General features: G+C 45.6%; 2 protein-coding genes and 2 long non-coding RNA genes across 5 annotated transcripts; all 4 read left to right on the top strand.

The window, feature by feature from the left end:
• Nucleotides 1–13,513: 13,513 nt before the first annotated feature.
• LOC306649187 (uncharacterized protein) lies at nucleotides 13,514–14,230 on the top strand. The gene is made up of 2 exons (XM_079119975.1): nucleotides 13,514–13,745; nucleotides 13,790–14,230. The coding sequence occupies exons 1-2, from the start codon at nucleotides 13,680–13,682 to the stop codon at nucleotides 14,213–14,215; spliced, it is 492 nt and encodes a 163-aa protein (XP_078976101.1). The 5' UTR covers nucleotides 13,514–13,679; the 3' UTR covers nucleotides 14,216–14,230.
• Nucleotides 14,231–15,695: 1,465 nt separating this feature from the next.
• Nucleotides 15,696–17,773, top strand: LOC306647644. Of its 2 annotated transcripts, XR_013760146.1 has the most exons (3): nucleotides 15,716–15,919; nucleotides 15,953–16,931; nucleotides 17,511–17,773. It is a non-coding gene; the product is annotated as an uncharacterized lncRNA (long non-coding RNA). The 2 variants fall into 2 exon arrangements; XR_013760145.1 differs by having other exon boundaries at nucleotides 15,696–16,931.
• Nucleotides 17,774–48,733: 30,960 nt separating this feature from the next.
• On the top strand, nucleotides 48,734–69,657 carry LOC306649193 (zinc finger protein 383-like). Its single transcript, XM_079119980.1, has 5 exons — nucleotides 48,734–48,779; nucleotides 50,547–50,656; nucleotides 62,634–62,699; nucleotides 64,665–64,760; nucleotides 69,152–69,657. The coding sequence occupies exons 2-5, from the start codon at nucleotides 50,578–50,580 to the stop codon at nucleotides 69,196–69,198; spliced, it is 288 nt and encodes a 95-aa protein (XP_078976106.1). The 5' UTR covers nucleotides 48,734–48,779; nucleotides 50,547–50,577; the 3' UTR covers nucleotides 69,199–69,657.
• Nucleotides 64,792–68,962, top strand: LOC306649195. Its single transcript, XR_013760596.1, has 2 exons — nucleotides 64,792–65,667; nucleotides 67,304–68,962. It is a non-coding gene; the product is annotated as an uncharacterized lncRNA (long non-coding RNA).
• Nucleotides 69,658–71,245: the final 1,588 nt, after the last annotated feature.

The raw sequence follows: 71,245 nt of genomic DNA, 5'->3' as shown, positions 1-71,245 counted from the left end.
TTGAGTGACTGTGCCTCGGCCATGTAGAGAGAGAGGCAGGAAAGGATTCAGATCCAAGTCTCTCAGGCTTCACAACTTCTGCGTGAAGTTGGCATGACGTGGTGCTCATACTAAGCAAGTTGATTTTTGAGAGGGGTTTAGGATGATTCCTGACACCCAGTGACGGTTATATAAACAAGGTTATGTGAAAATGACCTAGAAAAGCTCGTCATTCCATCGCTGACTACGCACTCTATCCTGCTCATTTATTCAACATAAATCCTCCGTGTTGGACAACATTTAGGATTTGCCAGTAAGTCTGCCCACGTCCCGCGTTTCCATAAACCACCCAGGGACCCAGAAGCCCTCTGAGCATCCTCAAAGCTCACAGTCCATGGCTTCCTGTGCAAGGAACTGCCCTCAAGGCTGGTCAGCTCTGGGTCTATGTAAGATGTGGACACCTTCACACTGCAGGACTGCAGAAAGGTGAAGACGGAAAGTTCCAGGAGAACCCATGGTCCCATGTGCTCTCAGGGCAGAGCCAGCTGGTGGCCTCGGTGCACCCAGAAGGCCCTGGGTCTTGGCTGGTGTGTCGTGAGGTGGGCACTGGCCCCAGGCCACCCTGGCCCTGGGCCACCCCCTTTCCTTCCTGCTCTTCCAGCCCAGCTCCTCTCTGGCTCTGAGTTTTCAAGTTGGCTGGCTGTTCACTCACTCGTTCTTCCCACGGTGACTCCAGAGGCTTCCCCTTGCCACTAGGGGCCCCTGTCCATGTTCCACCACCTTGGGGACGCCACCATGCTGCCAGTGTTGTCTTGCAGCAATGGCACGGCCCAGGTGTATCACGCCATCTCTCTGTATCTGATTCTACTTTGCTGCACCACCACATGTCCATCTGTACTCTCTTACCAGGGGCCTCAAGATTCTTGCTCCCCACTCTGTCCCCATGGCATAGAAAAGCCCCAAAGTAGGAGCTCAGTGCCCATTTGCTGACAGAAAAGTGCAAAGTGTGCTTGTCCATCTCCCAGAAGATCTGAGAAGGGGTGGAGGGAGCAGAGCCCCTTCCTGATGCCACGGAATGGCCTTTTGTGAGTCACTGCCTGGAAAGAGGCCCAGAGAGGGCAGAGACGAGGCAGGACCTTAACTCTCAAAGAAAGCACAGTTCTGTGGGGATCACCCGGGAGACCCACAGTGCCTCCCCCGCCACCTGTCCCCAGCAGGGGAGCCCACCACCTGGCAGCCTTCTGTCACCATACATCTGGCACACTCTACTGTGCTGCTGGGCACAAGTGACACCCTTGAAACGTAGCTAGTGTAGAGAAGAACCGAATTTTATTCATTGAATTTTAAATTATTTAAATTTCAGTATCCCCGTGGGGCTAGGGACCACCATATTGGACAGTGTGACCATGACCAGCCTGTTAAGTCAAATCAGAACCAGGGCACACGGGTCCAAAACCCAGACCTAAAGCCAGGCCACCGGGTTGCAGTTACAACTGTGCATCTGAGCGGATTCCCTGGCTACTCTGTGCCTCGGTTTCCTCATCTGCTGAATGGGGGCGTGGCAATCCTCAGCCAATGGAGTCAGGGAGGACATACCTAGCTGGTATATATAGAGCTCGTAGGAGGGCACACTGGACATGGCAGATGTGAGCTCCATTCTAAATTGAGTTGTAGGGACAGTGACATTGGATCCTGTGTAGATTTTTCATGAAGTTTCCAGGCGTCTGGGCATAAGGGAGCATCTGTGGAGAAGGCCCCGTGGGGTTTGTGACCACGAAGTAGCTGCCTATGTGGGATCTCTTACCTGGCAGATCTGTTCCCACTGGCTCCCCAGGGGTCACCTCACCTTGGGCACCTGGAGCAGGAGAGCCTGAGCAGGGCCTGGCTGTGTCCACCAGTTCCCGTCCAGGGCTGGCTTGAAGCACAGGTGGGTGGCGGTGGGGTACCCCAGCCTCCCCCATTGTCATGGGGCTGGACTTGGCCTTGGATCTCCCAACACATGCTGCTCACTGTCCAGGCTCCTCCTTCCGCAGACCTGGAGAAGGCAGGGTGGGCCTGCCACACATCCACCGCCTCTGCGTCCCCACCCCCGATCCATCTCTTTCCTACCTGCCCCCCACCATCAGGAAGCAAAAACAGACACGCCCAGGCCAGACCCAGGGCAGCGTCGCTTGTGCCTTATGGTGGAGTGGCAGACCAGCTCCGAGCCACAAACCCACCTGCCCCCCCAGGGATGAGAGCCGGGGGCTGCCCAGGGGTTCCTCCTCACCACAGACTGCCCTCTCTGTGCTCTGGCCAGTGTCGGGCCACCTCTGGAGCAGGATTGCCTCAGGAAAGGACAGAGGCTCAGGACCACCTGTGCTGCAGGCCAGCACTGCCTCAATGCAACATGCCCTCGCTCACCAGCGCTCCTCGGACGCCAGTGCCCATAATGACTGCTGCACCTTCCTGCCTCCAGGAAAGCAGAATTTCTAACTAAGTACAGAGAAGTGGAGTCAGACACTGCTGCAAGATTTCTGTTCATCGGCAACTTTAGGAAAATGAGAGCCTGGGATGAATCCAAGAAGCTTCTCCATCCTGCATTTGAGGCTGTGCTTCATTCCAAACCTTGCTACCTCTCTGGCTTCTGTGCTGGAATCTCTGTCCCCTGGCCGGGGCAAGATGCATGGGGACACCAGCTCCCAGGAGAGTTGGTTGCAACCCAGACCCCAAGCCAAGACGATGCAGAAGATTCTAGTGCTGAGTTCCAGAGAAGCCCTTGGCTCTGGCACAGGGTTGGAAGTAGCCAGCTGGAGCTGCCCAGCCAGGGAACAGACCAGATTCCACACTGGGGCAGTAGCCAACTGAGCAGGCCATGGAGGCAGGCAGTGGATCCTGAGTGGAGCCTCCTGGGCACAGAGGACAGCTCTCAGTAGCCTGTGTCATCCAGTGTCCTGCACCATGTAGTTTCAGGACGGTGCTGGGCTGCCCTCCATGCCCTGTTAAGTTCTCCCTTTTATTAGGCTCCCTGATCTGATGATGTCATGACATGGCCCATCAGCCCTTAATGAAACCATGGCTGCAGCGTTAAGCTCCCCTAAACCATGAAAGTCGGAGCTTGGGGGGGGTCATCCTGAGGGGTGATGCAGGATGAGCCAGGACCCTGATGGATCCTGAGCAGTCACTGTGACTCTCGGAGGAGGACCAAGACTCGGCGGTACTGGGCTGCAGAGGGCTTCTGGGTGCAAGGAGCAGTGAGCCAGCTGGAGCCCAGTCCTCGGTGCCCCTGGATGTGACGCTACCTGAGGTTCACTGCAAATGCAATTAGCTCAGATAAGGTCACGCTGGAGTGGAGGGGTCCTAATTGGATATGACTGGCCCTTAGAGGTGGGTCATGGAAAGACCCAGTGGTACACAGAGACACCACATGATGACTTGCTCAGCGTGCAGCCTGCGACCTCCACAGCCACAGAGCAACAAGGACCATTGGCAGCCAGTACCAGTGGGTCTTGGTCGGGCACAGCTGGCCTGAGCCCCCAGAGCCAGCCCTGGCGATTCCACAGTCTCTAGCTTTGGGCCTCCAGGACAGTGAGCAGCTTGGATCGTCTTGAACACCCAGTCTGTGGAGCTTTGCCACAGCAGCTACAGGAGCTCACCCCCAGGGTTGGGTTGGACCTCCTAGAGGGGAGCCTGGGCCAGCCTCGCGCAGGCAGCCTGTGTCCCTCCACTGAACTCCATCCTGTCTTCCCTACGCCAGCTGCCATCTGCACATCAAAGGCATTTTTCTGTTTCGATTTGCTCTGCAGGGACCCAGAGCAGAGCTGGCCATGCTGGGAAAGCCCAGCACCAGGGAGATGGCTGAGCAGCGGTGCAGCAGAGGCCTCCAGGGAGACCCGGACTCTCCCAGGCTCCTTGGATGGAGCTCGCCTGGGGTTCAGGACAGCCGTCAAGACAGCCCACGGGGAAATGCCGTGGAGAAGCCGCTCTCTTAGCCTGTTAGATGATGTCGCCTGCCTGCTCAGAGTGGCCCATGCAGCGAAGATGCATGTGGCTTTACCAGCAAACACCCTGGGTGCCTCCATCTGAACCTGTGCCACCTCCCCCAGAGTGGAGCCAATGGACCGGCTTCAGCAGCACCCTGAGCTTTCAAAGTAGTTATTGTATTCCCTGGCTAAAAAAGTATTATAACATTATAAAAAACAAACAAACAAACACATGTACTAAAGAAAAATTTAAATTTCCATCATCTCATCAACCAGGGGCCCAAGATATCAGGGTCCTCCTGGTTCCTTGTTTGTGTCATGTACAGGCAGCTCTGAAGCTCTCACTACATCTTATGATGCTCATGTGCTCGTTGGAAGTGAGATAGCAGCAAGTCAATCATCGATGCCGCTAGTGACTTCACGTAGTTGCTGGTGTACGTCTTTCGATCTTACGAATCAGGCTTGGCCTCAGTCCACTTGTGATCAGCGACAAAACCTAGAGCAGAGACATGGAGGAAAACACACCTCCGCCAGGGTGGTGGAAGCTGGGTTGGCCTAGGGGGGCCGGCGAAGCCAATCGTCCACGGGCTGATGCCCTTGTGTTCTAAGGCGCTCGGTGGGTTTTCCCACGAACATAGTAGGTGTGTTTTAAATGATTCTCAGGCAACACATTTTTACAGTCTCTAAGGAAAATCTGCAAATGTTGCTTAAGTTATATCCATTTTAATCCAAACTGCATTTATTTATTTATTAAAGTGGTTGATCCTTGTATGGTTCAGGCATCAAAAGACAAAAAGGGCCACAAGTGAGAGCTTTCCTTATATCTGGGCTCCCCAGTCCCTCCTGCATGTGCCAGAGTCCCTTCTTGAGGCTTAGCCTCCTCCCCAGGGTGCACTGCAAGAATTCGGTCGCCAATTTACAGCCTGGCTTCACATGCCTCCTGCCATCACCAGAGGCTGTCAGGAAGGATCTCTGTCTCAGGCATCTTTGCCCTGGCTTCCAAAATTATACCCGTATTTGGGTATGAGCTGGTGGTTGCTGCCTTCAATCTCTCTTTGAGTTGAGGTGACAGCTGATGAGTGACGTTTCCTGCTAACTTCAAGGTGCATCTCATACCACCCTCCATCAGCCTACAGCCCTCTGCTGAGCACGTGGAGGTGGCTCAGCCTGTAGACCCTTCAGTTGCTCCTGCCCGGTGACCTGGGATCACACAGTCTGTGAGACCTTGTGGGGAGAGAAAGCCCAGGGGCTCCAGGCCCCAGGTGTGAGGTGCCACCAGCCCTGCTCACAGCACCTAAGCACTCCCTTCCCAAACTCCAGGAGTGCCAGGTGAGGCTCCTGCCTCTGCAGCTGCTCTGCTCTGCAGGTTGCCCACCTGGCCAGACTGTAGGGCCCACAGATGTTCTGCTGGGCTGTCTGCCGGGCCCCCAGGCAGGCTCCTCCCACGCATCCATGCACACTGTCGTCTCAGCCAGGTGCTTCCTTTTCTACAGTCGTCACTGCTCTCTTGCCCCACAACACTGCCAAAAGGAAACCCTGTCCCTGTCAGATGTCACTTCCTGCTGCCCTTCCAGCCCTGATGACCACTCACCAGCATCTCTGTGAATCCACCTGGGCTAGACATCCCACAGAAATGGATCGTGCAGGATGTGGCCTTCGGTGTCTTGGAGAGGGTGATCCCGGGTTGCTGTCTTCCAAGAGCAGGACATGAAAGGCCTGAGGGGTGAGGGAGGACCGATGGGCCTGGGCACCCGAGGGAGGTGTCAGGAGCAAGGGGCTCACGTTCCAGCCCCCGCCTGGCTCTGTGCAGGCCTCAGGAACCACAGCCTCCTGAGCATCGCTGGCTGTCTGCAGGGCAGGAAGGAGCTCAGGCCCTCGTGGAAGCCCTGGAACTACCACCCCAAGCCCTCTAGGGCTCCCCGCCCCATGCTGGGCTGCCTGGCTGGAGCAGTAGCAGGACTTCCCCTCCCAGTTCCCTGGCTGGTTGGTGCTTGTCTGGTGCTCGGGCCTTCAAGTGTCAGGCTCCTCCCCTGCTGGATTCCTCGGTCTACACCTGTGCAAAATTCCCTCCAGGTCATGCAGTGACGTTCAGAGGAGCTCTCAGGAGCCCCAGACATGAACCATCTGCCGAGCCCACGGCTCACCCCCATCCTTTGTCCAAGAGGGAGAACTATCCTCCCACAGTGGCAGGGTCCCCAGCAGATGCCAGAGCTGGCTGTGGACAAGAGCCCCTTGGACGCAGATGGACCACAGGGCAGAGAGGGCCAGAGCCTTGGTTCGTTGGTCCTTTGGTTTCCCTCAGTTCTGCTGTGTTGCCTCTGATGCTTTCAATGCTTGGAGAGTAATGAGTGGATGCTGTGTCCCCAGCCACAGAAACGGATCAGGTGCTCAAGGTGCCGCATGCTGCCTGACGTGCTCTGAGGTGCTGTGTCTGAATTTGCGAGCCAGGCACTGGGGACTGGGAGTCCAAGGGCAGGTGCTTTCTCTCCTTGACGCCTCCCCCTGCTGCTCCTCACCTGGTGGCCCTGCTTCCTGGGAGCAGACAAGGGGAGAGAGTAGGAATCAGGTCCCCTGCCTGGCATCGGGCCACCCTGCATCTGCCTCTAGCCTGGGCCTCCTTCTCTGGAAGGGGCCACTCCTCAGGTGCTGATCCAACTCCAACTTCAGAGCAGCCCCCAGGGGCTGACTTGCCCTAGGATGCCCTGGCTGTGGTGTCAGAGGTCAGAGGGCACAGCATGGGATTTAAACCCATCCTTGGCTCTCAGGTCTGGGGCATCTGCAGTGTGAGTTAAAAGACCAGCAGGGCAGGGTCCAGTCACAGACCACATGGGAAGCCTCCCTCCCAACTGCACCGTTCTGACTTTGTCCCTGAAGTGACATGGTGACTGTGGTTTCTGAGGGTTTCAATGTACCTGCACCACTTTAAATAAAAGGAGCTGGCTTTGGGGAAGGAAAAGAGTTGTTTTACTACCGAAAACCCCAAAGTTCTTGTCCCAGGAAATCAGTGACCCCTGAGTGGGACATTTGGAATGCAGGGTCACACCAGGTGGGAAAATGAGATCAGCATCTGTTACGAAGAAAGCCTGGGGGAGGGACACCAATTGGTAGCAACTAGAGGTGAATTAGATAGGTAGGAGCCTGGATCCCCCAGGCGTATGTACATGTCCCCTCTAGAGGCAAGTTTGTTACCCTGGGGCTGGCTATCAGCCACCCCATTGTGACCCGGCCCGCAGTGTGGAGGTGTTGCAACCACAGACGACTCCACTGACCCTCAGCTGTAAGTGGGTTGGGGAGCACACGCTTCCTCCAGCTGTCTGGAGCACTGCAAACCCACAGCCTGCGGGGACTAGGGGAGCCCAGAGTGGCCAGCCCTAAGGAGTGGCTTCACCCAAGGACCACAGGGGATCCTGGCTCACGGGGCCAGATCTTCTGAGTTTATCAAGAGCAGCGGGCTATCTGGGTTTATGGGGCCATGTCCTCGTAAACACTGTGGGCCGCCACAAGCCTGTGGCAGTGGAGGACTCCCAGAAGCAAGATGCCCGTGGCTTCTCTCTACTCTCAGACCACACCCACTCTCCTCCTGTGAAGGGACGGCCTTGGTACTGGGCAAATGCAGACCTGGGGTCCCTCACTGGCTGTGAGCTGGGCCCCTGGACTGAAGGTCACGCACCTCGTTCGGCCCATGCTCCTGCCCAGGGGCTCTCCCTGTACCCCATCAAGGCAAGCAGCATGTCAGGTCAGGAGAGTGGTTTGCTGTCAAGTCGTGAGTGTGTGTTCAAGATGAGTAGCCCCGTGTGACCACGGCATGACCCTGAGTTGGCTGATTCCTGCAGACCTGGGCTCCCCAGTGGGTCCCTCTCTTAACAGAAGCTGGCATCACCATGCTCTTCACGGAGGGTGGACCAGCTCCCACCTGCGACATCATCATCTCACTCTCTCACCACCCCAGAGTGAACTCTTCCAACAGCGTCTCCCACGGAGAGTCATCTGGACCTGGAACAAGTGCAGGCTGCAGAGTCGGGCTCTCCAGTCAGGCAGTCCTTTCAACGGCTCCTGGTGTGACAAGGGCACAGGGAGCGAGATTCCCGGGAACCTGGCCCTCCTTGCTGTGTGCTTTTCACAGGACAAATGATTGCTCAGAGGTCAGCAGAAACCTCCCTGGTGGGCCTGCCTGCCCCCATGACCAAAGCAGCCCCTTGCCCACTGGGCCAGCATGGGACTACCCAGCCCTGCGGGGAGCATGGGCAGGCTGTGCGGCCATGCAGGCCGAGCTGCTCAGGGCTTGACCATGGTGGCCACATCCTAAGAGCACCCAGGCGCACAGTGGCCATCACTGCCTGGTCCTGGCGAGCCCTCCCCCAACTCTGTAAAATCCCACTGTGCACGCAGTCCATGGACCAGGGATCAGCCTGAGAGGTGCCACAGCAAGTCTGACTAGGGCTCGCGGCTTCCTCAGCCTTGGCTGTTGCTTGGGACCTGGCACCTGGCTGTCGTCCCCACATGGGGTGTCTGATGTTCTGACAGTGAGTACCTTGAATGGCATCTCCAATGCCAGCTCTTTCCTAGCCCATGAAAGTAGCCGTTCTAGAAGTACACACTCTCTCTCCATGAACACAGACACTGTGCTTTATGCTACTTGTTTTTTCTTTTGACATCCTCTTGCCTTGAAGTCCCCATTTCTACCTATTAGTATCCTTTACAGACAGTGGGAAATGGTGACAGAGGGAGCCACTTTTACCATTTAGTGGGGGGATTCTATAAGGAATAGGGAATTCTTTTTTTTTCTCCTTTTTACTATAGGATTTATTGTTACATATTTGTATATGAACTCAATAGAAGAGTATAAGTTGGTCACTTTCATTCCCCAGTATCTCCTTTCCCTCCCCTCCTGCCTTGCCCTGGTCCCTCTCCTCTCCTCTACTGACTCCCTTTCATTTTCATGAGACCCACCCCCACCACCTTTTGTTCCCCCATTTTTTTTCTTTAGTTTCCACATATAAGAGAAACTTATGACCCTTGACTTTCTGAGTCTGGCTTATTTCACTTAGCATGATGTTCTCCAGTTCCATCCATTTACCAACAAACATTCATTTTTCTTTATGGCTGAGTAAAATTCCATCGTGTATGTACACAGTGGAGTTTTGATTTGCATTTCCTTAATTGCTAAAGATGCTGAACATTTTTTCACACATTTTTGACCATTTGTATTTCTTCTTTTGAGAAGTGTCTGTTTAGTTCTTTTGCTCATTTATTGATGGTGTGATTTTTGGATGGTGTTAAGTTTTTTTTGACTTTTTTATATATATTCTAGATATTAATCTTCTATCAGAAGAGTAGATAGCAAAGATTTTCTCCCATTATGTAGGTTTTCTCTTTACATTCTTCATTGTTTCCCTTGCTGTTCAGAAGCTTTTTAATTCAATTCTATCCGATCTGTTAATCTTGGCATCATTCCCTGAGTTTTAGGGGTCCTATTGAGAAAGTCATTGCCTGCATCTAAAAGCTGGAGTGTTGATCCTACATTTTCTTCTAGGAGATGCATAGCTTCTGGTCTCATTCCTAGGTCTTTGATCCCTTTTGTGTTGGCTTGTCTGCAGGGTGAGAGATAGGGATTTAATGTCATCCTTCTACATATGCATATCCAATTTCCCCCGTACCATTTGTTAGAAGGCCGTCTTTTCTACAGGATATGTTTTTGGCAACTTTGTCAAGGATCAGATGATTGTTTCCATGTGGGTTTTTCTGTGTCGTGTATTGGGTTCCATTGGTCTGAGTCTGTTTTTATGTCAGTACCATGCGGTTTTTGTTACTTAGTTCTGTAGCACAATTTAAAGTCAGATAAAAGATAAGCACTGTTGTTTTGGCTTAGAATTACTTTGGCTATTCTGGGTCTTTTATTCCTCCAAGCAAATTTTAAGACTATTTTTACCAGTTTTGTGAAAAATGTCATGGGTGTTTTGATGGGCATTGCATCGACTCTGTATGTTGTTTTTGGTAGACTCTCTATTTCAACAATATTAATTCTGCCTATCCATGATCATGGGAGGTCTTTCCGTATTCTAGTGTCTTCTTCAATGTCTTTGTTCTGTGCTCTGTAGTTTTCTTTGTAGAGGTCTTTTGCCTCCTGATTAGATTTATTAATACAAATTTCTTTTTTTGAATACTTTCCTTCCTTTGTGTTTTAAATTTGTGCCACGTCCCTGTGTGCTGTGGTGAGATGTCAGCTGTCCAGTTCATTCTTTGCACACCAACAGGCAGAGGGGTGAGTCAGAATTCTCCATTTAAGGAATCAACACCCTCCAGTGCCATAGAATCACATGCACACCATTCTACCCTCCCCTTCCTGCTCATCCACACGCAGGCACTTTGGACAATTGTGTGGAGGAGGAGGAAGAAGGAGAGGAGAAGGGGAGGATGGGGCAGCGGGGACCAAGGCTTCTCAGGACCCCATTCCCACTCCCTTCTACTGAGGCCTGGACTGAAGCATCTGGAAAGTACGTGGACAGTGTTTCCACAGTCCTCTGTCTCTGTAGCACCCTTCTGAAGTCAGGGAGCCAGAGTGGCAAGGTGGCGGCGAGGTCAATGTGACAGCACTTTTTCAAGGATCAAAGTCCTTTATGACCCTAAAGATCTGGGCTCTCAGATTATAATTAGGGTTTAATTAGGGACTTGTCAATCAACGTATCCTTGCCTGGGTTTGGGCAGATGGCTCTTGCTTTGGTGCTCTCCCGCCATAGACGGTCTCTCCCCTCTTCTGGAGGGCTGAGCTGCATTCCGTCTGCTCCAGCAGGGTAAAAGGATGCGCCTTTCCAGGCAGGTGGGTGCAGCGTGATGCACTCAGACCCGGTTCAGCTTTTAGGGTGACCAGTCAGAGGGCAAAGGGCATTTCCAGAGGAAACAGCCACACAAAGATCAGGTGGCAGGAATGGCCAGGCCATGTGCAGGGCACCTACGAGGCCACAGTGTGCTCCGTGGTGCACAGTGCTGGCAGGGGTCACGGTCCCCTCAGTGGAGCTATGTTCCAGAACAGTCTGATTCCCTTTGCATTTGCTTCACGGTCATTTCCTTCCTGTGTCTAAATGAGTCAGATGGGGCAACGAGGCTTCCTTTAGTGTTTTCCACAACTTAGGTGAGGTTGCACTATGGAAAAGAAATGGCCTTACTGCCAGAAGCATTCGGAAATCTATGTAGCTGTGAATTGTTTTGTTATATTGATTATGGTCACGGTGACAACAAATGAAATCATCACCACCACCACCACCTACACCACCATCACCACCATCACCACCTTCACTATCACCATCATCATCATCACCACCACCACCACTACCATCACCATCAGCATTGCTGCACCATAATAATCAGGAAATCATCTGACTTCCCCAGCATCTCAGGTTAAGGCCTATTATTACTCCAATTTTGCAGACAGGGAAGAAACTGAAGCACAAGAGAGCAAGTTGTCCCAGGTCCCACATCTTGTATACACTAAGTCTTTAACCTAAACTCCATGGCCCATGCCCCTAGCCACAGAAGTTCCTGTACCAGTCTCTGCACATGGGGTGGCTCAATTTGGGCTAGGCCATCACATGCTGTCCATCAGCCCCCAGGATAATGTGGAGAGAGGAGCGGTGATGGGTGTGGAAGTAGGTTGTTGTCCGGGGATTAGAAGCCAGAGTCTCAGTAGCCATGTCACCCTCTGCCTGCAATCTGGGAAGAAGAAGAGGAGGTGGATGGATATCAGGACACCTTTTGATGTTCAGACAATGACCCTGCCCTGAAGAGTATAACATCTCCTCAGCCCAGCCTTCTTCACCAAGTACATCCACCAGACAGATCAAGTCCCACAATCCCTTGGGGACTATATCTAGAAGGACATATGTAGAGAGGACCACAAAAAATGAGAAGAGAGGCTATGTCTTTTCTGGTGGCAAGAACAAAGAAGTCTTCCCGTGCTCTGCTTCATTCCTGAGCCAGGACACGACCCCACTTCTTCTTGGTAGCCCACTAGGGCACCTCCGAGGCTCGGCGTGACACTGAGAAAATGGGGAAGACTGCTGCTGTTCCTCGGGGTTCCTGGGGAGGCCCATTGTCCCTCTGATTGCCCCTCCTATGGCTTCTCTGAGGTCTTGAGGGCCATGTCTAAGGAGAAGGAAGTCCACCAGCGGGTCCCCTTTACTGAGACAAGGCAGCCCTCACCTCCTCAGAGAACACCCAACTAGCCAAGTTCACAGCTGTGGAATTCATCCCACATGCCGAGGGACCTCTGGGAGGTTCTCAGGCCTTTCCAGAGAGTCTTTCCAAGTGGATCATAAACTAGTTCTAGAAGTTATGCATTAGCCAGAGATGTGTCTGCTCCCAGTTGTGAATTTGTTCTTCCTTCCGGAAACCCCAGACCCTGGGTCTCTGTCCTGGTGCCCCACAGCACTCAGAGCCCTGGCCCCTTTCCAGCATGTCATGGAGTCAGGTTCCTGCAAGTGTACCAAAGATGGGGCTGGAGGGTTGGCCCAGAGTTCCCATCAGTGACAGAGGATCTTTAGCCTTGTCACCGCCTGAGCCTTGGGAGGAACCTGCCCTACAAGGAAAGCAGACACAGGCCCACACATGCCATGTGGCCCCAGGACGCCTTCTTGGTGCTCTTCTTACAGCAGCTCCAGGATGGTGGGAGGTGTGCTCTAGAGTGCAGTAGCCATGAAGCTTAGCCCAGAACCTTCCCTCCAGGGTGGGCCGGTGTGAAGGGCCTTCTGTGGTCACAAAATCAGCAAATGGATGTTTCTTCATGCAAACCTGGATTTAGAGCCTCTCCTTCCTGTTCTCTCCATATGAAGGAGTCAGCCTGGGGGACAGGAGAGGGCCCCACCCATCTTCAGGGCTTCGGAGTTCGCAGTCCCGCTTCCTGGTTCGCTCACCAATTTGTAAACACATGAGCACTGTTGATGTGCCCCACACTGTGTCTGCGTCACAGAGTAAGAAGGTGGCGTCTTTCCTGCAGCACAGTGTGCAGGGTGAATATCAGGAGGGACAGTGCCCTGCAGGGCTTTGCCCAGGCCAGCAACTGTGGCAGGGCCTAGCCGGCCTCACAGGGCTGTCCACACACAACTTCACCATCACGACCTCTAGCAATCAGAAACCTTTTGGATTATTTTGAACAGCAGTTTTTCCAAATGGATTTAGCCAGGGGGGACAGAGTGCTGAGTGAAGCTGCCTCTGGATTCTGGCTCACTAATGTTACTATAGAGGCCAGCCCTGGCCTGTGAAGGGAAGTGCAGCAGGTGTAGATGCAGTCCCAATGCTAATACCGAGTGCGCCACAGATCTCAAAATATTTGCAGAATTGCTAAAAACACTATGTAATTATTGAAAATAATAAACATCAAATAAGGCATACAGCACACAACCCTGAAGAGACAAGAAGAGGTAGGACGCTGTCAGCCACTAAAAAGACCCTGCAAGCCCTCCTGGTGTGGAATGGATTTCCAAAGAGTCCACCAATGAGCTGGCGAGAGACAGGAAGCGGCTGGGCAGGGCACACATGTGTGAAAATGGCCTCCTTCTTGGAGGGTGGGGGGTTTAAGTAGATAAATCACAAGGAGAAGTGAGAGTTGTTGAATTTTTGTTGTCATGGTCACAATTCACGGTGTCAACAGTGGAGAGCTTTACTGTAGAGATATTTCTTGTGTTTTGTGGAGCCATGTGGGGGTTTTGACTATTGACTGTTGCCTTTATAATCATCATCACCACTATGATCACCACCATGATCAACACCGTCAGTATCCTCACCTCCATCATCATCATTATCACCATCATCTCCTCAACATCACCATCACCACCATCACCACCATCATCCTCATCCCCATCATCATCACCATCATCAGCACGAAGACCATCAACATCACTATTATCACCATCATCACCATCACCACCATCACCATCACCACCACCACCATCACCATCATCACCATCATCACCACCACCACCATCACCATCATCATCACCACCACCACCATCACCACCATCACCCTCATCCCCATCATCATCACCATCATCATCAACAACATCGACATCACTATTATCACCACCAACATCACCATTACCACCATCACCATCACCATCACCGCCATCACTATTACCACCATCACCACCACCACCATCACCATCATCACCATCATCACCATCACCATCACCACCACCACCATCACCATCACCATCGTCATCACTATTATCACCATTGTCACCATTACCACCACTGGGGTAAACAAATGTCACTTGGTTCTGTAGCTGCGGAGATGGGTCAGCAGTCAGACACTTCTGGGAGGAGTTTCAGAGGACCACCTTCCTCTTGGAGAGAGCCCAGAATATTATGCACCAGCTGCAGCGTCACCTCTGTCCCTGGATGTACCCGAGCCTGACCTCGCCAGGCAATTACAGCTGTTTTCATTGTGGGAGTCGGCTTCCAGCCTCCAGCCCAGGCCCACGTTCAACAGAGGGTGGATTCCCATGAACTCTGCTCTTCATGACCACCTGGTTCCAATTAGAGATGAACCAATAAAGCATGGAGCAGTACAGTCGCCCCCTGTCCCCACATGTAGCACTTTTCCATGTGTTTTGATTTACTGGTCGACCCGTAACACCCAGCCCTTCAACAAGGTGGACTCTGTACCTCATGGACTTGTTTATCTTGGTAAATGCAGCCTTTTAAAGATTCGAATAGGGCCCACATAGGCTCGATAAGGGTGTGTGTGAGAGATTGCCTTAGTGTGTTCTTGTGAGAACATGTGGGTGTGAACTTGTGTAAATGTGTGGGTGAGATGGCAGGGTGTGAGAACATGTGTGAGCATGTGTGAGCTTGCAGCATGTGGAAACGTGTGCGTGAACATGTGTGAGCTTGCGGGGTGTGAGGATGTGTGTGTCCACATGTGTGAGCTTGCAGCATGTGGGGACAGGTGTGGACGGGTGAGCAGTGTGTGTGAGTGGGTGTGTGCAGGTGAGTGGTGCCCTGGGCAGGGGCTGGCTTTCATGCACAGGCTGTTTGAGTGTCTGCACAGTGCTCCCTTGGGCGCGGTGGCCTGTGCATGAAGGAATAGCACCCAAGGTGCCTCCTGAGCAGCTGCTCTCCTGCTCTCCAGAGCTCATTGATGCCAGCTGTCAATCAGCAGCCCCCGAGGCCCTGTGCTGGATAGACTTGTTGATCATCAAAGTGGGAGATTTTAAGGTGAAGTCCCATGGTGGCCTGGGAGAAGTCCCGCAGAATTCCACATGGCACCAAGTGGCCGGGGGCAAGTCCACTAGGATAGGACGCTCTGGGAAGCCCTGAAAGACAGTCCATCAGAGCAGATGGTGGTGGGTGGTCTTCAGGCCTTGCTCCCAGCCTGGCTGAGCTGTGTGGCTTGCCTTCAGATGCTGCTCCGCAGCTCAGCACGGCACAGCAGGGCCAGGGAGGCTGAGGGAGAGTCCTGGGGCCTCTGGGGAGCTGGGTTTTGCCTGGTATCCTGGACTCTGTTCAGAAGAGAAGCAAATAGTGCCAGGCAGGTTTGTGGTCAGAAACAAGAACCTGTGAGAGCAGCATCTGTCTTGGAGCTCGCCTCCCAGGTGGGAGACAGCCAGCAAGTAGCCAAGCAAAGCTGAGCAGTAGGAGGTTGTAGCACTTGATGACATAGAGCCCTGTGTGAAGATGACCAGGGAGGCTCTCCTGTGGGGCACGATGTGGGGAAGCTGAGGAGCAGGGGAGCAGCCCTCCTGCCTGACCCAGGAGGCAGAGAGGAAGAGGGTCCCGAGAAGTAGCCTCAGGTGCTGGGCTGGGCAGGCATGGCTGGTCCCGCTGCGGCAGGACGTGTCTGCAGGCTGGAACCACAAGCTGGGCCACGTTGGTGCCTTAGCCAGTGCTGTGCCCTGAAAACCCAGAAGCCCAGGCTTCGCCCTAGAGAGCAGGAGCTGTGGCCGCAGGGCCAGGGCTGTCCAGAGGGCACCCAGAGCTGAAGTGCAGTGCTGGGCCAGCAGCCGTGTGTCTGGGCACAGGTGAGCCCCAAGGGGGCTGGATCTGCATGGCGTCCATGGAGACAGGTATGGGGCTGAGGCCTGGGAAGGCGCTCAAGTGTGAAGTTCAAACACGGGGTGGGGTCCCTGGGGAAGGCTGGAGAAGGCATTTCTGGAGGCCTGCAGGGGAGGGAGGGGTGACCCTAGGAAGAGGGTCCCAGCTGTGGTGAAGGGCCCAGAGGCACAGATAGCACTGGACCTTGGGACCGTGAGAGGAAGTGGGTGTGGCTGGGGGAGAGACCCCATGAAGCCTGACACAGGCAGTGTGGACCATGGGGAACGGCTGAGTTTTCCTAGGGTAAGATTGTCCCCAAAGGCAAGGCAAGCACAGGGCAAGAGTTTATTTATTTTCTCCAGGAAGCTGGATAGGAGTAGGGAAGTGGCCAGGAAGGAGAAGAAGCCATTTGCTCAGGTGGGCCACTGCTGGGCACCTGGTGGCTCCTGCCAGGGGTTTCTGGGGACAGTGGGGAAGTTAGCCAGTGGGATGCACCTGAGGGTGAGGAAGATGGGGTTCCAGGCACAGCCAGCCAAGAATGAGGAGCACCAAAGAAGTGGAAGCACTTGGTCTGGAATCCATGTCCCCACCATGTGCCCAGGCCCGAGCTGTGTGCTGGTGGCCACTGGGAGGAGCGGGGCTGGGAGGTCAGAGGACACTGAACTTTGCTGGACAGAAGACCTTGATGATTTGGAAACTCTCGCCTTTCTCTACCTCTCTTAACTTTGCATATTTTTGCTGGCATTCAGGAAGGAAGAAGAAGTGGGAACAAATATTCCCTACTTGTCACTTTTCAAGGAAGACAATGAGCAGAGGAAATGTCTAGTCGCTTCCTTTTCCAGAGGGCCATCTCAGTGGCGTGAACCACTAGATCTTGTCTGATGGCACTGAGGCCAATTTTCAGTAGGTGAATGGAGATAAGCTGGGCCTTTCAATTAAGCCAACCAACCAAACAGGGCATTTAAGGTGGGTTGAAAAAAATCCTTGGAAAAACAAGCAGGAACTTATTATTATTAATTAGAAATAACTGCACTGGCTCTAAAAAACTCCTTCCTGTCTGCAGCCCGGGACTGCAGCCTCTTTATCACATCTAGAGTCCACTTCAGTGGGGGCTGTGTACTGCTCCTGTCTACAGTGGGAAACTAAGTCTGCCCCTGCCTACAGTCAGCTGCGGGTTTCCAGTTTCCATTTGCTGGTTGCTAGTCTGGCTACTGGTTGCATCAGGTTCTCAGGTCCTCGCATGTGGTGATGGTGTTGACGGTGATGTCATCCTAGTGATGGTGAAGGTGACAATGATCAGGCTAATGATAGTGGTGATGGTGTTGCTGACAGGGGTTGTTGATGGTGGTTATGGTTGTGTTGATGGTGATGATGGTGGTGATGGTCATTAATGGTCATGGTGGTGATGTGGATGGTGATGGTTATGGTGATGGTGATGATGGTGATGATGGCTAATGAATGAAATTCACCATGTGCCATGTGAGCCCTGGTTCATGTCCTTTGCATGTATTAATTAATTTAACTCTCATTATCTCCATCTTATAGATGAGGAAACTGAAGCCCAAAGAGTGAAAGTCCTCTGTTCAATCTCAAGAGCACCCATTTGGAAATACTCGTTCTGGGAGCTGTGGCTCAGAAGAGTTGGAGATAAAAGGTTTCGTTTCCTCGGCGGCAGCAACCATAACTATAAAAACTTGTTTTTCACTCATTTGAATCTAAAGGTCAGCAAGATCTCTGTGCTTGTCTGTCCTTTCTTTCTTCCTTCACTATGTATTTATTTTTAAACATTCAGACCTCCATTTCACTTATGGTTTTTGAAAAATATTTGTCCCCTTTGAGGCACTTGCTCACCCTGGAAACCTGGCAGCCATCCAGAGCCCGTGCACTGGGCTGTCCGTGTGAACCAGGATCCACACCCTCAAAGTGGCCATTGGGTGTCGCCCACTCAAAACCCTTAAGCCCGCACTGCTTCTTGGTTGCTTTTTCCTTGTTTGTGGCACAGACACAAAGTGAAAAGCATTGCAGCCAGGCGGAGTGTCCTGGACTTTCTGCAGGTGCTCAGCGATATCTGACAGATGCAGTGACTCGGCTCCCAGCACAGAAGCACCGCGCACCGTGGAGTTGGGTGGAGCGGGCAGGTGCCGTCCTGGGCCCCAGCTGGGCCACACAGGGCCAGGCTTTCCCCAGGCCTCAGGTCCTTCAAGGAGGGCACTGTGCCAGGTGCCAAGGGTCAGGGGTAGGCAACTGGAGTCCATGGAGTAGGGGAGCTTGGGGGGAGCAGAAAGGTCACAGGCAGCTGCAGGAACACTCAGGACATACTAGGACAGGTTCAGCAAGGCATGCAGGTTTGTGTCCACTCTCCTGCGCATATGAGAGGGGTCATGCCTCCCTCACAGCTCAGGTGTGGCCAGGTGAAGGCTTGTGGACACCAGGTCACAGCATTGTGGCCTCTACTTTGGGTGGCCGGCAGATAGGAGTGTGTCAGGCTCTCCGCTCTACCCTTCCTGGTGAGCGTGGAGCTCCAGTCCCTGGTGAGTGTGTGCAACAGGGACCCATGGACTCTGAATGTGCAGTGTGGCTTGGAAGTGGACGCTGGCACAGAGCCCTGAGGTGTCAGGAGTGAACAGCAACATGGTCTCCCAGTCCCAGCTGTCCACAGGGGCAGGGGCACAGGGCTGCTGGGTGCCCACCCAAGGTTGGGGGAAGAGGACCGTCAGCAGGCTTCCCTAGGGTCCAGGAGGTCACCTGAGTCCTTCGGATAGGCCAGGTGGCAAGCAGAGGAAGGGCACTGTGCAGGGACAGCTGTGTGTGTGCTGAGGGAGGGCGGCCTGCTGGGAGACAGGTGCCCACGAGGGAGGCAGCACTGCCATGCAGGTGTGGCTGGGCCTGGAATGCCGAGTTGAGAGGACTGGACTCTATGAAGCAGCCAGGGAGGATCACCGAGCCCAGCAGAGGTTGTGTAGTCACCTGGCATGTTAGAGCATTACAACATTAAAGTTTGGAAGAGAGGTGTTCCCCGGACACTGCCAACACAGGAATGTTCAGAGTAAAATGTTGGATTATGGAGCTGGACCTGATCAGCCCATTCTGGTGTGACTGGACTGGCTGGGTGGTCACTGTAGGCAAGTGAGGTGAGGCTGGGGAGGTGGGGGGCAGGGGAGGTGGGAGGCTGGGGATGTGGGAGGCTGGGGAGCTCAGGGGAGGCTGGGAAGGTTGGGGGAAGCTGGGGAAGTTGGGGAGGCTGAGGATGTGGGGCAAGGCTGGGGAGGAGGGAGGCTGAGGAGGTAGGGGGAGGTTGGGGAGGTGGGAGGCTAGGGAGGTGGGGGGAGGCTGGAGAGGTGGGGCGAGGCTGGGAGGTGGGGAGAGGCTGGGAGATGGGGCGGGGTGTAGAAAGGTGCATCTACCCTACGGCCCCCTCCACTTCTCTCTGCTTCCTGGCAGCCGAGAGCTGAGCAGTTGTCCTCTGCTGGGTCACTCCCCCTGATGTGCCACCTCATCTTAGGTCCAGAGCACTGGAGTCGGCCTTCTATGGATGGAGGCCTCTGAGTCCCTGAGCCCCCAATAAACTTTCCCTCCTCTCTGTTGCTTGTCAGGTCGTCTGGTCACAACAATGCAAAAGTCCTTAAAACGCTTTGGTTCCAGAGTGGCCTGGAGCCCTGACGGCCGGGACGTTTCCTTTCTCCTCCATCCACACTGTCCAGCTGTGTGGACTGAGGACCGGATACATATCAGGCTCTGCTCCGGGCAGGGAGGCAGCCGTGTGCAGCTGGGGCTCACACGTGCACAGCCACATGGAGAACACAGCTGGGGCAGGAACAGGGGTGTCGGTCTTGCTCTCCGCAGACATGAGATGTCCAGCAACCTGGGAAATGCTCCGGGTACCTGTTCCACAGAGCAGCCTGGCCCTGTGTCCAAGGGTGTGTCCCTCAGGAGGTGGGACATGACGTGTGCACTCACATCCCGGGCAGCACCGCCCTGGGACACCAGCGAATGGAGGAAGGTGCCCCTGCCCAGGGGCAGGACCACTCCAGGTGTGCACAGGTGAACTGTGTAGGGTTTCAGTTGTTTTGTATTTTAAGAGAAACCTCATAAAACCCACACGGAGGTGCTGGGCTGTCCAGGTTTGGGGCAAGAGTACCAGCTGTGTGACCACTGCAAGTTACCACCCTCTCTGAGCCCAATTTCATCATGGAATGTAGGGATGGCCACCATGGTAACAGACTTGGAAGACTTGGCCATGGCCACGGTTAACTGAGTACAACCCCAAAGACATCCACAACCTATCCCCAGATCTGAGAACCACTCACAGCACAGGGGGACTTCAGAGGGGACTGAGCTAAGGATCTTGAGGGGGCACTCACCCAAGATCAGTCCTTGTGTCCCCTGTAGCCTTCAGGGTCTGGTTAGGGGGTGGGAGGGCAGAGTCAGAAGAGGTGAATGTTGGGTGCAGAGGGAGTGCTCTACCTGAGGGTGGGCAGCAGGGTCACTGCCAAGCCATGTGGGCAGTCACTGGGCGAGGAAACAGGAGACCATGGGCCTGGAGCCTCCAGGAGGGACTGGCCGCCCACACCTGGATCCAGTCCAGTGAGACCACGTTGGCCTTCTGACATCCAAGCTGTAATGCCTAGGCTGCCCAGCTGTGCCCTGTGTCCCTGCAGCTGCCATTACTGCCACCAGCTGTGAGTCCATCCTGGCCTCAGGTGCCCTGTGTCTATCCCGTTCACACACTCCATTCCTCCCTGCCTGCCTCCCTCCATCCTTCCCTCCCTCCTGCCCCCTCACTGCCTCCCTCACCCTTCCTCTCACTTCTTCTCTCACCATCCATTCTTCCTTCTTCCCCTCTTGCCCTTCCTGCCCACAGTCCCCTTTCTCCCTCCTGAGGACACAGAGTCTGCTTGAGGTGCTTCTCCAAGAACTGGTGTCCCAGGTGCTCCCTGCTCTTGCCCCTGCCCCAGATCTGCTCCCAACCCAACAATGAGACTCGTCCTCCCGAGCGGGCTGGGCTGCCTCCTCTGTTCATGGAGCAGCAGCCTCTGCCCATCCTCTACACTGGGCTCTGCCTCTGGAGCTTGCCCCTCAATTGGCCCTGAAGTGGCCGCTCTGCCATGGCCTTGCCTCTGCCCAGGGCTGTGCACCTCCCCTGGGCCTCGAAGGACTCGTCCTGGCAGCTGCACCACCTGCCTCCTCCTCCCCTCTTCAGTCACCTTCTCAGCGAGACACTCTCTGCCCCCAGTCCTCTCTCCTGTGTGTTCCCCCACACTGTGTTCTGACACCTAGGTCTCATACTTCGAAACCGGTACTCCTGGCCGCCTCCACTGCTGGACAGAACAGCTCCGTGAGGCAGGGCTTTCACTGTTTTTTCTTGTGTCTGGCATACAGTAGGTGCTTAATGAGGAACCATGGCATCACCAGGTCACAGCAGGTCCTCCAGAGCTGGCAGCTCCCAGTGCTGCCCCCACAGCTGTTCTTAGCTGGGCCCTGCTCCGCTCACACTGGCCATAGGCTCTTCCATACCCAGGCCTCGAGGCCCTGAGGCCTGTGACCGCCTTTGTCCCCAGCACTGGCTTCCCAGTCTCCTCTAGCTCTCGTCCCAGATCCGTCTGTCTGTCCCCCATGTTCTGTAGTACCTGTGCTTCCTTCTAGTGTGGCACATACTGTGTTGTTCACAGAGTGCTGGCCCTTTTCACCCGGGGCGCTTTACCGTGAGCCACATCCCCAGCCCCTTCTAACTTTTATTTTAAGACAGGGTCTCCCTATATTGCTCAGGGTCTTGTTACACTGCCCAGGCTGACCTTGAACTTGAGACCCTCCTGCCTCAGCCTCCCAGGCGCTGGGAACACAGGCCTGTGCCTGTCCCCAGAGTTTTACTTTTCCACTGAGTCTTTCCATGGCCAGCTGTTTAGGCGTCACTTACTTTTAGTTTCCTGCACCATCTAGTGACTCCAGCACACAGAGGATGGTCAGGAACAGTGAGGGAGGGAGTGAACCAGTGTCTGAGGGGACCTCACGTTACTGGCTCTGTCTCTATCCCAGTGTGGCTGGCAGGCAGCGGTCAGAGAAGCCCTGGTCTCCGAGGACAGGGTTCGGCTCTGCCTGTCCTCAATCCTGCCCCTGGCACTCAGGCAGCTCAGTGGACCCTCGGCAAGTGTGCTGTGGGGATCATTTCCCCTGCCACCCACTCTCTGAGGCCTCTGAGGTCAGGAGGGGTGGTGGCTCCAGGTCAGGCTCCAGACAGCCGAGGTCACCTCTCTGGCCTCAGAAGGGCACGTGTGTGTGAGTCCAGCAGGCTCCACACAGGGGGAGGCACCCACAGGGAGAGACACCCACAGGGAGAGACACCCACAGGGAGAGGCACCCACAGGGAGAGGCGCCCACAGGGGGAGGTGCCCACAGGGAGAGGCGCCCACAGGGGGAGGTACCCACAGGGCCCCTGCCAGCGCCTCCTGCTTTTCCCCGAGTGGTGGCTCTGGAGGCCTTCAGCTGGCCCAGGCCTTCGGCTGGTCTGGTCTGCTTTGCACTGCGTCCTGTCGACCAGGAAGGGTTGAGGAATTGAGGGCTTGTGGGCCCCTCTTGGTGAGGTTCTAGGTAACAATGGGTCCCAGAGGAAGGAAGATAAGCAGTGAACACCGAGTTGTGAGCTGTGCTTAGCCACAATGAGTTTCAAACTTTTTACAACTTCCTTCCTTAATTGAAATTTTAACCTGCAGGACTGGGTTATGGCTCAGTGGTAGAGCACTTGCCTAGCATGTGTGAGGCACTGGTTTGATACTCAGCACCATATTAAAAAATACAGAACAAAAAAAGTATTCTGTTTTGAAAGAAATATAGGGGAAAACTTCTGGGTGTACCATTTTGTATAGTTTTGTCCATAGAAATATGTTTTAAATACTGTAAAATAGATACATGAAATTAATATATATACATATGTATGTGTGTGTGTGTGTGTGTGTGTGTTAAATATATATATACATACTTTTTGTTGGTATCAGAGATTGAACTCAGGGACATTAAACCACTAAGCCACATCCCCAGGAATTTTTATTTTTTTATTTTGAAATTGTCTTGGTAAGTTGCTTAGGGCCTTTACTAACTTGCTGGGACTGGCTTTCACCTTGAGGTTCTCGGCCTCAGCCTCCTGAGTCACTGGGATTATAGCCTTGTGCCAGCACACCTGGCTTAACAAGTATATTGATTTTCTATTGGAAGGTAACAATTTATCACAAATCATTTACTATTTCATAGTTTCTCTGGGCAGTCTTTTTGTTTTTGCTTTTCATATCCCATCCTAACATTAAGAGTCAGAAGGTCTCTGGAGTTCTATAAATGCCTCAGGAGCACGTTTTCACTGGGCCACTGCAAGCAAAATGTAACAAGAAAAAGTCAGAGTTTAGCCAAAAATGAGACTTCCAGACTTCCAGAATTACATTTGGAAGTCATTGGGCGATATTCTCACAGAAATCTCTCAAAGTCCTCACCTATCATTACACCATTCCCACTGAAAATTTCTTCTGTCCTGTCCTAGGAAATATTATTTCCTGGTCTGAAGAACTAGCTCAGTTAAGCCAGAAATTACAAGAAGGGAGAAGTTCCTCCTTCTACCTCAGTCAGCATCTCCAGGACCTCCTCACCCAGGAAGACTAACAGCCACCAGGGACAGGGCCTCGGAGAGCAACTGGCTGAGGGCTGCAGGCTGGGAGAACACCTTGTCCACAGGCTCATTGCTGGCGAGGTGGCTGTAGGCCTGAGCTGCTCCAAGGTCGCCTGTTCACAGGATACTCCACATCTCCACTAGGAACAATTCACCAGTTGTCCTGGATTCTACGTCCCACTCAGGCCGTGGCAGGATGAGTAGAGCCTGGGTGGGAAGAGAAAGGAGAACTGTGCTGTCCTGGAGGTCACAGTATCCCACCTGTCTCTGTCCTCCCTGGTGGTGGGCAAGCTCTAGGGTAAGAGGCAGCATCCATCAGTGCCAAGGACAGGAGGCAGATTCTTAGGGTGCAGAGAGCCTGCTCTCTGGGTACAGTTTGCTGCGTCCTCTCCCCAGAGTCTTACAAAGTGAAGGTGTTAGCCGTTCTCATGGAGGAAAGGATTTGCTTCCAGCGTTCAGGTGGTTGGCATTAAATAATTTCTTTATGGCTATAGAATTCATGGCAGTTTGTTTCTTGAATGTTTCAAAACATTGAACAGAGTAACAGAGGGAGGATCTTTGCTGCTTGGTGTCATCTTCGTCAACTTTCCTATGAAAAAACATAAAAAAAAAAGTGATATTCCACAACTTTTCCCATATTCCGTTGGTTAGAAGCAGTGCAGGGGTCTCACTTACCCTCAAGGGGATGGCATTACCCAATGTGTAGTTGTGCCAGGTTAGCTCAGACGCAGGTAAGGGCATGGAGTCAAGAACCCAGACTCCGGGAGTTGGGTGGAAGCAAGCTTGTGGAGAGCAGCCTAAAAACTCATTTGTTTGAGAACACATATACGTTTTATAGGCATCCTGCCCAATCACAATGTGCCAAGGGGGATCAGACCACCACGCTCCTATAAAGGTTCCCTTGGTAACACTAGGTCCATTTGGGGCTGTTGCTTACTTTCCCAGGTGGCCAGAGCGGAATGCGCCTCTCCACAGGTTTTCCTGACTGGTGGGAATGTGCTAAGGTTTTCCTTACACACTTGAGATGTTCACTGCTGCCAGCCAGGAAGAGGGTTTCTCCCAACATGGAGGGAGTCACTGCAGCCTGCTGCAGCCTCTCAGTGACCTCACAAAGGACTGCTGTGATGTGAAACACTCTGGGCTGCCATCCTAGTGCCTTGTGTTACAGGAAGGTCACAGGATGTGGTGACTGAGCCCGAGGAATGTGGAGAGCCTGAAAGCACTTGGCTTCAGTCACACTTCCTAACACATTTTCTCCCATCCCTCAGGCTGCCAGCTCAGGTTTCTCGTTCCCTGATGACCATTTTCCTGGAGTCCACTTTTTACCTTTTCCATTGAAAATGCCTCCTCAGATTTCATCCCTCACATGTGTGTGTGCTTCAGCACTTGCTGATGCTCAGGAATGCGGCCGTGGATTCCTCTCGGGAGTGGGAGAGCCTGGACCAGGGACAGCGGGATTCGTACAGCCCTGGTGCTGGAGAGCCAGAGCCACCTCATCTCCCTGGTGAGCATCACAATTTGAACTTAGGAATTCCTGCTTGCTGTTACTCTCAACTTTTGGATTGTCTTTAAATATCTAGAGGTGTTGCTTTTTAAAACAATCTTTGAGTCATAGATGGACACATAATCTTATTTATTTATTTTTATGTGGTGCAGAGGATGGAACTCAATGCCTCACACGTACTAGGCTAGTGCTCTGCCCTTGAGCCACAAGCCCAGACCTGGTTTGTGTTTTACTGTCAGCCCACATCATCCTCAGTGACCCAACTTCTCCATCCTTCAGGAATCTTGGGTGTCTTTTTCTTGTCCTGTCACTGTTTCTCTTCCTTAACAACCAAGGTTCCAGATGGAAATTTTATTCATGTGATCATGTTTTAATATTTTGACTTCTGGGCAGGGCTGTGCATATCTCAGCCAGATGTGCTCTTATTAGAAAAAGGCCAACAGCCCTGGATGGTTTTGCAGGTGAAGTAAGAGGACCTTACCCAGGTGAGCGTGGGCTGAAGAGGCACCAGCCAGGCATCGTCACACATGATAGCTCGGCTGCTTGGTGAGGCAGCAGCACCCCTGGAATATCCAGCTGGAATATCACTTCACGGGCCAAAAGTCTTTACTGAAGGCCTGCAAAATGCACACACAGCCTTTTGCAAGAGAACTTTCTCTTCATTCCAGACCACTCTCCATTTCTATGCTCTTATTATCCCCTTGTGTTACAAAATGGAAAATGCCTTTCAATTTTTCTAGTCGTATTTATTTTATGGATGGTATGGATAAGCTCCTTTTTCTTTCTCTTTCATGTATGTATTTGTTAATTTCTTCATTCTCTAAAACAAATTGTGCTTTTGCTTTTTATTTTACCTCTACCTCTTGAGGTCTTCCTATATTACCTACTTTTTCCTTGCTGTGTTTTTCCTGCACTCATTAATTCATGCTTTCATCTGACATTCTTTTATCTGATTTTTAAATTTTGTTTTGGTTTAGAAGAGTTAACAAAGAGTGTAAGATGTATTTAAAAAGCTTTCATGCCTTCCTATGACAAGAACATGGCCACAAATATGCATAATTGATTCTATAATAAGAAAAGACCCAATAGCCTGCAGTTTGAAATCAGGATAAAACAGTGAACACAGTTCTGATCAGTAAGGAGGAAGGGACACAAGAGAGGTTAAAGCTGATGGAGGACAACCAGGGAAACACAGTGCAGAGGAGACAGCTGGTTTGTCCAGGTCCCGGGTCCCTGGATTCTCCATTTACTCTTCTAATGATGAAGATGATTTCTTACTAGTTGTTGAGGACTTATTCTGTGCCGGGTGCTTCCTGGAAATAGTGTATGATTCCCTATTCCCTCAAAAGAAACTCTGAGAAGAGATATTTTATCCTCATTCATCATATTGAATAAATGAAGAAAAGCTCTGCCAAGGTCATTGATTCTCCCAACACCAAAAGATGGTATCAGTAAAATAAAATAATCTGAAACCATGGTCTGTTATCTTTCTGCTGTGGTTCACTGCTCATACCTTGTGACTGAACTGCCTTTGAACTCATGTGCTTGTTGCTTGAGTCCTTGCTCAGCTCCTAAGAAATTCTGTCCCAAGAAAAAACTCCCAAGTTCACAAGAAAAATTTACAGCACAAATGACATTTTTACTGAATCCTAGTTACATATGAAAAATTAGTTGCTAAAGAGTTAAGACTTCTACTTTATTTCTAGCTCAGGCCAGATTCATGTTGCTTCAACAGAATTCTCAAATTATTTTCCTGTCTGAAATATCACCCTTAACTAACTCCATCAATGTAAATACAACATACCCCGTGTCGTGGAGTTCCTCGTATAGTGGTGATTCTGGACTACATTGCTTTCCATGTATCGGATTGATGCTCTGTTGTCTCCAACCTTCCTGTATTTTAGCTTAGAATTACATAAGATGTTTATCATAGTGTCTTACACGTTACTTGCAGATTTGTAGGTATTTTATGAAATACTTTCCTTGGCCTTGTCTAGAAGGGAAAAAGAAGATGTGGGGAGGGCTTTGAAAGCATACAACAGCCACATTTTCTATCAAATGGATGAGCAATACTATGATATAAAGAATAAATAAAGCACTCTGGGTGGGATTATATGACAAAAAGTGGTTTGGCTACACAAGTGGAAGAAATGAGCAAGGTTCAGTATTTACATGTAGAATGACAAAAGGAGAATGAGAAGGCCTGATCACATTCCTTCACATTTATCTCTGACTACTTATGGCCTGGGTATGCCTTTGTCTCCTGTTTACACAAGGCTTGGGGAAGCACCATGTGTAAGTTTCCATAGAGATGGAAGGGGTGAAATGGTGAGACAGGTCACATGATGAGACTACTGGATTAGTGGACTTGGTCCCTAGTTTTGTAATGGCATCCTCTACTCCATCCTGTGTACCACTCACACTCCTTTTTTCTTGTAATGTGTTTATTTTATAATTATATTCTAATGACTCACATGTGCTATAAATTCATGAACATACTATCTGAAACACAGCCTTAGGTCATTAGTTTCTTATGCTTTTTTTTATTATTGTAAACAAATGGGATACGTGTTGTTTCTCTGTTTGTACATGGCGTAAAGGCATACCATTTGTGTAATCATCAATTTACATAGGGTAATGTTGTTTGATTCATTCTGTTTTTTCCCTTCCCCCACCCCTCCCATCCCTCTTTTCCCTCTATACAGTGCTTCCTTCCTACATTCTTGCCCCCCTCCCTAACCCTAATTCTAACCCTAACACTAACCCCAACTCTAACCCTAACACTAACCCCTCCCTCCCCCCATTATGTCTCCTCATCCACTTATTAGCGATATCATTCAACCATTGGTTTTTTGAGATTGGCTTATCTCACTTTGCTTGATATTCTCCAATTTCATCCATTTGCCTGCAAATGCCATAATTTTATCATTCTTTATGGCTGAGTAATATTCCATTGTATATATATACCACAGTTTCTTTATCCATTCATCAATTGAAGGACATCTAGGTTGGTTCCACAATCTGGCTATTGTGAATCGAGCAGCTATGAACATTGATGTGGCTGTATCTCTGTAGTATGCTGATTTTAAGTCCTTTGGGTATAGGCCGAGGCGTGGGATAGCTGGGTCAAATGGTGGGTCCATCCAAGTTTTCTAAGGAATCTCGACACTGCTTTCCAGAGTGGCTGCACTAATTTGCAGCCCCACCAGCAATGTATGAGTGTACTTTTCTCCCCACATCCTCACCAACACCTGTTGTTGCTTGTATTCTTGATAATCGCCATTCTAATTGGGGTGAGATGGAATCTTAGGGTGGTTTTGATTTGCATTTCTCTTATTACTAGAGATGTTGAACATTTTTCCATATGTTTGTTGATTGCTTGTAGATCTTCTTCTGTGAAGTGTCTATTCATTTCTTAGCCCATTTGTCAATTGGATTATTTGCATTCTTGGTGTAGAGTTCTTTGAGATCTTTATAGATTCTGCAGATTAGTGCTCTATCTAAAGTATGATTGGCAAATATTTTCTCCCACTCTGTGGGCTCTTTCTTCCCATTGCTGATAGTTTCCTTTGCTGAGAGAAAGATTTTTAGTTTGAATCTATCCCAGTTATTGATTCCTGCTTTTATTTCTTGTGCTATGGGAGTCCTGTTGAGGAAGTCTGGTCCTAAGCTGACATGTTGAGGATCTGGACCTACCTTTTCTTCTATAATCTGCAGGGTCTCTGGTCTGATTCCGAGGTCCTTAATCCATTTTGAGTTGAGTTTCATGCATGGTGAGAGATATGGGTTTAGTTTCATTCTGTTGCATACGGATTTCCAATTCTCCCAGCACCATTTGTTGAAGAGGCTATCTTTTCTCAATTGCATATTTTTGGCACCTTTGTCTAGTATAAGAAAATTGTATTTATTTGGGTTTGTGTCCATGTCCTCTATTCTGTACCATTGATCTACCTTTCTATTTTGGTACCAATACCATGCCGTTTTTGTTACTATTGCTTTGTAGTAGAGTTGAAGATCTGGTATTGCAATACCCCCTGTTTCACTCTCCCTGCTAAGGATTGCTTTAGCTATTCTGGGTTTCTTATTCTTCCAGATGAATTTCATAATTGCTTGCTCTATTTCTGTAAGGTACGTCATTGGGATTTTAATTGGAATTGCATTGAATTTGTATAGCACTTTAGGTAGTAGGGCCATTTTGACAATATTAATTCTTCCTATCCAAGAACATGGAACATCTTTTCGTCTTCTAAGGTGTTCTTTAATTTCTTTCTTTAGTGTTCTGTAGTTCTCATTGTAGAGGTCTTTCACCTCTTTTGTGAGATTGATTCCCAAGTATTTTATTTTTTTCGAGGCTATTGTGAATGGGGTAGTTTTTCTAATTTCTCTTTCTGAAGATTCATCACTTATGTATAAAAATGCATTGGATATGAGCATTGATCTTGTAACCTGCTACTTTACTGAATTCACTTATGAGTTCTAAGAGTTTTCTGGTGGAATTTCCAGGTTCCTCTAAATATATAATCATGTCATCAGCGAACAGGGATAGTTTGAGTTCTTCTTTTCCTATTCATATCTCTTTAATTTCTTTGGTTTGTCTAATTGCTCTGGCTAGAGTCTCAAGAATGACGTTAAATAGAAGGGGTGAAAGAGGGCATCCCTGCCTTGTTCCAGTTTTTAGGGGGAATGCTTTCAGTTTTTCACCATTTAGAATGATATTAGCCTTGGGCTTAGCATAAATGGCCTTTACAATGTTAAGGAATTTCCCCACTATCCCTATTTTTTCTAGTGTTTTGAGCATGAGGGGGTGCTGTATTCCATCAAATGGTTTTTCTGCATCTATTGAAATAATCATGTGATTCTTGACTTTAAGTCTATTGTTATGGTGAATTACATTTATTGATTTCCTGATGTTGAACCAACCTTGCATCCCTGGGATGAAACCCACTTGATCATGGTGCACTATCTTTTTAATATGTTTTTGTATGCGATTTGCTAAAATTTTGTTGAGAATTTTTGCGTCGATGTTCATTAAGGATATTGGTCTGAAATTTACTTTCCTCGATGTATCTCTGTCTGGTTTAGGTATCAGTGTGATATTGGCTTCATAGAATGAGTTTGGGAGGGTTCCCTCCTCTTCTATTTTATGGAATACTTTGAGAAGTATTGGAATGAGCTTTTCTTTAAAGGTTTTGTAGAACTTGGCTGACAACCCATCTGGTCCCAGACTTTTCTTTGTTGGTAGGCTTTTGATGACATATTCTATTTCAGAACTTGAGATTGGTCTATTTAAATTGTGTATATCCTCCTCATTCAGTTTAGGCAATTCATATGCCTCTAGAAACCTGTTGATGTCTTCGAAATTTTCTATTTTGTTGGAGTATAGATTTTCAAAATAGCTTCTAATTATGTTTTGTATTTCAATCCTGTCTGTTGTGACATTTCCTTGTTCATTCCAAATTTTAGTGATTTGGGTTTTCTCTCATCTTCTCTTTGTTTGTGTGGCTAAAGGCTTATCAATTTTGTTTATTTTTCCAAAGAACCAACTACTTATTTTTTCAATTTTTTGTATTGTTTCTTTTGTTTCAATTTCATTGATTTCAGCTCTGAGTTTAACTATTTCCTGTCTTCTACTACTTTTGGTGCTGGTCTGTTCTTCTTTTTCTAGGGCTTTGAGCTGTAGTGTTAGGTAGTTTATTTGTTGAGTTTTACTTCTTTTATTAAATGCACTCCATGAAATAAATTTCCCTCTAAGTATGGCTTTCATAGTGTCCCAGAGATTTTGATATGATGTTTCTTTGTTCTCATTTACCTCTAAGAATTTTTTAATTTCCTTCCTAATATCTTCTGTTATCCATTCATCATATAATAGCATATTGTTTAATCTCCAGATGTTAGAATAGTTTCTGTGTTTTACTCTTTCATTTATTTCTAACTTCAATCCATTATGATCTGATAGAATACAAGGTAGTGTCTCTATCTTCTTGTATTTGCTAACATTAGCTTTGTGGCATGATATATGGTCTATTTTAGAGAAGGATCCATGTGCTGCTGAGAAGAAAGTGTTTTCGCTCCTGGTTGGATGGTATATTCTATAAATGTCCGTTAAGTCTAAATTATTGATTGTGTTATAGAGATCTATGGTTTCTTTGTTCAATTTTTGTCTGGAAGATCTGTCCAGTGGTGAGAGAGGCGTGTTAAAATCACCTAGTATTATTGTGTTATGGTCTATTTGGTTTCTGAAATTGAGAAGGATTTCTTTGACATACATGGATGAGCCACTGTTTGGGGCATAGATGTTTATGATTGCTATATCTTGCTGATTTATGCTTCCCTTAAGCAGTATGAAATGACCTTCTTTATCCCTTCTGACGAACTTTGGCTTGAAGTCCACATTATCTGAAATGAGGATGGATACTCCAGTTTTTTTGCTAAGTCCATGCGCATGGTATGTTTTTCCCCATCCTTTCACTTTTAGTCTACGGGTATCTTTTTCTGTGAGGTGAGTCTCTTGTAGGCAACATATTGTTGGATCTTTCTTTTTAATCCAATCTGCCAGTCTATGTCTTTTGATTGATGAATTCAGGCCTTTAACATTCAGGGTTATTATTGAGATATGACTTGGTTTCCCAGTCTTTTGGTTCATTTTTTTAAATTTTATTTATTTATTTATTTGACACAACTTGGTTCCTCCTTTATTTGACAATTCCTTTAGGATAATTCCTCCCTTTGCTGATTTGCTTCTTTGTTTTTCATCTCTTCCTCATGGAATATTTTGCTGAGAATGTTCTGTAATGCTGGCTTTCTTTTTGTAAATTCTTTTAGCTTTTGTTTATCATGGAAGGATTTTATTTCATCGTCAAATTTGAAGGTAAGTTTTGCTGGGTATAAGATTCTTGGTTGGCATCCATTTTCTTTCAGGGCTTGAAAAATGTTGTTCCAGGCCCTTCTAGCTTTTAGGGTCTGGATTGAAAAATCTGCTGATATCCATATTGGTTTCCCCCTGAATGTAATTTGGTTCTTTTCTCTCACAGCCTTTAAAATTCTGTCTTTATTTTGTATGTTAGGTATTTTCATTGTCATGTGCCTTGGTGTGTGTCTGTTGTAATTTTGTGTATTTGGAGTCCTATAAGACTCTTGAACTTGATTTTCCATTTCATTCTTCAGATTTGGGGAATTTTCTGATATTATTTCATTGAATAGATTGTTCATTCCTTTGGTTTGTTTCTCTAAGCCTTCCTCAATCCCAATAATTCTTAAATTTGGCCTCTTCATGATATCCCATAATTCTTGTAGATTCTGTTCATGATTTCTTATCATCTTCTCTGTTTGTTCAACTTTGTTTTCAAGGTTAAATATTTTGTCTTCAATGTCTGAGGTTCTGTCTTCCAGGAGTTCTATCCTACTGGATATGCTTTCTATGGAGTTCTTAATTTGGTTTATTGTTTCCTTCATGTCAAGGATTTCTGTTTGTTTTTTTTTCAATATCTCTAACTCTTTATTGAAATGATCTTTTGCTTCCCGTATTTGCTCTTTTAACTGTCGATTGGTGCGATCATTCAATGCCTGCATTTGCTCTTTCATCTCATCATTCAGTGCGTGCATTTGCTCTTTCATCTCATCGTTTGCTTCCCTGATCATTTTAATTATGTACATTCTGAACTCCTTTTCTGTCATTTCTTCTGCCATGCTGTCATTGGGTTTTATTGATGTAACATCTAGATTTGTTTGCGGCATTTTCTCTCCTTGTTTTCTCATATTGTTCAGGTATCAGTGGACCGCAGAGATATTGCAGATTTCCTCTATTGACTTACAATGTCCCTGAAGATTTCTATGTATATCCCCTCTTAGCCTTCAGTAGGCTGAAGTCTTGGAGCATGTTGATAATGCGATGCTCCACAAGGAAGCTGCCTCTCTAGGATTGGTGGCCTTCAGGCGGGGTATATTCCCTGCTAGTGGGCAGAGGTGTCTCCACTTGTTGACCAATGGTCATCCAAAGGGGAACTAGGCTGCGGGCTAAGGCAAGGCCTGTTTGGGCCTGTGTCTCTGGTTTTACCATCCTTGTGGGGAAACTTCACCCAGCAGGGAAGACTCACCCGGTGGGGAGGTCTCGCTGGTCAGTTCCCCTCCTAGAGGTTCCCCTCAATTTACAGCTACCGCCTGGGCTGGGCTGCCTTCCTTGCAAAGTTCCCAGGGGCCTGGCCGAACCTCCTGGGCCTGGGAGCCTCACCCTCACCCAGATGACTCTCCTTAGGCTGCCCCTCCTCAGAGAATCTGCCCGCAGGCCTGGAACCTTCGCTCCACCCCTAAGTGTGTCTCTGTGTGGCTCTTCCACCAAGAAGCCTCCTAGATCCTGGGACCCTGCTCTGCACCTAATCACCTGTCTATGCAGCCCCTCCTCTGAGCAGCCACCTGGGGCCCCGTACAATTGCTCTGAGTCCCAGAGACCTGCCGCACGCCTCTTCCTCCAGACAGCCGCCCGGTGTTCCGGTGCGGTCACTAGGAGTCCAAGCACCTCACTGCATGCCTCCTCCTCCCACCAAATGCCCGTAGCCCTGGGCAGCCACTCTGAGTCGAAGTGACCCGCCCCGTTCCTCCTCCTCCTCCAGGTACCCCCCAGGTGTTCAGGAGTGGTCGCTCTGAGTGGCTCTGAATCCATGTGACCCACTGCACTCCTCCTCTGGGCAGCCGCCCGGAGCTCTGGTGCAGCCACTCGAGACCAAGCGACCCACCACGCTCCTCCTCCAGGCAGCCCCTTGGTGTTCAGGAGTGGTTACTTTAAGTCCAAACAACTCACCAATCGCCTCCTCCTCTGAGCAGCCACCTGTAGCTCTAATGCAGTCACTGTGAGTCCAAATGACCTGCCGCGCTGCTCCTCCTCCTCCTCCTCCTCCTCCTCAGGGAAGGCCCCGGTTTTCAGAAATGGTCTGAGTCCAAACAGCTCGCCACACAGCTCCTCCTCTGGCAACTGCCTGTAGTTCTGGTATAGTCACTCCGAATCCAAGCGGCCAGGCTCCTCCTCCTCCTCCTCCTCCTCCTCCTCAGGGCAGGCCCCGGTTTTCAGAAGTGGTCTGAGTCCAAACAGCTCTCCGCGCCGCTCGTCCTCTGGCAACCGCCTGTAGCTCTGGTGTAGTCACTCTGAATCCAAGCAGCCATGCTCCTCCTCCTCCTCACGGCAGGCCCCGGTGTTCTGAGTCCACACAGCTCTCCTCCTCACTCCTCTCCTGGGCAGCCACCGGAACCCCACTGGTTGCTCCGAGTCCCAGCGCTGTGCTGAGCGGCCTTCTCTACGATGCTCCCAGTGGTCCGAGTTCACTGCTCCAGCGGGGAGAGGGGTGTCTCACTGGGCAGCTCTACTTCACAAAGTTCCCTGCGTTCCGGGACTACTGCCTCATCCGGGACGCCTCCCCAATGGAAGAGACTCACCTGGCTGCTTTCAGTTGGTCCCAAGTCTCTCAATATCTCCTCTTTTGAATCCTGAGTCCTGGAGCAACATGAAATGCAGCCACCTGCTAGGCCGCCATCTTGAAACCCTCGATCTTTCCATCTTTAAAGGTTTTCTTTAATTTCTTTCTTTAGTGTACTGTAGTTCTCATTCTAGAGGTCTTTCACCTCTTTTGTGAGACTGATTCCCAAGTATTTTATCTTTTTTCGAGGCTATTGTGAATGGGGTAGTTTTCCTGATTATTCTTTCCAAAGATTCATCACTTATGTATAAAAATGCATCAGATTTATGTGCATTGACTTATATCCTGCTACTTTACTGAATTCACTTATGAGTTCGAAAAGTTTTCTGGTGGAATTTCCTGGTTCCTCTAAGTGTATAATCATATCATCACCAAATAGGGATAGTTTGAGTTCTTCTTTTCCTATTCATATCCCTTTAATTTCTTTGGTTTGTCTAATAGCTCTGGCTAGAGTTTCAAGGATGATATTGAATAGAAGTGGTGAAAGAGGACATCCCTACCTTGTTCCAGTTATTAGGGGGAATGCTTTCAGTTTTACACCATTTAGAATGATATTTGCCATGGGCTTAGCATAAATGGCCTTTACAATGTTAAGGAATGTTCCCACTATCCCTATTTTTTCTAGTGTTTTGAGCATGAGGGGGTGCTGTATTTTATCAAATGGTTTTTCTGCATCTATTGAAATAATCATGTGATTCTTGACTTTAAGTCTATTGTTATGGTGAATTACATTTATTGATTTCCTGATGTTGAACCAACCTTGCATCCCTGGGATGAAACCCACTTGATCATGGTGCACTATCTTTTTAATATGTTTTTGTATGCGATTTGCTAAAATTTTGTTGAGAATTTTTGCGTCGATGTTCATTAAGGATATTGGTCTGAAATTTCTTTCCTTGATGTGTCTCTGTCTGGTTTAGGTATCAGTGTGATATTGGCTTCATAGAATGAGTTTGGGAGGGTTCCCTCCTCTTCTATTTTATGGAATACTTTGAGAAGTATTGGAATGAGCTTTTCTTTAAAGGTTTTATAGAATTTGGCTGACAACCCATCTGGTCCCGGACTTTTCTTTGTTGGTAGGCTTTTGATGACTTCTTCTATTTCATTACTTGAAATTGGTCTATTTAAATTGTGTATATCCTCCTCATTCAGTTTAGGCAATTCATATGCCTCTAGAAACCTGTTGATGTCTTCGAAATTTTCTATTTTGTTGGAGTATAGATTTTCAAAATAGCTTCTAATTATGTTTTGTATTTCAATCCTGTCTGTTGTGATATTTCCTTGTTCATTCCAAATTTTAGTGATTTGGGTTTTCTCTCGTCTTCTCTTTGTTTGTGTGGCTAAAGGTTTATCAATTTTGTTTATTTTTCCAAAGAACCAACTACTTATTTTTTCAATTTTTTGTATTGTTTCTTTTGTTTCAATTTCATTGATTTCAGCTCTGAGTTTAACTATTTCCTGTCTTCTACTACTTTTGGTGCTGGTCTGTTCTTCTTTTTCTAGGGCTTTGAGCTGTAGTGTTAGGTAGTTTATTTGTTGAGTTTTACTTCTTTTATTAAATGCGCTCCATGAAATAAATTTCCCTCTAAGTATGGCTTTCATAGTGTCCCAGAGATTTTGATATGATGTTTCTTTGTTCTCATTTACCTCTAAGAATTTTTTAATTTCCTTCCTAATATCTTCTGTTATCCATTCATCATATAATAGCATATTGTTTAATCTCCAGATGTTGGAATAGTTTCTGTGTTTTACTCTTTCATTTATTTCTAACTTCAATCCATTATGATCTGATAGAATACATGCTAGTGTCTCTATCTTCTTGTATTTGCTAACATTAGCTTTGTGGCATGATATATGGTCTATTTTAGAGAAGGATCCATGTGTTGCTGAGAAGAAAGTGTATTCGCTCCTGGTTGGATGGTATATTCTATAAATGTCCGTTAAATCTAAATTATTGATTGTGTTATAGAGATCTATGGTTTCTTTGTTCAATTTTTGTCTGGAAGATCTGTTCAGTGGTGAGAGAGGCGTGTTAAAATCACCTAGTATTATTGTGTTATGGTCTATTTGGTTTCTGAAATTGAGAAGGATTTCTTTGACATACATGGATGAGCCACTGTTTGGGCATAGATGTTTATGATTGTTATATCTTGCTGATTTATTCTTCCCTTAAGCAGTATGAAATGACCTTCTTTATCCCTTCTGACGAACTTTGGCTTGAAGTCCACATTATCGAAAATGAGGATGGATACTCCAGCTTTTTTGCTGAGTCCATGTGCATGGTATGTTTTTCCCCATCCTTTTTCCTTTAATCTATGAGTATCTTTTTCTATGAGGTGAGCCTCTTGCAGGCAACATATTGTTGGATCTTTCTTTTTAATCCAATCTGCCAGTCTATGTCTTTTGATTGATGAATTCAGGCCTTTAACATTCAGGGTTATTATTGAGATATGATTTGGTTTCCTGGTCATTTGGTACATTTTTAAAATCTATTTATTTATTTATTTATTTATTTGTTTGTTTGTTTGTTTGACACGACTTGGTTCCTCCTTTATTTGACAATTCCTTTAGGATAATTCCTCCCTTTGCTGATTTGCTTCTTTGTTTTTCATCTCTTCCTCATGGAATATTTTGCTGAGAATGTTCTGTAATGCTGGCTTTCTTTTTGTAAATTCTTTTAGCTTTTGTTTATCATGGAAAGATTTTATTTCATCGTCAAATTTGAAGGTAAGTTTTGCTGGGTATAAGATTCTTCGTTGGCATCCATTTTCTTTCAGGGCTTGAAAAATGTTGTTCCAGGACCTTCTAGGTTTTAGGGTCTGGATTGACTTATGTTATTTTTGAAGTGGTATACAGACAATCGTTTTTGATTGAACTCCTCAGATGAAGATGATCAAATCAAAAGATATTTCTCTCATCACCTGCCTGAATTTTTATTACCACTTTTTTCTGGCCCTTTTGTTCAGACTGCAAATAATTTGTGAATTTTAAAACTCATTTCCTTCCCATGAATCTTAGGATTTACTCTGTACCATTTCCTGTCTCCTACAAAAGCAGTTTCTAAATTGCACATGGGTTTTAAAATTATGACCTTGGAGTAAAGGGCACAAGTGAGATTTGGGAGTGTTATGGCTTAGGTGTTAATTGTCCCCCAAAAGCTCATGTGTGAGACGATGCAAGAAGGTTTAGTGGTGAAATGATTGGGTCATGAGGGTCTTAACCCGATCAGTGAATTAACACCCTGGTAGGGATAAACTGAATGGGAGCTGAGGCCTGGTAGGGTGTGGCTGGAGGAGGAAGGTCATTGGGGTAGACTTTAGGGTGTCTATTTTGTGAATTGAGCCCAGAGTCCCTGCTTCCTGATCATCATGTCCTGGGGCACTTTTCTCTTCCACACACATCTGCCATGATGTTCTCCCTCCTCTCAGTCCCAAGGAATGGAGCTGACTGTCAATGGACTGATACCTCTTGTGTTTTATAAGCCCACAAATAAAATGTTCCTCCTCTGATTGTTCTTGTCAGGTCTTCTGGTCACATTGGCAAAAGAGTTGAATCAAACAGGGAAAATTATGTATTATCAAAAGATAACTCCCAATAATAGAGTTGAGAATTCATTTGATCCTGTTTGTGGAACCTTTCTACTCACATCATTTCACCACTGTCAGCCCTGCTGTGTCCTACACCCAGGAAGCCCCTGGGCAGAGAGTGAACCTGGGGTTGAAGCAATGCTTAAATCAACAGAAGCCCTTCATGAAATCAGTGTGAAGCTGCTGCTGGAGGCTGCCTTCCACTTGCACCTCATTCCTGCTCCTGGGAGCACACATGCTCTTGTACTGAGTACAGGCCCTAAGGTCCCCTTAGGACAAATAGGAAACTGTTACTGTAAGAAAGCAGAATTTCTTAAAGTCACATGGAAATTCATGTTTATAATTAGCCTTGGAACCACTGTACAACTTCCAATTAATTTTTCCTCAACAAACAGTTTCCAAATTGCACATTGGTGTAAAATCTGAGACAGTGACCTGAAGTTCAAGGGACTTATGCAAAGATCATTGTTTATCAAGGTGTGTCTCCCAAAGATAGGATCATGAATTCCGGTTGATTCTGCATTTGCAATCTTGCTACTGGTACATTTTGTCTGTGTTCTTCTAGTTTTTCTAAAGTAGATACTCAGACCAGTTGTGCAATACACCTACTGAGTTTCTAGATAGAAAGAGAACCTGGGGTTGACAGAAGAGTAAACTCAGATCCCTTGGTGAATTAAATTGGAATCTGCCTCTGTGAGAGGCTGCCATTTGCATTCCACTACTTTTCACATAAGCCTTTTTTAAAGTTAATTTTCAAATCTGTTTGTTCCTCTTTGGTATACATGACAGGAGGGAACTTGAGACCTCTAAATTTCCTAACCTCCTACATAGGCAGGCTTGATCTGTCTTTGCTAATATGATTACCCACTCTAAGTCCCAGAAATAAAGGGATCTCTATTAAACATAGAGGTTATGCCAATAAAAAGGTATTTTACAAAATTCAGGTGGCATTAGATATCTTATCTACAACTCATGGGAGCATCTGTGACATTATAAAAACTAAATGCTGTGGTTCCATTCCTGACAACTCTGGAAATGTATCTAATATCCTTAAAGATTCACATTCCCATTAGAGGCAATGTCCTCACAGGCCTTGTCATGATACAACTTCTTAGCTCTTGATCATCCGGCATCTCCTGGTGAAAAATATGCTGGTCTCTACCATCATCACCATCATCACCACCACCACCATCATCATCATCACCATCATCACCATCATCATCATCATCATCATCATCATTGTGATGTTCACTGACATGTTCAGATGCTGGGACATTTATAGTTGTATTAACCTCATTCCAGAACTCATGTTTTCTTCTTTCTCTCATACAGCACCCTCCTCCCAGGGGACTTAACAATGTGTTTTCTCCAAACTAGACTCATCCCTCAGACCCATCAACACACTCACAAGATTTCTAAAAGGGAAACCAAAGTGCTTGTCCCATGTCACCCCATCTCAGCCTGAAGCAGCCAGAGCAGTCCTTGCCCATTTCACCTTTCAGCACTAAGGGATCCCCTACTGAGAGGGGGAATGAGACAGGAAAAAAAGACAGAGAGAAAATGGTCAGGTGGGAAAGACGAGGGAGGGTTATAAAAGAATAACAAATAGGCCACTCCAATTGCAATTCCCACTGAATCACTTGCTCACATCTCCATGATCTGCACTTTCCAACACAAATGATCACACCCTGGGCTGCTCCTTCCTGACATTATCCTGTACGCAGGGAAGAAAAGGAAGGTGGAGAGGGAGAGGAAACCTGGGATCTATAAAAATGTAAGACACACCACCTGCATGGGCACCCAGCTGTGGTATCCTATTTCCCTCTGGATACGTCTGCCACCTCTGTTCTCTTTCATTAAAAAAAAAAAAAAAAAAAAAAAAAAAAAAGTTGTTTTCTATGCTTGTGTTGTGGTTTGGATATGAGTTATTCCCCAAAAGCATGTGTGAGACAATAAAAGAAGGTTCACAGCAGACATAATGGGGTGATAAGAGCCTTAACCCAAGCAGTGGATCCCTGGCTGAGAGCTAACTGAGAGTGGGCAGGGTCTGATGGAGGAGGGGGGTCATTGGGGGTATGCTGTGGGTATATATTTGGTATCTGGAGGAAGGAGTGTCTGCTTCCTGTTCATCATGTGAGCTGCTTCCTTCTGCCATACTCTTGTGCCATGATGATCTGCCTCACCTGCAGCCCTGGGACATGGAAGCAGCTCTTTATAGACTAGACCTCTGAACCTGGGAGCCCCTAAACATTTCCTCCTCTACAAAGTTCTTGTAGGAACTTTAATCACAGCAGGGAAAAGGGTGACTACAACAGCTTGCCTCACCATTACTCAGGTTAATGTTCAAACAGATGGAACGAGGAACCTATCCTGATTTCCAAGGTGGGTGTCAGAGCTTTATCCCTTCTCTGAAGCTCTTACTGTATTTACATTGTGAACACTTCTCACCAGACCTACTAGAAGATTCTACATTACTTTTGATCCCCATCTTTCTTATTTCTTTAATTAACAGGATTGACAGGATTATCTAAGAACTAACTGAGAAATCTTGACTTTTTTCTTACAAAATCTTTGATGATTGAAATTTCCTTGCATAATACTTCCCTAGGCCAGCTGGCAAACCTTTGACCTCTTCCAACGGTCCCTCTCAAACCACCCTCAGCTTCTTCTCCACACTCCCTGTGTGTTGTGTTTCTGTCCCAATGGGCTGTAGGGATGCACCAGATTCTATCACATTTGTCTCCCTTCTCTTTCCTCCTCTGGGAAGTCCTTACTCCTTCACAGGTTTGGAAACCCAAGCACAGTACGAACTCAGCTTCCTTCATGACACCTTGGATGTGTTCCCAGCTAAAGGTAATTCTCCTTTCCTCTACCCTTTAAATGGAGAAAATTCATAGATGAGACATGAAAAAGGTTAACCCTCCAACCAAATCCATTTCAGGATCATGTTGATGTTAGAGGTAAGTTAGAATTCAATAAAGCAAACAAATGAGGGTAAAGAAAATAAATATTTTTGGCTCATGTGTGCTTTTCAAAGTTTTTAATATTTTTTAAGAATAAAAATCAAATATAAATTAAAACAAACTAATAAAACTATCAACTAAATATAATGAGAAAATGTTTTTTTGTTGTTGTTTTTTTTTTTTTTACAACAATACATGTATTTATGTTTTAAACTAAGGGTTATTTTAACAGGATCAAAATGTCAAAAATCTTTCAAAGTAAATATGCTATAGTAACCTGGAGTTATGTTATTAATAAAAGGAGAATTTTTTAAAGTAAAAGAATTAGCTCCTGTAACTGAAAAGTCAATATTTGAGCTCTTGAACACAGTGCTGTGGTAACTGTCCTCAAGGATCTCTGTTCCATTTGATGTCTGCTCTCATGTCCTTTGTGTTCATCTCATTCCAAGGAAACCCTCCACGCAAGTATGGTGGAAAAGCAGTTCTCTGGAACCCCAGAATTTCACTGTGTGATTAGTCGTTGACTTAGAGAGACAAATTGTCGTTTGTAGCAGTCAGCCAGTTGGATAATGTCCATAGGGAGCATGTCTCCACCTTGAGACCGGTGTTCCCTTGCAGAAGTCTGAGTTATTTGCATGGCCAGTCTAGATGGCAAGGTCACCCCTAAGGCACAGGAAGTGGGGCCACCTAAAGAGAAGGGAAAAAAAAAAAAAACTCATTTAGAGTCAGAAAGACACTTCCAGGTACAGTACATTTGGTTCCTTGTCAGGTCTGTTGGGTGCTTTCATCTTGCCCTCACTCAGAGTTAGCCACTCCTGTGTGTCTCATGCTTAAGTCTAAGCTCGTTGAGGGCAAGCAACAACAGAGGCTCAACCAGTCAGAGCCTAAGCAACAACAGTTAGCAGTGTGAAGAAACTTCATGGACAGGATGAGTGAAACAGAAACCAAGGTCAGCATGTAGTTAATGTTCTTTCAGGCCTTTCCAAACTCCATGAATGAAACTTGATATTTTTCAACAATTTAGGGAAAGTCAATATCCCTTAAATAAAGGGACAGTGTTACCTCTTAAAATGCAATCAGGAAAGGAAGGGATAGGGGCAGGCTCTAAGATACAACCAACTAATTTGAAATTTCTGACCCCAAATGAAGCTAGAATCTGACTAACATTAAGAACAAGAAGTTAAAATTTTTTCCTCATCAAAATTGTTGTTTTGGAAAGAAAACTTTGGTTTAATGTTTTGGCATTGCTAAGTGCAAACAACTTAAAACTTGCATTTTTAAAATTGATCCCAATTTGGAAATGAATTTCCCTTTAAGGTATTAAGAAGTATGCACCCTGCCAAGAGTTTTAAATCTTCAAAATGGATTACTAAAGAATATTTTCTTTTAAAATTTTCTTTCCTGAGTAATTTTCAATAATCTGTGAAAATATCCCTCCTTTGCATTTTATCCTCTCAATAGATTGGTTGATTTATTCCAACTAGTTCTTTTATGGTCACAGTACTATAATACAGTTGACTCATGGGATCACCACATGGATGGTACCTAATTAGTGATGTTTCCTATAACGGACTCTTAGTAAAGCAGGTTGTAAGCTTCTGTTCTCCAAGTCCATGTTGTAGATTCTGTTTAGTATACAGGTTCATTATTACGGACTTAAATGGGATTTAAAGTCCTATGCAATCACCTCTGCTCACTCTTATCACTGGGATTTTGGAAAAGGAATTCAGCCTCCATTCAGCTCATTTTACAAACCTAAAATGGGGCTCATAATATGTGGCTCATAGAATTGTGAAACTTGCAGAAAATGATGTGATGATTTGCATAGAGCATGAGACACACTATAAAGGCTAAAGGAACACAAGGACTCTTGGCAAAAGAGTGATTTTTATGCTAAAAATGGTATGCATTCTCTTGACAAAGGAAAACTGGATATTTCTGTTGGAAGAATAGTCCATCAGTCATAGTTGAGTATTCCTGTGTACAATGAAAAGTGTCGCTGTGTGGATGTAAATGACAGAACAGTGCAGGGCCCTTATTTCCCGGATGCTGCAATGCTCTGCTTACGTGTGATGGGCTGAAGCCTCTGCTACTTACCTCCCTAAGGACACCTGGTATGTTTCCTGACAAATATCCCCACGTGGGATCCCTAGGCCAGACCCAGTGTGACTTCTCATCTCCCACATGATGCAAATATCTTATTCCAATTCAGACTCAATGTCATCTTTTTGAGCAAAGCAAAGCTGCTCTACTCCAGGCCTCTGAAATTAAAGAATGTGAAGACAAACAAGGCATAGTGTACAGGGCATCTCAGTGGGTACCTCAGGGATCTCACCAGGCCACACCTCATGGCACTGTGTCATGGTCAAAGTCAGGGTGCTATCAGACTCCTGAGGACTTACATAACTTCATTGCTGCCTGGACAAAATTGATCGAGTGCCTCTTCATGAGAATTATTTTGAGTTGCTAGGATGAGCCACAGACTTTTCACATTTTGTCACATATGGATTATCATTGTCTCTTCCTAATTCCATTTTTCTGAACATTTTGAGAAGAATATTTGTGTCTCGTACCCCTGAACCCTTTATTGCCTTTACTGTGCTGTGACTTGTCCAGGAAACACATTGTCTCTCCTAACTCTGGAACATTTCTCAATTCAGGAAACTAACATAGATACCTTCCTCCAATGTCTAGCCCAGGTTTGTTAGTTGTCCTAAGAAAATCCTGGAAAATACTTTGCATCCTCCATACTTGGTTTAAGTCCAGGGTCACGTAGTTCCTACACTTGTCACATCTTTTTAGTCTCTTGATAGTCTTAGAAAATTTTCAAGTTTGCATAATTCTGAAATATATAGTCAAAGACTGTGGCATTCCTGTGTGTGTGTGTGTGTGTGTGTGTGTGTGTGTGTGTGTATGTGGTGGGTGTTAGTGTGCGTGTGTGTGTGTGTGCATGCACGATGCTACCTTGGTGATTCTACATCCAGCTATTATGTCAAAAGCCCAGATGGGCAAAGCTCATTTCAGCTCCAAAGTCACGCTGGGAGCAATCGGAACATCAAACACGTGCCACCAGGCCTGCGATCTAGAACTAGCTGTCAACGTGTGTGCCATGCTTACCAAATGGAGTATGAGAGCTTGGCAGGCAGGAGGTGACTAGAGGAGGACCGCCCATGAAGGAGGGGTGGTATCCATGGGTTCCTCACTGGAGGTCTTGGAGGCTGAAGGGGCAGAGGCCCTGTGTGCCGGGGTGGAGGCCAGTGAATGGTCCACAAGTGGCAGCACGAGAAGCCTGGGGGCGTTGGCAGAGGCTCTGTTCTGTTGAGGGTTCCTGGATACAGGCTGAGGGGTAGGTTGTAGGACAACACCAGGGTAGAGATTGGAGTTGGGGTGGGTGACCTGAGGCACCAGGGGTCCAGTAGAGACAGCTGCGTGAGCTGGCTGCCTGTTCTTCCTCCGGCCATGGCCCTTGGGGTGAGGGCAGAAGCTGCCCCAGGAATCAGAAGATTGAAAAATGAGTGCCATCGATGGAGGGGTTGTGTCCATGTCAATGTCCTCAGCCTGCACAGTGGCATGGCCAGCAAGGGGAGCCAGTGACTTGGCTATGCTGGTGGCAGAGATGCTGGTAGCAGGTCCATTGTGGCCCTGGCAATGGAGGTTGCAGGTGCAAGGGAGGAGAGTAGGGCTTGGGAAGGAATGGGGAGGAGGAGGAAGAGGAGCAGCGGGAGGAGCAGGAGGAGCAGCCCAAGGAGAAGGGACATTAGGAGGAGGAAGAGCAGGAGGAGGAGGATAAAGAAGAGGAGGATGAAGAGGAGGAGGGAGAGGAGGAGAAGGAGGAGGGAGAGGAGGAGGATAAAGAGGAGGAAAAGGAGGAGGAGCAAGAGCAGCCAAATGAGAAGGGGCATTAGGAAGAGGAAGAGCAGGAGGAGGAGGAGGATAAAGAGAAGGAAGAGGTGGATGAAATGGAGGAGGAGGAGGAGAGACAGGAGGAGGAGGAGGTGGGGGAGGAGGAGGAACAGGGGAAGGAGGAGGGGGAGGAGGAAGAGGAGGAGGAGAAGGGGAATCAATACACATGGGGATGGGGGAGATGGATCTGCAGTGGGTAGGAGGAGGTAGAGCAGGAGCAGGAGGAGGATAAAGAAGTGAAATAAGAGGTGGATGAAAAGGAGGAGAAGGAGGGTGAGGAGGAGGAAGAGGAGGAGGAAGGGGAGGAGGAGGAAGAGGGGGAGGGGGAAGAGGAGGGGGAGGAGGAGAACCAATACACATGGGGATGGGGGAGATGGATCTGCAGCGGGGAGGGTTGGAAGGGAAAAGGACCTGGATAAGAGGTGTGGGGAGGTGGGAATTGGGAGGTGCCACAGTTCTTGGCAGGTGTGTAGGTGGGTGACAGTCATTGGGGTTAACTCCCACATTACTTCCCACTTTGCTCCAAGCAGGAGGAGTGTGAGTGGGAAGAGGCAGAGGAATTGAACTGGGGCTTTCCCCCTCATCTTTCTTTGGCACGGGGGAAGGTAGAGGGACAGATGGGTTCAGGGGTTCAGCAAGCTGGAATTGGATCTGGTGGCTGGAAAGAATATGGGGCACTTGGGAGGGGTGACTGGGTGGGCTGACTGAGTGTGCCTTGCGGGCAGGGGCTGCAGGTCGGAAGAAAGAGTGGAGCGACTGACTGGTGCGGGGGCCCCTCAGAGCACCCCTTCTACCTGCCAAGGCCTGTCCATCCTCCCCCTTTTTCCTCCTTGCAGCCTGAATCTCCCTCCTCAGGCTGCCTGAGTCCTCCTGGAAGCACAGACGTGGCCGCTTGGCAGGTGGGGGCAGCTCTTCCTCAGGCCAGGGCACCAAGAGTGGCAGGGCCGACACCATGGGCAATTTTCTCTTCCTGGGCCTCCAGGTAGCAGCCCCTTGTGAGGGAGAGCAATGGGGTGGAGCCCAGGAAGATGTTTCGCTCGGAAGCCCCTTGATGGAGGCCAGAGGGCCTGCAGAGATTGTCCGGTGGTGTTCATCTCGCCTCCCCTTGCTCCCTTCCTCTGGCAGTGAGCAGCAGCCCTGGTGTGGCTCGGGCCGCACTGCTGCCTGGGCCTCGGCTGTAACCTGGACGCCCTGAGCAGGGCGCTGGGAGCAGCAGGTGGCAGGGCTCCCACCAGACGAGTGCTGTGGAGACACCTGGGCCCTGTCTGGATTGCTGTTGGTCTCCAGGGGCCCAGGGCTGGGCTCCAGGGCACTGAGATTTCCCTGAGCCTCCGCAGACTTTGCTGCTCTTGCTGCCCCTTGGCTCAGGGGCCCTGTATCCAGCTCCTCAGGCCTCCCTCGTGGCTCACCACTCTCTCCCTGGACCGCCTCCTCCACGTCCTCCTCCTCCTCCTCCTCCTCCTCCTCGTCGTCCTCGTCGTCCTCCTCGTCGTCCTCCTCTTCCTCCTCTGGCTCCTCCTTCTCAGGCTCCTCCTGCTTGTGCTCCTCCTCCTCCTCCACGTCCCCCTCCTCCTCCTCCTGCTCCTCCTCCACGCCTTCCTCCAGATGTTCCTGGGCCCTGGGCTCTACTTCTTCCGAAGGAGCTCCAGGGCCCGGAGCCGGTGTCATGGGCTCCTCAGCCTGGTGGACTGGCTGACCAAGTGAAGGCGGGAGGACAGGTCTGCTCCGAGCTGGAGGAGGGATCCTCAGGGTTGTGAAGGGGCCCAAGATCCGCACAGACCGAGATGTTAGCGCTGGTTTGGGGCCGGAGGCCCCCCAGGACAGCGGCGGCAGGATCCCCATGGTGGCGCCCACTGCCTGCAGGACTGGGCCTCTCAAGCAGCCAGCTGCGGGAGGCGCCCGACGTCCGGGATCTTGCTGGACTTTCCTGCAGGCAGTCGGGACAGGAGCTGCAGGGTGCTCCCTGTGAGAAGAGGGAGTTTCGAGGCAGAGGCGGATGGGCGCCCGATGGGCCCATGCCAGGCGGCGAGGTCTGCGCTCCCCTTTGCTAGAGCAGGTGCCCATTCTGGGCACCTGGTGTACTTGGATCCGAAACGAGTCCGTCGACCAGAGGAGCTCGGCCAACACACCAGCTCCTTGGAGACAAAGTGTGCACCGTTGAGTTGAGCCCCTGTGACGTGGGGCTGGAACGCGTGATGGAGGAAGGACTGGGGGCCAAGCAGGGTGGTCAGAGGAAGGCCGCCCCACCCCCACCCGCACTGCCGCTCTCAGCCTAACGCTCCTCTGGACGCTGCTGCAGCTTTTCCCACACCGGCCACACCATTGTTCCCACCGCTTCAGGGTGTCCTTCTGAGGCTGCTTGTCTTCTGCTTATTCAGGCAGCCCTTCTCCATGACTCCAAAGAATATCTGTATGGCTTCTGCTTGACAGGACTCCACCCACCTAGAGTGAAACCACCATCCCTTGCCCCCAAATAGCTCTAGTTGATTCTTCCTCCATGGTTTTCCACCATACTATCAATTTAGAAAACCAGGAGAATGGACCTGGAAGTGTCCCACGGGATTCTTTCTTTTTTTTTCAGGAAGATTCTTACTAAGTTGCCCAGGCTAGCAGCAAACTTGGCATCCTCCTGCCTCAGGCTCCACAATCACTCGGATTATAGGCCTCTGCTTTATTTTTTTTGCCTGTTTTTTTTTGTTTTTTTTTTTTTTTTCATTAATTTTACTAACTTGCATCTGGAGCCTGAATTTTTCTTACATAACCTGTAACTTCTGCTTTAAGAGAGTGGAAGTTTTTTATTTATTTTTATTTATTTTTTTCTGCAGTTGTAGATGAACAGAATGCCTTTTATTAAAAAAAAAAAAAATTTTAGGTAGTGCTAAGGATGGAACCCAGTGCCTCACACATGCGAGGTAGCACTGTGCCACTGAGCTACATCCCCAGCCTGAGTTGCAGCTCTTTCAATTTGTTTTTGTTGTTCGTTTCTGTGCTGTTGGGTATCTGTGTCTAACCTAGGGCCTTGTACAGGCCAGACAAGGTCTCTACCACAGCTCTGGTGGAAAGCTGCATGTTCATTGCCTGACATGAGGTTTAAAGATTAGAAAAGATGCAATCCCAGTGACCCACATTCACACCCAGTCAGAAATGGGATCAACAACTCACTCTCTTTGGACTCTCCTCAATCCTGCCTGGGGGTTCGCTTGTGCACACAAGCACCCCAAAATCTGGGCTCTTCCCCATCGCTTGGTAAGTCAATCAGGGCTTCACCCTCACCCTCTGCGCTGTGCGAAGCGAGGTCTGGGCTCGGACCTCATCTCTTCTGCAGTGTGAGGGCGAGCCAGCAACTCTAGAAGTGTCTTACAACCACTATTTTTGGGGTGTGTGTGGTGCTGGGGGATGAACCCCGGGCCTTGTGCATGCACGGCAAGCACTCTACTACTGAACTATATCCCCAACCCGCCAGACGTCTCTTGGGCACAGTCAGTGACTACATGGGCCACGCCCGGGCTCCAAGCGCAGAGGGATCATTCCCTTGGCGCTGGCTGTGTCTTTGGCCTGGGACTACATTTCCCATAGGTCCTGAGTTTCGAAGCTACTTGCGTCGCGAACCGGCGTTACGTCGACCTGCGGTCGTCCTGCGGTCTTCTTACAGCAAGGGCAACGCAGCTGCCTGGGATGAGTAGCACCTTAGCAGCCGGCGCGCTCTACCTCCAATCCGCTTGTCGCCGGGCTCTGCGGAGACGCGGTAAATGGGAGCAAGCCCCGCTTTCCTCCTGAGAGGACTAGGAGGGCCTGCGGTAGGGCTCTGGACTACATTTCCCTGAGACCCCGAAGGTCGACCCCACGTGCTGCGGGATTTCAGGGTCCTCTTTATGGTTTGGCGGGACAGTTGGCTTAACTGTCAGCTGCCGAAAGGCTTTTGGAATCCAGTGAACTTGGCCAGTTTGTACCTGATCGGAAGTAGGGAGAGCGTAGAGTGAGGAGTGTGGCTCCGGTCCTTTTGTGTTTGGAGCGAGCCGAAGAGAAGGAGAGGCAGAGATTATGATGGATACTGTGTGTCTTCGTGGTGCGTGATTGTGACCTTGTGTGGTGATGACTCTGGGTTCCCAGAATGGATGTGTGACAGTGACTTCCTGACCGAGCTACACTGCGCATGAGAATGTGCAGAACCGGTGACTGTGGTTGGGACTCTGTAACTTTGTGTGTTTCAACCCCGTATGTGCAGAAGTTGAAGGTCTGAGACCGGTGTGGGGCGCCTATGGCTTTACTGTTGCGGCTGCGACCTGTGTGACCCCTCGGGATGTTTGTGTGAGAGAGGAACAGAGACGCCCTCAGTGGGATCCAAGTGGGTTGGAGTCACTAAGGTGAGTCAAGTAGATGCTGTCCATTAACGAGTTGGTTACCGGTGGTGCTTGTATAAGGCATATGATCAGGGTTGTCTGTATTGAGGAACTGGAAGGAAGTGGAGAACTAGTCAAGGTGGCTAAGCCCTTCTTTTCGGTAAGAGAAAGTTACATCTGTGTTAAAAATGTGGCTGGGGCTGTAGCTCAGTGGCAGAGCGCTTGCCTCACATATGTGAGGCACTAGGTTCAACCCTTAGCACCTCATAAAAAAAATAATAAAGGCATGTTGTCCATCTACAACTACAATTTTTTTTTAATTGATGAGGGAACAAAAATTATAATAATTCACAACAACAAACTTAAGTATTAATTGTCTGTCATGAACTAAAAATATAGAAAATGCAAGATTGGGACTTCAGGCAAAGGAGGCAGGAACAAATTAAAATCTATGTGAATGCCTAAAGTACCTTTTTATTTATTTATTTATTGTGGTGTTGGGGATTGAACCAAGGACCGTGTGAATGCAAAGCAAACACTCTACCAACTGAGCTGTATATCCCTAGTCCCAGAGTACTTTTGAAAATAGGGGTGTTTTCTGTCCAGTGTTAAGTTGCAGAGATGTGGTATAGCTGACTCTTGATTACTCTCCTAAACTTTGACTAGAATTATACTAATAAAAAATTGAAGGAAATAGTCTTCAGTAAATGCAGAAAAATCAAATTACAGCCCTGTGGTAACTTGGGCTTACTGCTTTTCCAGACTCTTTCGATCTGTATTTTTTTTAAATAGTTTTTTTTTTTTTCTTTTAGTCTAAGGACCTTTGTTGTATTTATTGGTACATGGTGCCAAGAATTGAACCCAGTGCTTCACACATACTAGGCAAGTGCTCTACCACTGAGCCACAACCCCAGCCCCTATCTGTATTTTTTTGTATAACATAATTGAGACCATATTGTGTTGGACGTTCTTTAATTACCTACTTTTTTTCCATATCATTAGCTATTATTTGCCATTGGATTTTCGAATACTTAGAATTCAAAGCTGGAATAGTTTATAATCTTCCTGTGGTTTGAAAGAGTATGTTGAATATTGCCTAAGCAGTTCTGGTATTTGCTGTCCACCTGCTATGACTGATCACCTATCTTTCCTCTCCCTGTGACTGTGTATAGTTTATTTTCTTGTACGCTGGATTTTACATCAATGAACTACACTAAATTTCTTTTAAGAGCAAGCGGGGAAGCTCCAGAGAATGGAGAGAAAGGTGATGTCCTTGTGCCCAGTGAGTAAGGGGGAACTTGGAAGCGGGAAGACTTGCGTGTTCAGCTACTCCACATCCAGGCCTCAGTCATCTCATGTGATTGTTCTAATAGCCTCCTTACTCATCCCCCTTGTTCCTATGTTGCACAACTAAAGTTTCTTAGGGGTTCAGGGTGAAGCTCAGTGGTAGAACACTTACCTGGCATGTGTGAAGCTCTGGGTTCTGTCCCCAGCACTGCAGGGGCCAGAGGGGAAGAAGTTTCTTCTTAACACAGCAGCATCCTGATCCTTCCAAAATATGTCAGTTTATGCCACTCCTTAACTTAAAACTTTCCATGACTTCCCTCCTCCTTCAGAATAAAAACCAGTCTCTACAGTGGTCTGAGTCTCTGTTACCACTCTGCTCTGATCTAGCATTTTTTCTTAATTCTGCCTCTCTCTGTATTTGAGATTGCTGGTTCCCCTGCATGGAATTTTCTCACTCCTGCTATCTACATGGTTTAGTCTTTTGCTTCCTTCAAGGCTTTCTTCACGTTACCAAACTGGAAAAGCCTTCCCTGAGAACATCTCAACAAACGTACAGTCCCGGATTCAAGATGGCCGACTAGAGGGTGGCTGCGTTTCGTGTTGCTCCAGGACTCAGGACTCAAGAAGAGGAGATATAGAGAGCCTTGGGACCAACTCAAAGCAGCCGGGCGAGAGTCTCCCACTGGGCAGGCGTCCCGGACGGGGCAGGAGTCCTGGACGGGGCAGTAGCCCCAAAAGCAGGGATCTTTGCAAAGTAGAACAGCCGGCGAGGCGCCCCTCCCCCAGCCGGAGCAGTGATCGCAGACAGCTGGGAGCATTGAAGAGGGGGCTGCCCAGAGGAGAAGGAGAAATACGGGCTCGGCACGTCGCTTGGAATTGGAGCAGCTGCGCCAGGGCTCCGGGCGGCTATCCGGAGGAGCAGCGTGGACTCAGGACTCAAGAAAAGGAGATATTGAGAGACTTGGGACCAACTCAAAGCAGCCGGGGGGCTGCCCAGAGGAGAAGGAGAAATACGGGCTCGGCACGTCGCTTGGAATTGGAGCAGCTGCGCCAGGGCTCCTGGCGGCTATCCGGAGGAGCAGCGTGGACTCAGGACTCAAGAAAAGGAGATATTGAGAGACTTGGGACCAACTCAAAGCAGCCGGGTGAGTGTTTCCCACTGGGCAGGCGTCCCAGACGGGGCGGTAGCCCCCGGACGGGGCGGTAGCCCTGAAAGCAGGGATCTTTGCAAAGTAGAACTGTCGGCGAGGCGCCCCTCCCCCCGCCGGAGCAGTGATCGCAGACAGCTGGGAGCATTGGAGAGGTGGCTGTTCACCACAGCGCTTGGACTCGGTGCAACCCACCAGGGCTCTGGGAGGTTGGCCAAAGGAGAAGGTGCTTGGTGAGCTGTTTGGACTGAAAGTGACCACCCCTGAACACAGGGGGCTGCCCAAAGGAGAAGGAGAAATACGGGCTCAGCACGTCGCTTGGAATTGGAGCAGCTGCGCCAGGGCTCTGGGCGGCTATCCGGTGGAACAGCGTGGTGAGTGGTTTGGTCCCAGAGCATCCGCTCCTGAACATAGGGGGGTTGTCTGGAGAAGGAGGAGGAGCGCAGCGGGGTGCTTGGGCTCGAAGTGACTGCACCAGGGCTACGGGAGGCAGTCGGGACAAGAAGGTGCACAGTGAGTTCTTGGGACTCGTGACGCACCAGATCTCTGGGTGACTGCCTGGTGGAGAAAGTGGTGCGTGGTGGGTCACTTGGTCTTAGAGCGACCGCACGGAACAACAGGTGGCTGCTGGAGGAAAAGGCGTGTGGCGGGTCACTGGGACTCGGAGCGATTGTAAGGGGCTCCAGGTGGCTGCTCAGAGGAGGGGCCGCATAGCCAGGCGAAAAGTGCAGAGCAAGGTCCTAGATGGCTTCTTGGTGGAAGGGCCCCACAGACAAACTGAGGGGCGGAGAGAAGGCTCCAGGACTGCAGGCAGCTTCTCTGAGGAGAGGCAGCCTAAGGAGATTCGTTTGCGAAGGGTGAGGCTTCCAGGCCCAGGAGGTAGGTCCGGGTCCCTGGGAACATTGCAGAAGAAGGCTGCCCAGCCCAGGCGGTAGTTGTGAATTGAACGGAACCTCTGGGAGGAAAACTGACCAGCGAGACCTCCCCACCAGGTGACTCCTCCCTGTTGGGTGAGGTTCTCCCAAAAGGACCGTAAAATCAGAGACACAGGCCCAAACTGGTATTGCATCAGCCCACAACCTACTTCCCTTCTGGATGACCATTCATCAACAAGTGAAGGTACCTCTGCCCACTAGCAGGGAATATACCCCACCAGAAGGCCACCACCCCTAGGGAGTCAGCTCCCTTGTGGAGCACTGCATTATCAACTTCCTCCAAGATTTCAGGCTACTGAAGACTAAGAGGGGATATAATAGAAATCTTCAGGGATATTATAAGACAATAGAGGAAATCTGCAATATCACAGCGGTCAACTGATACCTGAACAATATGAGAAAACAAGGAAAGAAAATGCTGCAAACAAATCTAGATGTTACATCAATGAAACCCAACGACAGCATGGCAGAAGAAATGACAGAAAAGGAGTTCAGAATGTACATAATTAAAATGCTCAGGGAAGCAAATGACGAGATGCAAGAGCAAATGCAGGCACTGAATGATCGCACCAATCAACAGTTAAAAGAGCAAATACAGGAAGCAAAAGATCACTTCAATAAAGAGTTAGAGATATTGAAAAAAAACCAAACAGAAATCCTTGAAATGAAGGAAACAATAAACCAAATTAAGAACTCCATAGAAAGCATAACCAATAGAATAGAACACCTGGAAGACAGAACATCAGACATTGAAGATAAAATATTTAACCTTGAAAACAAAGTTGAACAAACAGAGAAGATGGTAAGAAATCATGAACAGAATCTCCAAGAACTATGGGATATCATGAAGAGTCCAAATTTAAGAATTATTGGAATTGAGGAAGGCTTAGAGAAACAGACCAAAGGAATGAACAATCTATTCAATGAAATACTATCAGAAAATTTCCCAAATCTGAAGAATGAAATGGAAGATCAAGTACAAGAGGCTTATAGGACTCCAAATATACAAAATTACAACAGACCCACACCAAGGCACATTATAATGAAAATGCCCAATATACAAAATAAAGACAGAATTTTAAAGGCCGCAAGAGAGAGGAATCAAATTACATTCAGGGGGAAACCAATACGGATATCAGCAGATTTTTCAATCCAGACCCTAAAAGCTAGAAGAGCCTGGAACAACATTTTTCAAGCCCTGAAAGAAAATGGATGCCAACCAAGAATCTTATACCCAGCAAAACTTACCTTCAAATTTGATGATGAAATAAAATCCTTCCATGATAAACAAAAGCTAAAAGAATTTACAAAAAGAAAGCCAGCATTACAGAATATTCTCAGCAAAATATTCGACGAGGAAGAGATGAAAAACAAAGAAACAAATCAGCAATGGGAGGAACCATCCTAAAGGAATTGTCAAATAAAGGAAGAACCAAGTCGTCTCAAAATAAATAAATAAATAAATAAATAAATAAATAAATAAATAAATAAATAAATGATAAATAAAATGAACCAAATGACTGGGAATACTAATCATATCTCAATAATAACCCTGAATATTAATGGCCTGAACTCATCAATCAAAAGACATAGACTGGCAGATTGGATCAAAAAGAAAGATCCAACAATATGTTGCCTGCAAGAGACTCACCTCGTAGAAAGAGATACACATAGACTAAAGGTGAAAGGATGGGGGAAAACATATCATGCACATGGACTCAGCAAAAAAGCTGGGGTGTCCATCCTCATTACAGATAAGGTGGACTTCAAGTCAAAACTAGTCAAAAGGGATAAAGAAGGACATTACATACTGCTTAAGGGAACCATAAATCAGCAAGACATAACAATCATAAACATCTATGCCCCAAACAGTGGCTCATCCATGTATGTCAAAGAAATCCTTCTCAATTTCAGAAACCAAATAGACCACAACACAATAATACTAGGTGATTTTAACACGCCTCTCTCACCACTGGACAGATCTTCCAAACAAAAATTGAACAAAGAAACCATAGATCTCAATAACACAATCAATAATTTAGACTTAACGGACATTTATAGAATATACCATCCAACCAAGAGCGAATACACTTTCTTCTCAGCAGCACATGGATCCTTCTCTAAAATAGACCATATATTATGCCACAAAGCTAATGTAAGCAAATACAAGAAGATAGAGACACTACCTTGTATTCTATCAGATCATAATGGTTTGAAGTTAGAAATAAATGAAAGAGTAAAAAACAGAAGCTACTCCAACACCTGGAGATTAAACAATATGCTATTACATGATGAATGGATAACAGAAGATATTAGGAAGGAAATTAAAAAATTCCTAGAGGTAAATGAGAACAAAGAAACATCATATCAAAATCTTTGGGACACTATGAAAGCAGTACTTAGAGGAAAATTTATTTCATGGAGCGCATTCAATAAAAGAAGTAAAAATCAACAAATAAACAACCTAACACTTCAGCTCAAAGCCCTAGAAAAAGAAGAACAGACCAACACCAAAAGTAGTAGAAGACAGGAAATAGTTAAACTCAGAGCTGAAATCAACGAAATTGAAACAAAAGAAACTATACAAAAAATTGACAAAATAAATAGTTGGTTCTTTGAAAAAATAAACAAAATTGATAAACCCTTAGCCACTCTAACAAAGAGAAGACGAGAGAAAACCCAAATCACCAAAATTCGGAATGAACAAGGAAATATCACAACAGACACGATTGAAATACAAAACATAATTAGAAGCTATTTTGAAAATCTATATTCTAACCAAATAGAAAATTTCGAAGACATCAACAGGTTTCTAGAGACATATGAATTGCCTAAATTGAATGAGGAGGACATACAAAATTTAAATAGAACAATTTCAAGTAATGAAGTAGAAGAGGTCATCAAAAGCCTACCAACAAAGAAAAGTCCAGGACCAGATGGGTTCTCAGCCGAGTTCTACAAAATCTTTAAAGAAGAGCTCATTCCAATACTTCTCAAAGTATTCCATGGAATAGAAGAGGAGGGTACCCTCCCAAACTCATTCTATGAAACCAATATTACCTTGATACCCAAGCCAGACAGAGATAAATCGAGGAAAGAAAATTTCAGACCAATATCATTAATGAACATTGACGCAAAAATTCTCAATAAAATTTTAGCAAATCGCATACAAAAATATATTAAAAAGATAGTGCACCACGATCAAGTGGGTTTTATCCCAGGGATGCAAGGTTGGTTCAACATCCGGAAATCAATAAATGTAATTCACCATATCAATAGACTTAAAGTCAAGAACCACATGATTATTTCAATAGATGCAGAAAAAGCATTTGATAAAATACAACACCCCTTCATGCTCAAAACACTAGAAAAAATAGGGATAGTGGGAACATTCCTTAACATTGTAAAGGCCATCTATGCTAAGCCCATGGCTAATATCATTCTAAACGGTGAAAAACTGAAAGCATTCCCCCTAACAACTGGAACAAGACAGGGATGCCCTCTTTCACCACTCCTATTCAATATCGTTCTTGAGACTCTAGCCAGAGCAATTAGACAGACCAAGGAAATTAAAGGAATACGAATAGGAAAAGAAGAACTCAAACTATCCCTATTTGCGGATGATATGATTATATACTTAGAGGAACCAGGAAATTCCACCAGAAAACTGTTAGAACTCATAAGTGAATTCAGTAAAGTGGCAGGTTACAAGATCAATGCTCATAAATCCAATGCATTTTTATACATAAGTGAGGAATCCTCAGAAAGAGAAATTATGAAAACCACCCCATTCACCATAGCATCGAAAAAAATAAAATACTTGGGAATCAATCTCACAAAAGAAGTAAAAGACCTCTACAATGAGAACTACAGAACACTGAAGAAAGAAATCGAAGAAAACCTTAGAAGATGGAAAGATCTCCCATGTTCTTGGATAGGCCGAATTAATATTGTCAAAATGGCCATACTTCCAAAAGTGCTATACAGATTCAATGCAATCCCAATTAAAATCCCAATGACGTACCTTACAGAAATAGAGCAAGCAATCATGAAATTCATCTGGAAGAATAAGAAACCCAGAATAGCTAAAGCAATCCTTCGCAGGAAAAATGAAGCAGGGGGTATCGCAATACCCGAACTTCAACTTTATTACAAAGCAATAGTAACAAAGACGTCATGGTACTGGTACCAAAATAGACAGGTAGATCAATGGTACAGAATAGAGGACACGGACACAAACCCAAATAAATACAACTTTCTAATACTAGACAAAGGTGCCAAAAATATGCAATGGAGAAAAGATAGCCTCTTCAACAAATGGTGCTGGGAGAATTGGAAATCCATATGCAACAGAATGAAACTAAACCCATATCTCTCACCCTGCACAAAACTCAACTCAAAATGGATTAAGGACCTTGGAATCAGACCAGAGACTCTGCAGATTATAGAAGAAAAAGTAGGTCCCGATCTTCAACATGTCGGGCTAGGACCAGACTTCCTCAATAGGACTCCCATAGCACAAGAAATAAAAGCAAGAATCAATAACTGGGATAGATTCAAACTAAAAAGCTTTCTCTCAGCAAAGGAAACTATCAGTAATGTGAAGAAAGAGCCTACAGAGTGGGAGAATATCTTTGCCAATCATACTTCAGATAGAGCACTAATCTCCAGAATCTATAAAGAACTCAAAAAACTCTACATCAAGAATACAAATAATCCAATCGACAAATGGGCTAAGGAAATGAACAGACACTTCACAGAAGAAGATGTACAAGCAATCAATAAACATATGAAAAAATGTTCAACATCTCTAGTAATAAGAGAAATGCAAATCAAAACCACCCTAAGATTCCATCTCACCCCAATTAGAATGGCGATTATCAAAAATACAAGCAACAAGTGTTGGCGAGGATGTGGGGAGAAAGGTACACTCATACATTGCTGGTGGGGCTGCAAATTAGTGCAGCCACTCTGGAAAGCAGTGTGGAGATTCCTTAGAAAACTTGGAATGGACCCTCCATTTGACCCAGCTATCCCACTCCTTGGCCTATACCCAAAGGATCTAAAATCAGCATACTACAGAGATACAGCCACATCAATGTTCATAGCTGCTCAATTCACAATAGCCAGACTATGGAACCAACCTAGATGCCCTTCAATTGACGAGTGGATAAAGAAACTGTGGTATATATACACAATGGAATATTACTCAGCCATAAAGAATGACAAAATTATGGCATTTGCAGGCAAATGGATGAAATTGAAGAATATCATGCTAAGTGAGATAAGCCAATCTCAAAAAGACAAGGGACGAATGATATCACTAATAAGTGGAGGATGACACATAATGGGGGGCAGGGAAGGGTTAGTGTTAGGGTTAGAGTTAGGGTTAGGGAGGGGGGCAAGTATGGAGGAAGAAAGTACTGTATAGAGGGTAAAGAGGGATGGGAGGGGTGGGGGGAAGGGGAAAAATAACAGAATGAATCAAACAACATTATTGTATGTGGATTTATGATTACACAAATGGTATGCCTTTGCGCCATGTACAAACAGAGAGGCAACATGTATCCCATTTGTTTACAATAAAATAAAATAAAATAAAAAAAAATAAAATAAAATAAATAAAAAAATAAGTAAAAAAAAAAAAGAAATCCTTCTCAATTTCAGAAACCAAATAGACCATAACACAATAATACTAGGTGATTTTAACACACCTCTCTCACCACTGGACAGATCTTCCAAACAAAAATTGAACAAAGAAACCATAGATCTCAATAACACAATCAATAATTTAGACTTAACGGACATTTATAGAATATACCATCCAACCAAGAGCGAATACACTTTCTTCTCAGCAGCACATGGATCCTTCTCTAAAATAGACCATATATTATGCCACAAAGCTAATGTAAGCAAATACAAGAAGATAGAGACACTACCTTGTATTCTATCAGATCATAATGGTTTGAAGTTAGAAATAAATGAAAGAGTAAAAACAGAAGCTACTCCAACACCTGGAGATTAAACAATATGCTATTACATGATGAATGGATAACAGAAGATATTAGGAAGGAAATTAAAAAATTCCTAGAGGTAAATGAGAACAAAGAAACATCATATCAAAATCTTTGGGACACTATGAAAGCAGTACTTAGAGGAAAATTTATTTCATGGAGCGCATTCAATAAAAGAAGTAAAAATCAACAAATAAACAACCTAACACTTCAGCTCAAAGCCCTAGAAAAAGAAGAACAGACCAACACCAAAAGTAGTAGAAGACAGGAAATAGTTAAACTCAGAGCTGAAATCAACGAAATTGAAACAAAAGAAACTATACAAAAAATTGACAAAATAAATAGTTGGTTCTTTGAAAAAATAAACAAAATTGATAAACCCTTAGCCGCTCTAACAAAGAGAAGACGAGAGAAAACTCAAATCACCAAACTTCGGAATGAACAAGGAAATATCACAACAGACACGATTGAAATACAAAACATAATTAGAAGCTATTTTGAAAATCTATATTCTAACCAAATAGAAAATTTCGAAGACATCAACAGGTTTCTAGAGACATATGAATTGCCTAAATTGAATGAGGAGGACATACAAAATTTAAATAGAACAATTTCAAGTAATGAAGTAGAAGAGGTCATCAAAAGCCTACCAACAAAGAAAAGTCCAGGACCAGATGGGTTCTCAGCCGAGTTCTACAAAATCTTTAAAGAAGAGCTCATTCCAATACTTCTCAAAGTATTCCATGAAATAGAAGAGGAGGGTACCCTCCCAAACTCATTCTATGAAACCAATATTACCCTGATACCCAAGCCAGACAGAGATAAATCGAGGAAAGAAAATTTCAGACTGATATCATTAATGAACATTGACGCAAAAATTCTCAATAAAATTTTAGCAAATCGCATACAAAAATATATTAAAAAGATAGTGCACCACGATCAAGTGGGTTTTATCCCAGGGATGCAAGGTTGGTTCAACATCCGGAAATCAATAAATGTAATTCACCATATCAATAGACTTAAAGTCAAGAACCACATGATTATTTCAATAGATGCAGAAAAAGCATTTGATAAAATACAACACCCCTTCATGCTCAAAACACTAGAAAAAATAGGGATAGTGGGAACATTCCTTAACATTGTAAAGGCCATCTATGCTAAGCCCATGGCTAATATCATTCTAAACGGTGAAAAACTGAAAGCATTCCCCCTAACAACTGGAACAAGACAGGGATGCCCTCTTTCACCACTCCTATTCAATATCGTTCTTGAGACTCTAGCCAGAGCAATTAGACAGACCAAGGAAATTAAAGGAATACGAATAGGAAAAGAAGAACTCAAACTATCCCTATTTGCGGATGATATGATTATATACTTAGAGGAACCAGGAAATTCCACCAGAAAACTCTTAGAACTCATAAGTGAATTCAGTGAAGTGGCAGGTTACAAGATCAATGCTCATAAATCCAATGCATTTTTATACATAAGTGAGGAATCCTCAGAAAGAGAAATTATGAAAACCACCCCATTCACCATAGCATCGAAAAAAATAAAATACTTGGGAATCAATCTCACAAAAGAGGTAAAAGACCTCTACAATGAGAACTACAGAACACTAAAGAAAGAAATCGAAGAAAACCTTAGAAGATGGAAAGATCTCCCATGTTCTTGGATAGGCCGAATTAATATTGTCAAAATGGCCATACTACCAAAAGTGCTATACAGATTCAATGCAATCCCAATTAAAATCCCAATGATGTACCTTACAGAAATAGAGCAAGCAATCATGAAATTCATCTGGAAGAATAAGAAACCCAGAATAGCTAAAGCAATCCTTCGCAGGAAAAATGAAGCAGGGGGTATCGCAATACCCGAACTTCAACTTTATTACAAAGCAATAGTAACAAAGACGTCATGGTACTGGTACCAAAATAGACAGGTAGATCAATGGTACAGAATAGAGGACACGGACACAAACCCAAATAAATACAACTTTCTAATACTAGACAAAGGTGCCAAAAATATGCAATGGAGAAAAGATAGCCTCTTCAACAAATGGTGCTGGGAGAATTGGAAATCCATATGCAACAGAATGAAACTAAACCCATATCTCTCACCCTGCACAAAACTCAACTCAAAATGGATTAAGGACCTTGGAATCAGACCAGAGACTCTGCAGATTATAGAAGAAAAAGTAGGTCCCGATCTTCAACATGTCGGGCTAGGACCAGACTTCCTCAATAGGACTCCCATAGCACAAGAAATAAAAGCAAGAATCAATAACTGGGATAGATTCAAACTAAAAAGCTTTCTCTCAGCAAAGGAAACTATCAGTAATGTGAAGAAAGAGCCTACAGAGTGGGAGAATATCTTTGCCAATCATACTTCAGATAGAGCACTAATCTCCAGAATCTATAAAGAACTCAAAAAACTCTACACCAAGAATACAAATAATCCAATCGACAAATGGGCTAAGGAAATGAACAGACACTTCACAGAAGAAGATGTACAAGCAATCAATAAACATATGAAAAAATGTTCAACATCTCTAGTAATAAGAGAAATGCAAATCAAAACCACCCTAAGATTCCATCTCACCCCAATTAGAATGGCGATTATCAAAAATACAAGCAACAAGTGTTGGCGAGGATGTGGGGAGAAAGGTACACTCATACATTGCTGGTGGGGCTGCAAATTAGTGCAGCCACTCTGGAAAGCAGTGTGGAGATTCCTTAGAAAACTTGGAATGGACCCTCCATTTGACCCAGCTATCCCACTCCTTGGCCTATACCCAAAGGATCTAAAATCAGCATACTACAGAGATACAGCCACATCAATGTTCATAGCTGCTCAATTCACAATAGCCAGACTATGGAACCAACCTAGATGCCCTTCAATTTCGAGTGGATAAAGAAACTGTGGTATATATACACAATGGAATATTACTCAGCCATAAAGAATGACAAAATTATGGCATTTGCAGGCAAATGGATGAAATTGAAGAATATCATGCTAAGTGAGATAAGCCAATCTCAAAAAGACAAGGGACGAATGATATCGCTAATAAGTGGAGGATGACACTAATGGGGGGGAGGGAAGGGTTAGTGTTAGGGTTAGAGTTAGGGTTAGGGAGGGGGGCAAGTATGGAGGAAGAAAGTACTGTATAGAGGGTAAAGAGGGGTGGGAGGGGTGGGGGAAGGGGAAAAAATAACAGAATGAATCAAACAACATTACTGTATGTGGATTTATCATTCATATTACATACTGGTCACAGCTTTGTACTTGTCTTCCTATCTGGTTGTGTAGCTAGATATTCAAGGCCTTGGAGTCTTTGTTATGGATTGGGTGACCGCTTAGATTTAGTTGTTTAAAATGGAGACCAGAGAAATCAAGAGACATTTAATGTTATCAACTTGGTGCGTGAATCTGGACGTCTGTGTGTAGATTCTGGATGTGTATAGGCATTCAAACTTGAGGTGTTCATTTTTAATTTAAGTTGTAACCAGAGTAATGCTGCTTTAGGAAACTCTTGGGGCAACTGCAAAGGGAGAAGTATGTGGAGTCCTGTTATTGTACCCACCTGTAGTCCAGATTAACATTTTGAGATTAGGATAACAATATGTCTGAATTCCTCCTGCTGAGGTTTCTAGGTCCCTCTCAGTATTGGAGCTAATCTACCCAGAATGCATTCCATCTTGCTCTTCTTAGGTTCCCACATACTTGGGGAAGGCTAGGATTTGTTCTCATCAGTGTGTGTGTGTGTGTGTGTGTAGGGAAAAGTAGGAGTAGGCGGCATAGAAAGGATATTGGAAGGACAGCATAGAGTCATTTGAGTATATCTGGGCACTTTTTAAATTTTCCTCTTTCCCCCACAGTTGCTTTTTGGGGATACTGTACTTTTCCAAGAGAGGAATCCAGGGAAACACAACTCAGGTTCTTAGGTATGTGTTCAATGTCAACTCCAGGTGAATTGATATATCTTCCTTGAAATATAGTTTTTTCCCTTATTTGTATGAACGTTTGTTTTCTTTATCTAGAAACTTCCTCGCTCAACTTGCCCATGAACCCATCTCAGATCTTCTCATTCTGTTAGGATTGTGCCCAGCAGCACAGTCTTGTCCCTTACTGTCCCACTCTTTGAAAGTGTGTTGGTGGGTGCAGTGCTTTATAATGGAGCCTGAATGCATTCCCTCCAGGGAAATGGTTCAGACTCCCAGATTAGACTTGGAGTTTAAGTAGCAATGGTTGTTGAGTGGGGTAAGCAGTCCCTACAAACATGTTTATTTTTCTTAATTTCTGATTTCCCTTTTTAAGAAAGCATTTTGTAATATAAAAGAATAATAGAACATTTATGTATGTAATACTAGAATAGTAAGCACTGTAGAAGTCCCTTTTGTGGGACTTCTGCCATCCCCCTCAAAGAATAACATCCAAAGAAAGTGTTTTTTTTTTAACATATAAAAAAATTTTTTTTTCTTTTTTTTTTTTTGTAGTTGTAGATGGACAGCATGCCTTTATTTTATTTATTTTTGTGTGGTGCTAAGGATTGAACCCAGTGCCTCACACACACTAGGCAAGTGCTGTGCAACTGAGCTACTGCCCCAGTCCCAAAGAAAGTTTTATATTCATCATTCAGTTGCTCTTATAGTTGTTTTATGACATAATTTTAAGAGGATATTATTAGGTTTCTATATGGAACTTTTAAACAGGATTAGCATGTATGCATTTTTGATCTCTGTAGACTTTTAAAGTTGTAAAGGAACTCAGATTTTGTTCAATCTAAGTATCCAAGATAATGGAATGGTTATGTCTTATATTCCTAAGATGAAATACATAAGCAGTTTTCAAAAGGTTTTTCAGTAACTTGCTTTGTAAAGAAAAATGCCTATGATTTCATCTAATAATGAAGATCCTTAGTATTTAGTATGTATTTTAATTATGCCAAACTCCTTTTATGTGCAATAGAAGTTTTGTTTTAATTTTTGTAGATTATGTCTTCCTTTCATAGGAAAAAAGGGAAGAAAACAGCACATAAATATTAAAAGTTCATGATAAATCATAAATTGTATGTTGGATGTGTCCATAAAATTTTTTCAGCTTTGCCGTATGTTTGAAATTTTTATAATAAAAATGGAAAGTCATGGATGAATGTTTAACAAAAAAACAGAGTAATTTGCCACACTAGAACTTGCTGTGTGTTTTTCTACCCTAGAAAAAAATTTATTTATAAAAAAAAATGTTTTATTCGTTCCTAACCCTACCCATGGGATAGAGTGTCCCATTATATAAAGAAGATTTGTCTTCAGCCTCAGGATTATTCATGAGCATGGAGGTTCTTTGTTCTAGTCATGCTCATTTTACTCTGCTTACCTCTGTATCCACTCTGCTCACCTCTGTATCCACTCTGCTCTTGCCCATTTGACCAATATGTCTTCTCCATCCCTCAGCGTCCTTCTCCATCTCTTTCATATTAAAAACGTTTGTTTGGATCTCATCATTTTCACATGGGTTTGTCTTTCAGGAATTGGTAATGTTCAGGGACCTGGCTGTAGACTTCTCTCAGGAAAAGTAGGAGTGCTTGGCTCAGAGGGATTTATGTAGAGATTTGATGATAGACAACTACAGCAACCCAGTCCTACTCACTAAGGATATCGATTCCCAAATGACTTATGAATTTTGGGTGTATCTTTCAATTGTCTGGGTGGGTGTCTACCTTTGTAGGGAATCATTTTGTGCTTTGTAGACAAGGAAACAGGCAGGCTGCCCATTGTGGTCCCTTTATCTTCTCCATACTTTAGACCTTCATACCCCCTTGTCTTTCCTGTAGTTACCTGTTTCCTTGAGGACTAAGGACTAGGTTTGATTCAGAAACAGCAGGAGTGTATCTTTTTTTTCCTTGTAAACAGGACTCTCTACTCCCAAGCCTGATGTGATTTCCCTATTGGAGCAAGGGAAAGAAACATGGATGGTTTCAAAGGACATTATGGAAGGATCGTGCCCGGGTAAGTAAGAATTTTGAACAGGGGGGAACAGGGGGGCAGGCAGTGCCTTTAAGAATCAGCTGGTCAGAGAGGCAGAACCTCAGTGGTGTCTACTGAGGCATCTTCCTCAGTGGCCCATTCAGAGGTGTGGGGAAGCATGCTGCTCATTTGTTATTCTTCATACCTTTTATATATATGTGTAAGTATGCATATATGTATAGATCTCTGCACACAATAAACACTCTTGTTTGAAATATTTTGTAATAAAACCTACCTTCTTGCCCAGCTTATGTGAGGCAACCCCCAGTACCATAAAAATAAAACAAGACAAAAACAACTTCAGACTATTAGTGAAACTAATATAGAAATATGTTGGCCAGTTAGGATGCTGAGTTAGAAATTTACATACAAGAATAGGTGAGACCAGAGTCAGCAAACTATGTATGGCCTATGGGCCAGTCATGTGTTATGGTAAATAAAATTTTATAGGAACATAGCTACACTTTCACTTAAGTATTGTCCGTGACTGCTTTTGGGCAACAGTGGCCAAACTGAGTAGTTGCAATGAAGCCTGCATGGTTTACAAACCTAAAATATTTTCTATTTACTATCTGGTCCTCTAAGAAAAATTGGCCAGGCTGGGCATGTAGCTTGTCTAGCACATATAAGATCCTGAGTTTGATCCCTAGCACCATAAAAAAAAAAAAAAAAAAAAAAAAAAAAGAAGAAAAAAAAAAGAAATAAAAAAAGAGACAAAAAGAAAAGTTTGCCAATACCTATTTATTAACAGAAGAAATGTTGAAAATGATTAGATTCAGGATATTTTACAAATGTTGAACCAATAGGATCAATGGCAGTTGGGTATGTGAGCCTCCAGTATGATGGTGAGGGTAGAGCTAGGGATCATTAGCACATAGTTTATAAAGCTGTAAGATTGATGAGTAATTTGGTAAATAAGAGAAATACTGAAAGGAGAAGAGGCCCAAGGACTGTGTTCTGAGGTATACTTCCAGTTAGATGTACATTGGATTGACCAACAACCTTGTTTGCCCAAGAGTGGAGTTTTTTGGACACAAGACTTTTCAGCACTAAAACCAGAATACTCTCAGGCAAACCAAGGTACTTTGTCACCCCAGATGGTATCTTTTCTTTTTTTTGATACTGGGGATTGAATCCAAGGACACTTAACCCCTGAGCCACATGCCTGGTCCCATTTTAAATTTTGAGATAGGGTCTCACTAAGTTGCTTAGGTCCATGCTTAGGCTGACTTTGAACTTGCAATCCTCCTGCCTTGACCTCCTGAGTCACTGGGATAATAGGCATGTGCCACCTTGCCCAGCCCCAGATAGTATTTAAAAGGCAACTGAGAAGGACTGGTGAGTAAGGCTGGCAAGTCAACTACCACATGCTGCTAGCAGAATGATAACTGCCCACTAGATTTAACAAAAGAGGGTTTGGGCCATATTAGAATGAATGATTTTTTTCAGTGGAGTTATGGTCAGAAGCCGAAGTGAAATGACTTTTAAGGAAAGTGGACAAGAGTCTGAGAAATTTTACTTTTTTGGAATCTTCCTGCTCTCCCACCAAACAAAGCAGACAAACCAAATAGGAGAGCAACTAAGAGGACAAAATATAAATCCACAGAGAACGTCTATATCAAGACTAAATGACAAATTATCCCTCTATGTCCTGTAAGAAGAATAATTGGAAATAAACTGACAGCCCAAGACCCTTTTGGTGTCTGGAACTTTGTGATGAAGTGGAAGCAAAGCAAGAGAGTATGTAACAGCTCTGAGAAGAAGATCACAAACTTACTCCTGGAAAATTCAACAGTCCATTCTGAGGGCAGCAACTGAAACTAGAGGGATTTTGCATCTTTTTATAGGCAGGTGAGTACAGGGTAAATGCCACCATCTAAAAGTATCTTAGCAGTCTGGGCTCCATAAACTCTTTTTTTGGCCAGGGGAAGGGCAGTGCTAGGGATTGAACACCAGGTGCTGTACTAGTGCACTACATTCCCAGCCCACCAAAGCCTTTTTTAAAATTTAAGCTAAGTTCCCACGGGGCACAGTGGTACATGCCTGAAATCCCAGAAGCATGGGAGGCTGAGACAGGAGGAACTCAAGTTCCAGACCAGCTTCAGCAATTTAGTGAGACCCTAAGCAACTTAGTGAGACTGCCTCAAAATAAAAGAAAATAAAAGAAGGACTGAGGATGTAGCTCAGTGGCCAAGTCCCCTTGGGTTCAAGCCCCAGTACCAAAAAAATAAAAATTTTATTTTAAATAAGGTGTGAAGGCTGGCCTTGAACTGTGATCCTTGTGCTTCAGTCTCCTACGTCAGTGGGGTTATATGCATATGCCACTGTGCTTGATTTGGGCCCCATAAACTCTTGAACTTAGTTGCCTTTCAGAACACCTACCAAGAGGATACACTTCTGGGAGTAGAATCCAGATTGAACAGGACAGGAACAACAGGGGCAAAAAGAAGAAGAACTAGATAAAAGTTCAGGAGGGGAAGTAGAAGAATCGCCACTCTTTAGGATATGTTAGAGACTATACTTAGGTTTACTTCATAGAAAATCACAGAGAGGGAGCTCTAATGCCATGAAGCTACAGAAGCTATCCTGGCCTAACCCATCCTTCTAAAAGTAGTACAATGCTCCATTTCAATAAAAATTGATTAAGAGAATTAAGATAGATTACAAATGGGGGGTCTGGTGATGCACGCCTGTAATCCCAGTGGCTCGGGAGACTGAGGCAAGAGGATGGCAAGTTCAATGCCAGCCTCAGCAATTTAGCAAGGCCCTAAGCAACTTAGTGAGCCCTTATCTGAAAATTAAAAAAAGGGTCAGGGATATAGCTCAGTAGTAAAGCACCTCTGTGTTTAATCCCCAGTATCCCTCCTGCCACACTATTTTTTTAAAATGGATTACAAAAATGTATTTAGTTACCATATGACCCAGCAGTATCAATTCTGGATGTATATCTTAAAGAATTGGAAAACTGTGTCTCAAAGAAATATTCATATCTACATTCATAGAATTATTCACAGTAACTAAAAGGTGGAAGCAACCCAAATGTTTAGCAATGGATGAACAGATAAACAAAATGTTGTAGATACATATAATAGAATATTAGCCTTAAAAAAGAATAAAATTCTAATTCATGCTACGACAGGGATGAAGCTTAAGGATACAATGTTAAACAAAGGAAGACAGTCTCAAAAGACAAATAGGTATGATCTCACTTCGATGAGCATTATCTAGAATAGTTAAGCTCATAGAAACTGCAGACAGAATGATACCAGAGGCTGGGTGGAGGTGGAAATGGAAAGTTGTTCAATGAATACAGAGTTTCAGTTTTGCCTAATTAAAGAGTTCTGGAAATTGCACAACAATGTGAATGTACTTAACACCATTGCATCATACTTTAAAAAAATTATTTAAGATGGTAAATTTTGTGACATTTGAAAAAAGAAAAAAGAAAGCTGGGGCAGAAAAAGCCATTAATGCAAATGAAGACAGGAAAGTGGACCTCAATCCAAACATATCAATAATTACAATAAATGTAAATGGTGTAAACATACCAAATCAAAGATTTTCCAAATGGATAAATATACATATCAAATTATATGCTGTCTATAAGAAACTCACCTCAAATATTGGTCGATTAAAAGTACAAGAATCGAAAGAGGTATAGCCTGCGGACACTATAAAAAAGATGGGCAAAGTTGTTATAGTAACATCAAACAAATTTCAAAGAAAGAAAGATGATCACCATGATAAAGTAGGACATTACACAGCCTGAAGAGTCAGTTCATTGCAAAGACATAGCATTTCTAAACCTTTATGTACCTAATAACAGTTTCAAGTCCAGGAAACAAAAGTGAGAGAAAGGAAAGGAGAAAGAGATAAACCTACCATGGTAACTGAAGACTTCAACATGCTTCTCTCAGTAATTGATAAAACTAGTGAATGGAAAAATCAGCAAGTAAATGGAAGAACTGAGCAACACCATATGTGACTGAATGTAATTGACATTTCTAGTACAATTTGCCCAACAATATTAGAGTCCTAACTCTTCTCAAGTGTATATTGAATGTTCTTCAAATATCATGAAGCAAATCTTAAAAATGTAAAGAACTGGGGCTCAGGTTATAGCTAAGTTAGTACAGTGCCTGCCTTGCATGCACAAGGCCCTGGGTTCAATCTCCAGCACCACACACACACACACACACACACACACAAAAAAGTGAAGAACTGAAATAATACATTGTATGTTCTCTGACCATAATGGTATTAAATTAGAAATCAGTTAACAGAAGGATAAGATTAAACCCTCCAATCATACAGACAGTAAACAATACACTTCTGAGTAATGCATGAGTTGTGCATTACTTTCTTCATTCGAGGAAGCAGATTTGACAGTAAAAGACTTGGATACTTCATCAGAGAATGACAAATAAACTCAAAAAAATGTGTTCAGCATCATTAGTTATTGGAGAAATATAAGTTAAAACCATGATAAAATGCCATTAAAAATAAAAAGTAACTATAGAATGGCTAAAATAAAATACTGCCAGTACCAAGTGATGACAAGGGTATCAAGCTACTGGAATGCACACATTGTGCAAAATAGTACAACCACTTTGGCAGAGTTTGGAAATTTCTTTTGAACTTAAATATTGTATAACCCAGGGAAATGAAAAACATTCTCAGAACAACCTGTACATGGACATCTGTAGCAGTTCTGTTCATGATTGCCCCAAACTGAAAACAACCCAGATGTCCTTGAACAAGTGCATGGCACATCCATTCAATGGGATGTCATTCATCATTAAAAAGGAATAAGCCATCAACACCTGCACACAAGCAAGCCATATCCTCAGATGGATCTCAAGAACATTATACTGAAGGGGAACAAATCTCTGAAGATTATATACTATATGATTCCATTTATATTACAATCTAGAAATGAAAAAAGTTATAGTGATGGAGAAAAAATCAGTTGTTTACCAGGGGTTAGGAACAAGGAAAGGGAGTGAATGTAGAGGGATGACATGAAGCAGTTTATTGGTTGTGGAACTATTTTGAATAATGGTGGTTACATGAATCTCTGCATGTATCAAAATTCATACCATGGCACTGGAAAGCTTTGTGTGTGTGTGTGTGTGTGTGTGTGTGTGTGTGTGTGTGTATGTGTGTGTGGTATTGGGGATTGAACCAAGGGCATTCTACAGTGAGCTACATCCTCAGCCTCTATTTTTTTTTTTTTTCTTATATTTTGAGACAAAGTCTCACTCAAGTTTCTCAGACTGGGAACTGAAGATATAGCCCAGTTGGTAGAGTGCTTTCCTTGCAAGCACAAGGCCCTGGGTTCAATCCCCAGCACTGCAGGAAAAAAAAAAAAAAAAAGGTTCTCAAGCTAACCTTGAACTTGGCTCTTTCTGCCACAGCCTTCCATTGGCTGTGATTACTTGCATGTCCCAATGTACCTGGCAGATTCCTGTTAATTTTAAAAAGTTAAAGCAATAGAAAAAGACCATGGTTGAACTATGTACAAAATTATAAAGTTAAAGAGAATGAAGAACAAAATGGCATTCCTATAGCTAATGAACAGCACATAGCAAGTCATGTTTCAAAACTAGCTAAAGACCAGGCACAGGGGCAAATAGGAAGAAAAGACCAAGAGGACAACAGGTATTGGCAAATATATTAGGATACAGAAGATTATTAGATAAAAAATTCTGAACTTGACTAAATATGAAAAGATACATTCCAAAATAGAGAATGAGTAAGATACATAAGATAGTGTGTATATGAATTATATATTATATATATATAAATTATATATATAATTATATAAATTATATGTATCTATAAAAGATATGCACTGGAATTGTGGCTCGGTGGTAGAGCGCTTGCCTAGCATGTGTGAGGCACTGGGTTTGACTTTGAGCACCACATATAAATAAATGAATAAAATGAAGGTCTATCAACATCTAAAAAAAATTAAAAGATATATGTGTGCACATTCAAGTGTTTATGTGTTCTTAAATATAAATGAGAAAACTGAGGCCAAACACTGATTATTGTCAAAATATACTGACTGCTATGTATCTGTAACAAATGATGTTGTAGTTTTTTTTTAAGCCTTAAAAATTGAACTGTGGGTGATAGAAAGGAAGAGACTTTCCTTTGGCTATATTTTGTAGATTTGAGATGAACTATGTAAATATCTTATGCAATTACAAAACAAAATTAAATTTAGGAAAATCCCTAAAACCAAAATAGAAATGCAATGCTTCAATCTAAATATGTATCCAGTGGTTATATATCCTTAAATTTGTAAGAAACCACAAATAAAACCCTTACACTATTTTATCATATTAAGTGGTAGCAGTGGTATATTGTTCTGAGAATGTTATGTGTTACTAGGGGATAAAAAGAAATGAGCAATTTAGTTGGGATCTTTTGGTACCTGAGACTTAGTACATACAGACAAA

This window comes from Sciurus vulgaris, assembly GCF_902686455.1.
Source record: "Sciurus vulgaris genome assembly, chromosome: 17".
NCBI classification, from domain to species: domain Eukaryota; kingdom Metazoa; phylum Chordata; class Mammalia; order Rodentia; family Sciuridae; genus Sciurus; species Sciurus vulgaris.
This window is presented reverse-complemented; position numbering and strand designations above follow the sequence as displayed.

What these genes read in the sequence shown, in the direction of transcription:
- LOC306649187 (XM_079119975.1), top strand. Translation starts at nt 13,680, where the DNA reads ATGATCACCACCATGATCAACACCGTCAGTATCCTCACCTCCATCATC. An exon ending in TCATCATTATCACCATCATC is followed by an intron (nt 13,746 to 13,789) that starts TCCTCAACATCA and finishes ATCATCCTCATC; the next exon opens with CCCATCATCATCACCATCAT.
- LOC306649193 (XM_079119980.1), top strand. Translation starts at nt 50,578, where the DNA reads ATGAACTACACTAAATTTCTTTTAAGAGCAAGCGGGGAAGCTCCAGAG. An exon ending in AGGTGATGTCCTTGTGCCCA is followed by an intron (nt 50,657 to 62,633) that starts GTGAGTAAGGGG and finishes TTTCCCCCACAG; the next exon opens with TTGCTTTTTGGGGATACTGT. An exon ending in AACACAACTCAGGTTCTTAG is followed by an intron (nt 62,700 to 64,664) that starts GTATGTGTTCAA and finishes CCTTGTAAACAG; the next exon opens with GACTCTCTACTCCCAAGCCT.